Source organism: Hemitrygon akajei, unplaced genomic scaffold, assembly GCF_048418815.1.
Source record: "Hemitrygon akajei unplaced genomic scaffold, sHemAka1.3 Scf000063, whole genome shotgun sequence".
NCBI lineage: Eukaryota > Metazoa > Chordata > Chondrichthyes > Myliobatiformes > Dasyatidae > Hemitrygon > Hemitrygon akajei.
Genome location: NW_027331949.1, coordinates 1,174,901 through 1,246,989, shown reverse-complemented (window position 1 = coordinate 1,246,989; position 72,089 = coordinate 1,174,901).

The window sequence follows — 72,089 nt, the reverse complement described above, 5'->3', positions numbered from 1 at the left end:
GAAGAGTACCCAGACAGTGGAAAACATCTTGTATTGTCCCGGTACCGAAGAAACCACAACCAAAGGAGTTGAATGACTTCAGACCTGTTGCCTTGACGTCGCACGTGATGAAGACCATGGAGCGGCTGATAATACAGAATCTGAGGCCACAAACCAGGTACGCCCGGTATCCGCTTCAGTTTGCGTATAAGGAGAAGGTGGGAGTGGAGGATGCTATCACGTATTTGCTGCACAAATCACTCTCTCACCTAGATGGGGTCAGTTGTGCTGTGAGGATTACATTCCTTGACTTCTCTAGTGCCTTTAACACCATCCAGCCCAAGATCTTAAAGCACAAACTAATGGAGATGGGAGTAGACTCTCACATGGTGGATTGGATAGTGGACTACTTGACAGATAGACCTCAGTATGTGCGGTTGGGAGACTGTAGGTCTGACACGGTGGTCAGCAGCACAGGAGCGCCACAGGGAACCGTACTCTCTCCGGTCCTGTTCACCCTGTACACATCTGACTTCCAATATAACTCGGAGTCCTGCCATGTGCAGAAGTTCGCTGATGACACGGCCATAGTGGGGTGTGTCAGGAATGGACAGGAGGAGGAGTATAGGAAACTGATACAGGACTTTGTGATATGGTGCAACTCAAACTACCTGCGTCTCAATGTCACCAAGACCAAGGAGATGGTGGTGGATCTAGGCCTAATATGGAGCCAGTGATCATTAATGGAGAATGTGTGGAGCAGGTTAAGACCTACAAGTATCTGGGAGTACAGTTGGACGAGAAGCTAGACTGGACTGCCAACACAGATGCCTTGTGCAGGAAGGCACAGAGTCGACTGTACTTCCTTAGAAGGTTGGCGTCATTCAATGTCTGCAGTGAGATGCTGAAGATGTTCTATAGGTCAGTTGTTGAGAGCGCCCTCTTCTTTGTGGTGGCGTGTTGGGGAGGAAGCATTAAGAAGAAGGACGCCTCACGTCTTAATAAGCTGATAAGGAAGGCGGGCTCTGTCGTGGGCAAAGTACTGGAGAGTTTAACATCGGTAGCTGAGCGAAGGACGCTGAGTAGGCTACGGTCAATTATGGAAAACCCTGAACATCCTCTACATAGCACCATCCAGAGACAGAGAAGCAGTTTCAGCGACAGGTTACTGTCGATGCAATGCTCCTCAGACAGGATGAAGAGGTCAATACTCCCCAATGCCATTAGGCTTTACAATTCAACTGCCAGGACTTAAGAACCTTTTTAAAGCTATTATTAATGCTTTTTGAGTTAGTGATTTAGATGCATATCATATTATTACTGAGTTAAGTATTGTATGTAATGAGTTTTTGCTACAACAAGTGTATGGGACATTGGAAAAAATGTTGAATTTCCCCATGGGGATGAATAAAGTATCTATCTATCTATCTATCTATCTATCTATCTATCTATCTATCTATCTACCGGAGAGACTTTAACCTAGAATGGTTGGGGGTGGGAATCAAATTGAAGAGTTTAGGAGAGAAGAGGTTAGGTCACAAATAGAGAAAGGTAGAAGACAGTGTGTGAGGGAGGATAAGCAGGTGATAGAGAAAGGAAGCGCTCAGACCGAAGATGTAGAGGAGGAAGAAAATGATAAAGTTGTTTGCACCATTAGGGATAAACAAAGAGTAAGAGGTGGATAGTTTCTTAAATGCATCTTTTTTTTAATGCCGGGAGCATTGTAGAAAGGTGGTTGAGCTTAGAGCATGGATTGATACCTGGAAATATGATATTGTAGCTATTAGTGAAACATGGTTGCAGGAGGTGTGATTGGCAACTAAATATTCATGGATTTCGCTGCTTCAGGTGTGATAGTATCGGAGGAACAAGAGGGGAAGGTGTTGCATTGCTTGTCAGAGAAAATATTACAGCGGTGCTTTGGCAGGATAGATTAGAGGGCTCGTCTAGGGAGATTATTTGGTTGGAATTGAAGAATGGGAAATGTGTAGTAACACTTATAGGGATGTATTATAGACCACCTAAAGGGGAGCGGGAATTGGAGGAGCAAATTTGTAAGGAGATAGCAGATATCCGTTGTCAGCACAGCGTTGTGATTGTGGGAGATATTAATTTTCCACATATTAATTTTGGGAAGCCCATTCTGTAAAAGGGCTGGCTGGTTTGGCGTTTGTAAAATGTGTGCAGGATAGTTTTTTGCAGCAATACATAAAGGTACCAACTAGAGAACGGGCAGTGTTGGATCTCCTGTTAGGGAATGAGATAGGTCAGATGACGGAGGTATGAGTTGGGGAGCACTTTGGGTCCAGTGATCACAATGCCATTAGTTTCAATATAATTATGGAGAAGGCTAGGACAGGACGCAGGATGAGATTTTTGATTGGAGAATGGCTAATTTTGAGGAGATGCGAAAGGATTTAGAAGTAGTGGATTGGGACAATTTGTTTTATGGGAAGGATGTAATGGAGGTCATTTAAAGGGGAAATTTTGAGGGTGTAGAATCTTTTTGTTCCTGTTGGGTTGAAAGGAAAGGTTAATAGTTTGAGAGAGTCATGGTTTTCAAGTGATATTGGAAACTTTGTTCGGAAAAAGAGAGAGATCTACAATAAATATTGGTAGCATGGAGTAAATGAGGTGCTCGAGGAATATAAAGAATGTAAAAAGAATCTTAAGAAAGAAATTAGAAAAGCTAAAAGAAGATAGGAGGTTGCTTTGACAAGTAAGGTTAAAATAAATCCAAAGCGTTTCTACAGTTATATTAATAGCAAAGGGATAGTGAGGGATAAAATTGGTAACTTAGAGAATTAGAGTGGACAACTATGTGTGGAGCCAAAAGAGATGGGGGGGGGGGGGGATTTTGAACAATTTCTTTTCTTCGGTATTCATTGAGGAGAAGGATATTGAATTATGTAAGGGAAACAAGTGGGGTAGCTGTGGAAACTATGATGATTAAAGAAGAGGAAGTACTGACGCTTTTAAAGAATATAAAAGTGGATAAGTCTTCCGGTCCTGACAGGATATTCCCTAGGACCTTGAGGAAAGTTAGTGTAAAAACAACAGGGGCTCTGAAACAGAGAAACAGCAGGGGCTATTTCAAATATCATTAGAAACTGGGATGGTGTCGGAGGAATGGCGTATTGCTTCTGTGGTTCTATTATTTACAAAGGGTTCTAGGAGTAAACCTAGCAATTATCAGCCTGTGTTTGACGTCAGAGGTGGGTAAATTAATGGAAGGTATTCTTAGAGATGATATATATAATTATCCGGATAGACAGGGTCTGATTCGGAACAGTCAACATGGATTTGTGCATGGAAGGTCATGTTTGACAAATTTTATTGAATTTTTTAAAGAGGTTTCTAAGAAAGTGGACGAGGGGAAAGCAGTGGATGTTGTCTATATGGACTTCAGTAAGGCCTTTGACAAGGTTCCACACGGAAGGTTAGTTAGGAAGGTTCAATCGTTAGGCATTAATATTGAAGTAGTAAAATGCATTCAACAGTGGCTGGATTGGAGTTGCCAGAGAGTAGTGGTGGATAACTGTTTGTCAGGTTTGAGGCCTGTGACTAGTGGTGTGCGTCAGTGATCTGTACTGGGTTCAATGTTGTTTGTCATATACATTAACAATCTGGTTGATAAGGTGGTAAATTGGATTAGAAAGTATGTAGATCATACTAAGATAGGTGGCGTTGTGGATAATGAAGTAGGTTTTCAAAGCTTGCAGAGAGATTTAGGCGAGTTAAGAGAGTGGGCTGAAAGATGGCAGATGGAGTTTAATGCTGATAAATGTGAGGTGCTACATCTTGGTAGGACTATTCAAAATAGGACATACATGGTAAATGGTAGGGCATTGAGCAATGCAGTTGAACAGAGTGATCTAGGAATAATGGTGCATACTGCCCTGAAGGTAGAATCTCATGTGGATAGGGTGGTGAAGAAAGCTTTTGGTATGCTGGCCTTTATAAATCAGTGCATTGAGTATAGGAGTTGCGATGTAATGTTTAAATTGTGCAAGGCATTGGTAAGGCCGAATTTGGAGTATTGTGTACAGTTCTGGTCATCGAATTATTGGAAAGATGTCAGCAAAATAGAGAGAGTACAGAAGAGATTTACTAGAGTGTTATCTGGGTTTCAGCACCTACGCTACAGAGAAAGGTTGACCAAGTTAGGTCCTTATTCTTTGGAGCGTAGAAGCTTGAGGGGGACTTGATAGAGGTATTTAAAATTATGATGGGGATAGACAGAGTTGACCTGGATAGCCGTTTTCCATTGAGAGTAGGGGAGATTCAAACAGGATGATATGAGTTGAGAGTTAAGGGGCAAGAGTTTAGGGGTAACACGAAGGGGAACGTCTTTACTCAAAGAGTGGTAGCTGTGTGGAACGAGCTTCCAGTAGAAGTGGTAGAGGCAGGTTCGATATTGTCATTTAAATATTGGATAGGTATATGGACAGGAAAGGAATGGAGGGTTATGGGCTGAGTGCTGGCCGGTGGGACTAGGTGAGAGTAAGCATTCGGCACGGACTAGAAGGGCCGAGATAGCCCGTTTCCGTGCTGTAATTGTTATATGGTTATGTGATAGGTGGTCATTTTAGAAAGTGTCAGTTCTACATTATGAATACATACTCTTAATATATAAACTATTCTTCATCTCCTAATATACTGATGCACCAAATTGATGAAAAGTTGTCAGACTCACAAGTGACCCCAAACAAAACAAGCTCAGTCCAATACAGAGACCAGTGTAGTTGGACACTACTTGTTACAGCCACGGGTTGACCCATTTGAGTGCCTCACTCTGCGCAGTTGGCCATATCCGAACGAAGAAACACTAATATTAGACATCCTAAAATTAGTCTGAAAATAAAACTGTCACTTAATAAGTTACAAGAAGCACAAATATTTGATGCTTTGGATTAAGACAAGCTGACGCAGTGATTTTGTTTCTTGAGAGTGATGCGGCTGCTGGAAATAAGACGGGAAATAATATTTGAATCGGCAACATCTTCAGGCGAATAGGCGTTGTAAACCTTCTGGCAAAATTCCACCTGCCGGAGAGTTTGATAAGCGTCATAAAGCGAAGAAGAAGGCGCCGACTGCAACCTTGAGTTGTGGTCGTGGTGCGGTTTTTGTTTCTTTTACATATTTCTCGTGTTTGTTTTTCTTTGTTCTTTGGTCTTTGTTTGAAGGACTGCGACGCGGGCCACTGAAAGTTCACAGAAAGCGCCGGATGTAGGAACAACACAATAGAGTTTGAAAGGTGATGTCTAAACCAGGGTCATTGAGTTATCTATGGGATGCGGACACCCAGTTCGTCCGTACGGGATACGAGTTTATATGCCCTACTGACGTTGCCGATTGGTGAGACCGGAGTTCTTGCCATTTGCATTGTGAGTTCTGGTGTTGGCTGATCGGCAAGCCCTGGAATCAATGCACAAGATGGAAGCGCGAAAACGAATCTAGTCCCTATGTCAAGGCACATTGGCCTGAGTCCACTGGGGAGGTGAAAGCTTGATTTCTGCAGTATCAAGAAATTGTCCGCTAGAGACTGGAGCTCGAGTAATGGTTGGGCTTAAGGGCTGTAGGCGTGCGTGGGTGTGAGGAAGGAAGGGAGCTATATTTTTCTGTTCTTGTTTGGTGTCTGTTGTGCTTTGTGTTGTCTCTCCGCCTTGGCACATATTGTATGGGAACACTTCCTGCCTGCGTTTAGTGCACTTTCGCGGGTGTTTGTTAATGAACACGACACGTTTCACCGTGTGATTCTATATACAATTGTCAAGCAAAATTATTCTTAAATTTTCAATTTTAAGTCGATGCAAACATGATCTTTGGAGGAAAAAGTGATTATGTGAAGTAAAACAATCATATCCAAATCCATTGAACAATAATTGCGTTTACGAGAGCTGTCCTGATAGTTAAACAGACAATGTACCTGACATATTCGAAATAACTAAATTCACACTCACAATTAATTTATTCAGTGAAAGATAGTGCTCTCAACACCTTAAATCCATGTGGCACTTCGCCCAATTGGAGCCGACCGAACTTAGAGGCATCCAAAGCAAACTGTGTGATTTCCATTGATTAGAAACAACACATCATTTTTGAATTGTCATATTGATCAAAAGGATGGGGGCAGTTTACTCACAACTCCCAGATAAACCTGGAGAATCTCTCCCTCTCGTTTAACCCTTCGAAATATTGAACGAAAATCGCTTCAAATAGGTTTAACGCTTAATCCGATGAAACACAGAAAACAAACAGAACAATACAGGCCTTTCGCCCCATAATGTTGTGCCGAACATGTACTTATTTCTGAAATTATCTCGGGTTACCCATAGCAATCTAATTTTCAGAGCTCCATGAACCTTTCCAGGAGTCTCTTCAAAGACCCCTTCGTAGCTGCCTCCACCACCAGCAGCCCATTCCACGCACTCACAACACCCTGTGTAAAGAAATACCCCTGACATCGCCTCTATACCTACTTCCAAGCACCTTAAAACTGTGCCCTCTCGTGCTAGCCATTTCAGTTCTGGGGAAAAGCCTCAGACTGTCCACATGATCAATGCCACTCATCATCTTATTCAACTCTATCAGGTCACTTCTCATTCTCCGTCGCTCCAAGAAGAAAAAAGCCAGGTTCACTCAACCTATTCCCGTGAGGCATCCTCTCCAATCAAGGCAACATCCTTGTGAATCTCTACTGCACGCTTTCTATAGTTTTCACATGCTTCCTGTAGTGAGGTGATCAGAACTGATCACAATACTCCAAGTGGGGTCAGCCTATATGGCTATATCATTACATCGCAGCTCGTCAACTCAATCCCACAGTTGATGAAGGCACCTTATCACTTCTGAACCAAACACTGATCCTGCACAGCAGCTTTGAGTGTCCTACGGACACGGACTCCAGGATCCCACTGATCCTTTACACTACCAAGGATCATACCAGTAATACTATACTCTGCCATCATATTTGACATACCAAAATGAATAACCTTACACTTATCTGGGTTGAACTCCATCTGCCACTTCTCAGCCCAGTTTTGCATCCTATCGATGTCCCGTTGTAACTTCTCACAGCCCTCCGCACTATCCACAACATCCCCAACCTGTGTGTCATCAGAAAATTTACTAACCCATCCCTCCACTTCTTCATCCAGTTCATTTGTAAATACCACGAAAGAGACGGGCTCCCAGAGCAGATCCCTGAGGCACACCACTGGTCATCAACCTCCATTCAAATTATGACCTGGTAAAGCCAAATCTGGGTCCACAAAGAAAGGTCCCCCGGGATCCCATGCCTTCTTACTTTCTTTCTTTTCAAATCCTATTATTATTATTATTATTATTATTATTATTATTAAAAATCGCACAAGTACATCGAAGTAACAATACTTACAATGCCTCAAAAAAGAAGAAATTATCTTAGGAATTGAAAATTTTTGTGAATTTAAAAAAAAACCCGACTAAGCAAGAAAAGTGAGGAAAAAAAAGAAACCCATTGGAGGTACAACCCTGGAGCCATGCGTCATACAAAAAGCTTCTAAAAATAAACATCAAACCGCCAACAAGAAAAAAAAAATATATAAAAAATTACAGTTAGATCGTGGAGGAAATCTAACAATTAATTGAAATGATAATAACGAGCAAATGAGCCCCATCTCTTCTCAAAATCAAATAAAGTTTCAAAGGTTCGACTTCTAATTTTCTCCAAGCTAAGACACCGCATCACATGAGAGATGTGACAAAGTAGGAGCTGATATATCCTTCCATTTCAACAAGATGGCCCTCTAGCTATCAATGTAACAAACACAATAACATGTTGGTCAGACACAGAGATACCATGGATATTTTGAGGAATTATTCCAAAAAGCACAGTCAATTTATTAGATTGTAAATTGATTCTGAGTGCTTTAGAAATTGTCGAAAAGACTGACTTCCAAAACTGTTTTAACATAGAACATGACCAGAACATATGTGTCAGTGCAGCTATCTCAGTTTTACACCCATCACAATACTTTTCAATATTAGCAAATATTTTAGAAATTCTCTCCTTCGTCAAATTTGAAATTGAATCAGTGAATGACTAGCACAGATCGAAGAAAAGTTAAACAGCTTCAGAATCCGTGTCCAATCCTCCCATATAAAAGTTAAATTGAGTTCCTTCTCCCAATCCTGTTTAATCTTAAGGACGCTTATCCCATTGTAATAATAAATTATAAATTCTTCCAATAGAACTTTCAACGAGGGGGTTCATATTCATAATAGTATCTAATAGGTCAGTCTCCAATACGTAAGGAAAATTACTTAAGTATTTTTGTAAAAAATGTCTAACTTGAAGATACTGTAAAAAGTGTGAATATGAGAGAGAATACTTATCGACTAATTGTTCAAAAGACATCAATCTGCCTTTTTAAATAAATCCAAAAAAGAATTAATACAAACAACACACGCAAAATGCTGGTGGAACACAGCAGGCCAGGCAGCATCTATAAGGAGAAGCACTGTTGACGTTTCGGGCCGAGACCCTTCATCAAGAATTAATACTTTTATTTTTCCAAAGGAAAAAAAATGAATCACTCCAAGAAGGTTTAAAAAAGTAATTACGATAAATTATAATACAAAGTTTAAATATTTTAAGATTAAAAAAATAACGGAACTGGAGACAAATTTGTAAAGCGTGCTTAACCACAGGATATAGGTTTAAATCCTTTAATTGAATGAATTCAAAGCTCCAGTTTGCTGAAATATATTTACTTTCTGAAGGCGTCCAATTCACTGAGATCTTCAACTGAGTCATTACCAAAGCATCAGATTCGCCCATAGCACAACTGAATCTTCATTATGAAATTACTGCCCTGACTTACCAGGAACTCCAATGACGGCAATGAATACATACAAAACTTTCTCCACGTCGTGATAAGTGCCCAACATTTTATATGCGTGCAGATATTTGCCACTTTACGCCGAATGCAAGCTCTCCAAGTGCAATTTCTTCTCTATCACATTCGCAGAGCTTTTAAACCGTCTTCAGTCTCCATAGAGACATTAAGGTTGCAACCGAGCTAAAACAGGCATTTTAATGCGTACAAAAAAAAAAACAGCCGAGTGGAATATAATTCATTAATGAGTATATTTGGAATATAAGGAATATTTGGAAAACAATGACGTGATCACTTTGATCAATGGAAATTAGAAGCAATATTCGTTTAGCACGCAGAATATTGATCTACGAATCACGCTTTTCTATCCATCTCATGTTAATCAGCAGATGGTTTCTTTTCATTTGTTTACATTCTACAATGCGATTCTGACCACACAGCATTGTCAAGGATACCACCCATCCATCCAACAAACTTTTTGACTCCCTACAATCAGGCAAGAGTTACCGTAGCATTGGGATTATAACTGTCAGGATGAGAAACAGTTTCTTTCCCCCTGCCCACAAGGCGACTGAACTTCATGTCACACCGAGATCCCATCACGTATGAAGAGTCAGAAGCGTTACACTGCTTACATTTTAACTTCTGTTGGAAATGCCTCTTATTATCTGTAAATTTATTTGTGGTAATAGTTGTGTATGTGTTATGATGATGTTGAGGTCGGGGGACTGTGAGGGCCATGGAAAAACTTCAGCTTGCGTCTCTTGAGGTAGTCCATTGTGGAGTTGGAAGTGCCTTTAGGATCATTATCCTGTTGTAGAAGCTATCCTCTTTTCATCTTTTTTTACAGACCGTGTGATGTTTGCATCTAGAATTTGCTGGTATTTAATTGAATTCATTCTTTCCTCTAACAGTGAAATGTACCCGAGCCACTGGCTGCAACACAAGCCAAAACATGATCGATCCACCTCCGTGCTGAACCGTTGGGGAGGTGTTCTTTATATGAAATTCTGCACCCTTTTTCTTTTCTCCAAACATACCTTTGATCATTGCGGCCAAAGTGTTCTATTTTAACTTCATCATTCCACAGGACTTGTTTCCAAAATGCATCAGGCTTGTTTAGATTCTGACGCTGAATTTTGTGGTGAGGACGCAGGTAAGATTTTCTTTTGATGAGTCTTCCATGAAGGTCATATTTGTGCAGGTGTCGCTGCACAGTAGAACAGTGCACCACCACTCCGGAGTCTGCTAAATCTTCCCGAAGGTCTTTAGCAGTCAAACGAGGATTTGATTTGCCTTTCTACCAATGTTACGAACAGTTCTCTCGGAAAGTTTTCTTGGTCTTCCAGACCTCAACTTGTCCTGTACCGTTCCTGGTAACTGGCATTTCCTAATGACATTACAAACTGAAGAAACGGCTACCTGAAAACTCTTTGCTATCTTCTTATAGCCTTCTCCTGCTTTCGGGGCATCAATTATTTTAATTTTTGGAGTGCTAGGCAGCTGCTTAGAGGAGTCCATACTTGTTGATTGTTGAGAGAAAGTTTGAGGAGTCAGGGTATTTATAAAGCTTTGAAATTTGCATCACCTGGCCTTTCCCAACGATGCCTGTGAACAAGCCATAGCCTTAACAGGGTAATTAAGGTCTGAGACCTTGGTAAAAGTTATCTGAGAGCTCAAATCTCTTGTGGTGCCCAAACCTTTGCATGGTGCTCCTTTCATTTTTCACACTCTAAAATTGTACAAAACCAAAATAATACACTAATTTTGCTTAAAATGTTGAAAAGTATATTTCATCTTTAACTTTATGACTTTTGGAGATCAGTTCATCATCTGATCACTTAAGTATTTACATAACAGTAATTTTGACCTGGATGCCCAAACTTTTGCATACATGGCCATGCAATTAATTATTTAGCTCTCGCTAAATTATGTGATATCCTATTCTCCACAGCATCATTTCAAGATGTCGGCTGATTGACTATCTCTACTATATCCCCGCCTGGCTGATATGAGTAAAAAAGAGGCAATTTGACACCCATGCCTACAATAATGTACAATAGTTCGATTCACAAAGCTATCAATGCACTACCCATTGTAGAATTCATCGTAAACACCTTAAATGTGTTAACCACATCTAGTCAATCACTAAATGGGAGTAGTACATTGCAGGCACTCACTTATAAGGAAATGTACGAAACGCTCTGTACAATGATAAAACCCCGGTGACTTCCTTTTGTATTTTCTCCAACGATGGATCATCTTTATCTTATTATGTTGATCAGAACGGCACATGGTACTGAACATATACTTAGAACAATGTTGTTTGAACTTGGAGCATATGCCTCACGCTCTCGTTTGCAATTGCCCATACGTTTGAGATCCAGTATCATATATTTCTCCACCTCGTTATCTACCGCATCCAGATATTGTTCGACTTGCACAGAAAGGTTTCTCTTTTTTTTCTCTCGTTTATCACTCGGAAAACCTTACTCATGCTCCAACTAAAGCTGTTCCAAAATAGGTCAATGCACATTGAGCAGGATAATATATGTTTCTATATATTGCATTCCTAAAATAATGCCGCCCGAATATCACTCACTCCACCGATCTTTGTGTAATTCGCAATAATTCTGATAATATCTCCAAATCCCAAACCTAAACCTTCCACACCCATTACAAAGGGCACTAATCCCTTTGGGGCTCCATTAGCCATAGACGTCCAATCAGAAATCAGTCATCTACCATTGTCTGGCATATCCTATTACTAAGCCATATTTCCATCCATATAGTCAGCATGGATCATTCATTGTTCCGGTTTCTCATGCGATATCTATTAACGCCTGGCTGAAATCAATGAAGACCACGTACCCTTATTAAAATACTTTGTTCCCTGCTTAAAATGTAAATCTTACCTGTCATAAAGGATCAACACTTCCCAAAGTAATTATGATTACCTCTGAATCCCGTAATAATGTTCTGCAATTCCTGTAATAATCAATGCTCTCTCAATTTTAATTTTCCATAATGTACCAACTTAACCTCATATATATAATGCGCTCACTGGTCTATACTCAACAGAAATTTCCCATTGTTTTTGTTGATAGGATTTTATATCTACGGACTCTTAGTCGCCATGGAAGAACAGAAGTTTTTATGGAAAATGACTGGTCCAACGTAGTCAGATATTGAAACGTATCGCTGTGTCTGAACTCCCCACAGAGACCTGTTTATTATTTATTGTAATGCCTGCACTGTTTTTGTGCACTTTATGCAGTCCTGTGTAGGTCTATAGTCTAGTGTAGCTTTCTTTGTGTTGTTTTTTTTTTACGTAGTTCAGTCTAATTTTTGTACTGTGTCATGGAACACCATGGTTCTGAAAAACGTTGTCTCATTTTTACTATGTACTGTACAAGCAGATATGGTCGAAATGACAATAAAGGTGACTTGACTTGACATGACCTGATTCATAGTTAAAGACCTTTACGATGAACAGCCAACTTCCTGGAGGCACTCAGCAGATAGTATCAGTGGAAGGAAGCGGGCACTCTGCGTTATGGTCCGTATCCTGCAAAAGAAGCAGGCTTGTAAACACTCTAATTAACTGAGGGAAAATGATTGGGGAAAGATGATGGATGGAAGAAGATTGGTGAGAACCGCAAGCACAGGCAGGGGTCGCAACTAGGGATGATGATGATGTAATTTCACAGGGAAGGAACGGGGAGCATGACATAAAATAAGGAAGATCTCTTCAGCACACGTAAACACCACTGGGATGCAACTCGTGAAAGGAGTGTGCAGTTGCTGGGCAAGTGGGAGGTTGGATGAAGGAAAAGAAATCGCCTGATTGACCTGACATGAGACCTGGAGACATAAGGGTTCTAGTTAGCTCTTCATTACCCCTCCAGGCAAGAATCAAAATATTACGGCAAGATTTTCATCAACCTCCTAATTCAGGCTGATAGCATATATAAAGGGGATGGAGTGGATGTTGTATTTTGGACTTTCAGAAGGCCTTTGACAAAGTGCCAAATATTACCAATTAAGAGCCCACGGTATTTCAGGTAAGTAATTGGAACCGTTAGAGCATTGGGGGGCAGATACTGGGAATGGAAGGATCCTTTTCTGGATAGCTGACAGTTACAAGTGGTGTTCCACAGGGGTCGGTGTTGGGACCGCTTCTTCATATGCTGCATATAAATGATGGAATAGATGGCTTTGTTGTCACGTTTGAAGATGACACGGACTGGAAGAGGTGCAGGTAGTTTTGAGGAAACAGGTAGAATGCAGAAAGACGTAGACATTAGGAGCATGGGCAAGGAAGTGGCAAATAAAGCACAATGTTGGAATGTGCACAGTCATGCACTTTTGTAGTAGAAATAAATGTACAGAATATTTTTAAACAGGGGAAAATCTAAAGATCTGTGATGCAAAAGGACGTATAAGTTCGTTTGCCAAACACACTAAAGGTTATTTTGCAATATGAGTCGGTGGTGAGGAATGCAAATACAAACTTTGCATCTATTACAAGAGGTTTACAAAACAAGATCAGGAATATGATACTGAGGCTTTATATGCACTAGCGAGTCATCAGCTTGAGTAACTTGAAGTTCTGGTATCCTCATCAAAATAAAGATGAGCTGGCGTCACAGAGGGTTCAGAGGCTGTTCACACGGATTATTTCGAGAATGAAAGGGTTATCACAGGAGGAACGTTTGATGGCTTTGGGTCAGTACTCAAACCGGAAGTTAGGATGGGGATGGGGAGGGTCTCATGGAATTCGGTCGAATGTTGAAACAGACTAGAGGTGGAATGGATGTCTCCCATGGTGGGGAGTCTAAGACAATCGGGCACAGCCTCGGGATAGTGGAGCGTCGATTTAAAACAGAGATGCGAAGAAATGGCTTTAGCCAGACAGTGATGAGTTTGTGGAACTGGTTACCACGGACAGCTGTGGGGGTCAGATGGTTGGGTGAATTTAAGGCGGGAATTGTTAGGACCTTGATCGGACACGGCATTTTGTTTAGGTCCTCGTGAGTTGGTGGATGAACGCCTTGTTAATGAATGGGGTCAGAAGAGATTGGCCAGACTAATTCAACCTGACAAGAAGGCGACAGTAACTCATATAAACACACGGCATATGAGTTTAGGCCGTAGAGCATCACTGAATACACAATACATTGAACCTTCAATTCGACGATCGACAGCAGCACTAGACGCAGGTGTTACTTTAGGAAGTACAGGATTTACCTCAGAAAGTAGCCACTGAGATTAGATGCGGGTCCTCTAAAATGGGGAAACTATGATTAACATGTCACGGAGTATTTGAGATAATGACGGAACATTGACAAATACTGTTTCCTGGGATTACATCCGAGCTTACTTTAGCGGAAATTGGAAACTAAATTTATACTTTGTTCTACATGAACAACCATTACACAAGTGAATTGAAGGAACGTGGTGCTCTGCTTCACGTATCACAAAAAAAAGTAAAAAGTTGACACCAAGGTGTAGATTTTTATAGAAAGTGGTGTAGCTTACTTTAATACTTTTTTACTTCATGAAAAGGTATTTATTGTTAAGATGTCACGGTATACTAGAAAGGTCATTGCTGCTATGCTGTGCTCAATTATTTTATAATTATTTACGAAATGGATTACTGGGTGATAATAAAGAGATACACTGGGCTAACTCCTGGGCTGGAACAAAGGCCATTCCCTGAGAAGCTACTTACCGTCGTGAAATCAGAGAAACATTTAAATTAGGTTTATCTACTTTGGAGTTTAAAATAACGATTCATTTTCATATTGAAGCGCGTGAGGTCGTTCAGTCAGTTGCATCAACGATACTGAGAATCATGTTTTGAAATCATTATAAAATTTTGTCTTTATATCAAGAACATCGATTTTATATCATAGATTTTATGTTAAAAATGCGGATGTTCCGGAGCTTTTTGAAAGCATCAAGTTGGATAAGTCGCCAGAACTGGATGAGATGTACCCCAGGCTACCGTGGGAGGCGAGGGAGGAGATTGCTGAGACTCTGGCGATGAACTTTGCATCAGCGTTGGGGACATGAGAGGTTCCAGAGGATTGGAGGGTTGCGGATGTTGTCTTTATTCAAGATAGGGGGTAGAGATAGCCCAGGAAATTATTGACCAGTGAGTCTTACCTCAGTGGTTGGTAAGTTGATGGAGAAGATCCTGACATGCAGGATTTATGAACACTTGGAGAGGAGTAATATGATTAGGAATAGTCAGCATGGCTTTGTCAAGGGCAGGTCGTGCCTTACGAGCCTGATTGAAATTTCTGAGGAGGTGACCTAAACACATTGATGAAGGAAGAGCAGTAGATGTAGTGTATATGGATTTCAGCAAGACATTTGATAAGGTACCCTATGCAAAGCTGATTGAGAAAGTAAGGAGGCATGGGATCTAAGGGGACATTGTTTTGTGGATCCAGAACTGGCTTGCTCACAGAAGTCAAAGTGTGGTTGTAGACGGGTCATATTCTGCATGGAGGTCGGTCAACAGTGGTGTGCTTCGGGGATGTGTTCTGGGACCCCTTCTCTTCGTGATTTTTATAAATGACCTGGATGGGGAAGTTGAGGGATGGTTTACTAAGTTTGCTGATGACACAAAGATTTAAGGTGTTGTGGCTAGTGTGGAGGGGGGTCAGAGGTTACAGCGGAACATTGATAGGATGCAATACTGGGCTAAGAGGTGACAGATGGATTTCAACCCAGATAAGTGCGAAGTGGTTCATTTTGGTAGGTTAGATATGATGGCAGAATAAAGTATTAGTGGTAAGACTCTTGGCAGTGTGGAGGATCAGAGGGATTTTGGGGTCCGAGTTCATAGGACGCTCAAAGCAGCTGCGCAGACTGTCTCTGCTTAAAAAGGCGTACGGTGTATTGGCCTTCATCAATTGAATTTAGGAGCCGAGAGGTAATGTTGCAACCATATAGGATCCTGGTCAGACCCCACTTGGTGTACTGTGCTCAGTTCTGGTCGCCTCACTACAGGAAGGATGTGGAGACCACAGAAAGGTTGCAGAGGAGATTTACAAGGATGTTGCCTGGATCGGGGCGCATGCCTTATGAGAATAGTTTGAGTGAACTTGGCCTTTTCTCCTTGGAGCGACGGAGGATGAGAGGTGACCTGATAGAGGTGTGTAAGGTGATGAGAGGCTTTGATCGTATGGATAGTCAGAGGCTTTTCCCCAGGGCTGAAATGGTTGCCACAAGACGACACAGGTTTAAGGTGCTGGGGTGTAGGTACAGAGCAGAGGTCAGGGCTACGTTTTTTACTCAGAGAGTGGTGAGTGCGTGAATGGGCTGTCAGCAATGGTGGTGGAAGCAGATACAATAGGGCATTTTAAGAGACTTTTGGATTGGTACATGGAGCTTAGAAAAATAGAAGGCTAGAAGTAAGCCTAGTAATCTCTAAGGTAGGGACAAGTTCGGCACAACTTTGAGGGCCGAAGGGCCTGTATTATGCACTAGGTTTTCTAAGTTTCTATGTTTCTGATGTGAATTATTCATTCTTGGTATATCGGAAAATCGGGCACAGTCTGGTGAATTTAAGGAGTTGGACATTCCAGTCCGAATCGTTGAGATTTTTCCAGAGGAATAGTCACGTTTTTATGGAAAGTCAGGGAACTCAGTCTCTGAGGAACTAGCACAGACGAGAAGCTGTGGCTTGAGAAGACTAAGGGGATCATAATGCGTATTTGGACATATTTGATGAGTATTCCCTGCTGCTAATGCTCGAGTCCTCATGCATTTTGCTTCCTCTTTAAATATTAATTTGCGGCGGCATGGATTCAAGTTTCTATTCTTTTCTTCGGGAAAGGCGCCTTTCCTTAATTGTGCTGCACCATCGTATTACGTTCAAAATCGAAACAACGTAGAACAGAGGATACTATTCGCACAGCAAGTGAATTAATAGCAACATGCGATGCATAAAAAAAGTGACAGATATGATCATGGGGAGTTTATGTACCAGCTTATTTGGACACAACAATTTGCACACAGCTTTCCAACAGTATGTATTTTGAACAAATTATTGGAATACTATATTTAGTAATAAAGTGGGACTTTGTAGATTCTAAATGAGGCATTTTTACTTTTCAGGATTGTAAAATATTACAAAATAAAGACAGATGCCTATCATGATCGATACCACATTCGATGGAATGTCATTATCTTCGCAACAATACGTTTGTTCGAAACGTTCATTCCTACCGGAGGAGAACAGATTAAGTACTTATTTCAAATATGAATTACTAAAAACGGGAAAATAAACATAACAGAGTTTCCTTAAAATGCGGATTGTATTTGAATTAGATATATCTAGGAAGGCACTCTAATATTTCATAGCAGTAGATATAAGCTGGAATATTAGATTAGTAGAGCAAGGGGACAACACGCCACTTGAAGGCGACGGTATTCATCTTAATGTGTATCGGAGGTAGCTAGAATTTTCCGGAGTTTCCAAACTACAAATTGCACCGCAAAAATGGTAAGTTATGAAAGAAAGATCAACTGTAAAGGTGACGGTGCCATTACACATTCAGTAAATCAGAAAACATAAACCTGCAGCTGTGAGACCGACAACTCTAGCTGGGGTGCAGATGCAATTGCGGCTACTTAACAAAGGCAAAGGCAATCAAGCGTATTCAGTGTGGACGTGAGAGGGTTATCCATCTTAGAATGATGCTTGTTTTATTGACGATTAATCAGAAAGAGCCAAAGAATTATGCACGTTTCAATTGTAAAATCACAATCGATATGTTACCCCTGTGCAGTCTTGCTTCCATTTGTTGATTGTATCTGCTTAATCAAGTTTCCAGATTGACATCAAGTTGTGCATAAATTTTCCGGTCATCCGCAGAGCTTGACAGGTTAGATGAGTGATCAAGAATTTTACAGAGGGGGTGGTTTGTATCGAAAGTCGATGGGAAAGACAAATTGCTACTGATTAAATGAAGCGATAACAGGCATAGAAAGGTCAGAGTGAAAATTAATAAAACCAAAGAGACAATGCAATCGTATAGAATATTCATGTAACGTCGGACTTTATTACAAAGTTTTGTTATTATGGACAACTTTTCATTGTGGATATTCTCTGTCTTCCCACAGAGATTCTACAGGCAATATAACGAAAGTCAGATGTGGTCTGATCGTTGATCATTCATGTACAAATTCGCCTTCATTTTTTCCGAGATAAAACGATTATGGGAATCATAAATAAGACTCTAAGCAGTAGCCAATATGCCGGGTTGAGTTTGCAAAGGGAGTTGGGAAAGACATGGAATGAGGGTAATGATGCAATTGCAATGGAAAATGGGGGAATTTGTTGGTCTCAGATCACAATAGAGGGAATCTGTTGAATGCCGGCGGTATGTTTTTTAGAGCAGCGTGTGATTGTCCTAATCAGGCAAAGGTTATCTTAGATTGGGAGTTGTGTAGTAACCCATATCCTATTAGGGAACGTAATGTAAAGGAAGACTTTGGAGACAGTGAACGTTACCCGCTTGAATTTGTACTGCAATTTGAGAGGCAGGAGGGAGGTACATCCGTCAGATGTATTGGTACCGGAATGGAATAAAGGGAATTACCGACGCAGGTGAGAGCAGCTTGCCGAGGTGGATTGGAGGAGGATTCTGGCCGTGATGACGGCAGAGCAGATATGGCTGAAGTTTCCGGAAATAGATCACAAGGCGCAGGATAGATATGTTCCACAGAGGAAGAAGTTCTCAAATGGCATGGGCAGGCCAAGATGGCTGACAAGAGGGGTTAAGGACTGCATAAAAGCCAAAGAAATAGCATATATGATGGCATAATTTAGTGAGAGGTTGGATGTTTGAGAAGCTTATAAATTCCAGCGGAAGACAACCATAAAAATTACGAGAAGGGAAGAGATGAAATATGAGGGCAAACTAGCTAATAATGTAAAGCAGGATACATTTTCAATGTTTTATATAAAGTGTAAAAGGGAGTTGAAAGTTATTATTGGACTCTTGGAAAATTATGGTGGTGATGTAGTAATGGGGACAAAAAAATGAACTTAATCAGTTTTCACTGTGCAACACACTACTAGATTGTCTGAGGTCCGTGAGAGTCAGGGAGCAGGAGTGAGTGTCATTGCTATCACAAAGAAAAAAAAACCTGAAATGCCTTAAGATGGACAAGTCACCCGGACTGGATGGACCACATCCCAGAGTCCTGAGAGAAACTGCCGAAGAGATAACGGATGCATTAGTCATGATCTTTCAAGAATCACTTGACTCCGGCATGCAAGGGAGAAGGTCAAAGGGGAGGAAATTGTAGGTCAGTTAGGCTAGCAGAGCGGTTGGGAAAACGTCGGTGTCCATAATTTAGGTGGGATTTCGGAATACTTGAAGACTAATGTTAAAATAAGTCAAATTCAGCGTGATTTCTTTGAAAGGAAATCTTGCCTGACAAATGTGTTAGAGTTCTTCGAAGAGCACCAGCAGGGTGGACAAAGAAGAGACAGTGGATGTAATTTACTTAGATTTTCCGAAGACATTTGATAAGGTGCCACATATGAGGCTGCTTAACAAGGTAGAATCCGATGACGTAACAGGAGAGGTACTGGTATGGATAGAGGCATGGCTGACAGGAAGGAAGCAGAGAGTGGGAACAAAAGTGACCTTTTCTGGTTGGCTGCAAGTTACAAGTGATGTTCCTCAGGGGTCAGTATTCTGCTTGCTGCTTTTCACATTGCTTGTCATTCACAGGTAAATTGGAATTTATGCCTATTTTAGTAAAGCTTGCAGATGATACGAGATGGGGGAAGGGGTAGGTAGTGCAGAGAAAACAATCTGATTGCAGCAGGAAATGCATGATAATGTATTCTTGCGAAATGAATAATCGTAGGAGACGGTTCTGAGATCACAGGTGCAGAGGGACCTGGGAGACTTCGTGCAAGATAACCAGACAGCTTAGTCTGTGGTAAGGAGGCATACTTAATGTTGGCTTTTATTTGAAGGGGAATAAAATATAAAAGCAAGGCGATAATGCTGACCCTATATAAGAACCAGCAGGCCGCACTTGGAGTATTGTCAACAGTTTAGAGCCCCATTCGTAGAAAGGATGTGTAGTCAGTGGAGAGTCCAGAGAAGGTTGGCGAGGATGATTTCGGATATGAAATGGGCGAGGCGAATCTCATTGAAACCTTCCGAATGTGGAAATGACTGGATCAGCGATGGTGGGAGTATTCAGAACTAGAGGGCAAAGCGAAAAGTGAGGGGCGAACTTTTAGAACAGAGGTAAAGAGTATGTTTCTTTTCTTACCAGAATGCAGCGAGTCTGTGGAATGCTCGACTACAGACTGCGTTGGAGGCCAAGCCCGTGGGTGTATTTGAGGCGAAAATTATGCATGAATATTCGGCGTGCAGGATCGGAGAATTACGGGGAACGTGAGGGCGGATCTATGAAAACGGTGCACGCTCCACCGCATCAATTGCGCCAGGTATTCAACCTTGAGATGGTGATGCCATGATTCCATGTCCTTAGCATTGCAAACATAAACTCTAAATTTCCACTGACTCCGTGAATTACAGGTTCTATGCTCATGAACATTGTGGATGCAGGATGATGGATACAGTGGGAGGGTTGTTGATAACAAGGATACAAAAGCAAATAAATTTACAATAAAAACAGGATGACTGAAGCAAACATCCGAACTCTGCTTCTGCGTCCCCCGTGTTGGGAGAAGTTGATATCGGACGTATACGTTGCTTGTGGAGGGTGTATCTGCCTCCAGAATTACATTCAGAGAAAACTGACAGAGCGTCGTTAAGACTGCAGTCTAAAATTCACAGTGTCGCTGAGTCTGAGCGTGATAGGAAAAGGGTTTTCACCCGAAGGAGGAAGTAGAAACATTCTCCAGCCAATGTCGGCACTGTTCAAAGCTTGCGTGTATCAGTGTAATTTAGGGACGCAATGCCTGAAGCGTCGATGTCATCAAATAAAGTAACAGATTTATTGCAGTGCCCCTACCTCAGTGAATTGGACTGCAACAAAGATTCCACAAGGAAAGGTGAAATAATGCAATATACATTCCGTCGATAGTGAGACAAATGAGATACAGTTTCGGGAAGTTTGGAAGTCGAGGAAGATGCCGCTGGTCAGGAACGGGAGAATAAAAAGCAGCACCGCCCTCGCAGAATTCCAGCTTTAAAAGTTTTAGTCATTGATGTGGCGAGATATTTTACAGCATTTTTGAGCTGCTCCCTGAACTTGGACTGCGTCACACCGTAAATAAATGCATTCGTGCAGCAACTGAAATTCTGCAGTAAATACCCGACCTGCTGAAATATATATTCCGAGTAATTGCGAATGAATCCACTAATGTTGTAATAGAAGAAGTTTGAAACGTACGTCAGCCACAGGAGGATAAAGCTACCGGAGATGATGAAAAGTAAAATCACAGACCTCCTCCTGCTCTCCACCTCAGGATCACTGTGATTATCTGCCTTTCTTTCAGCCCTGAGTCGCTTTCGAACACGACTTGCTTCTAAAATGTACCTAACTGTCAGAGCGTTCAGCAGCAAAATTACTGCAAACGGAAGTAGTGGAGTTAAAATGGAATCGAACCAATCAAATCCCACCCAAAATGGATCTGTATAGAAACTATCTTTAGTATAGCAGAACCACTCTATATCGTCAATAAGTTTTCCAGGTTCATATGCAAAATAGAGGGCTACATCTTTCAGACAGAGAAGAATACCGGTCGTGGTTAGAACCGTCCCTGCAGTTTTCCCGGTACAGTAACTTGTCCGGAAATTTTCACAACAAATGGCAACATATCGATCGAAAGTGAAGGTGACGGTGAACCAAACCGAACATTCTATGGATGCACGAGTGAGCACGATGACCACACGGCACACAGTGGTAATATTCAGAAAACACAATGGAAAATAGTAAGTAATGATATGAAGCAAAACGAGCTGAGTAATAAGTACAAACAGATCAGCCGCGGCCATGGCCACAAGGTAGCTCGTGGTGCAGGTGGAGAGGCCGCACTTTCCCCGGGATAGGATGACGATCGCCAATAAATTAACTGGAGAAAGAGAAACGGAGAAAAAATTGGACACACACAGCAGCTACAATCTGAATACTACTGCTTCGCTGAGCGATGAATTGATATACCAAATATGCAAAAGTTTCAATTAATTACATGCAATGCCAACATCCAATAAGCGGTATGAGGGAACGAGCGACAGGGGAGGTTGTTATACCATCTCAACATTTCAACTCTGACGACAAACACTCTTGTTATTGGTATTAGGGATTAACCAGGAGTCTTGAAGTTTAGGAACTTGAGTAATGTATAAACAGATTCATCAGGGAATCTGCCTGGCGGTAGGTTGATACCGTGTCCAGCAGTGGACAGACATGCAATGCTGACATTCCATACCACGCAGACAAATAAATCAAGGCCCTTATTATAACAGAATCAGACATTCATTATTGCTGCTGTTGGCAGCGACTCCACCTGAATTGTCTAAATGCCAAGTAAAGATAAACTTGATCATCGTTCCTCAGCGCTTGGAATTTGTCCATTCTCTTTGTACATCGGCACAACCACACTGATATACGATCACTGTGAGCCCACCGTCTGTTGTGGCGTGAGCCATCTCTGGACACGAAGAAATGAGCAAACAAGTGCATTTCAATATGAAAGTTGACAGTATGCATATTGGCCATCTAGTCTCCTGCAAGATCACTAGTCTATATGATCGAATTGACAATGTCTGGAACAACAGAGCCGCTAATAATGGCCTGCTCGCCGTTGTGTACAGAGCGGAATTTTGGAAAAATATCCACGTAAAGGTTATTGTCGTGAAACGTCCACGAAGCGTGCACATTTGATTGAGACTTCCAGTGCGAGTGTCAAAGGTCGCATGGGGAAACGAATTAACTTGGCATGATCATTGTCATCATGAGAAATGCTCAACTTATTTATCCACAGACCTACAGCATAACAATTCGCAATAAGTAGCAACAAGCGTGAGATGTGCTGATCCTATTAATGGCGGACACTGGTTACCATTCTGCTGTGATAATATACCAAGTGTAACTACCATGCTGGAGCGATCTATTCAAGACAATTGTGGATGGTTATTTATTGGCGTTGGGCACTGACGACCATCCTAAATCGTACATATCCGCCATCACACTCACACTCAAAAGCATGGATAATTGATTTTCTCAAAAGAGACTGCCTCACAGAAACTGCTGAAATGTTCAAGTGCCGTTGTGAACTATCTGACACCCATCTCCTTGTCTAGAAAACATTGACAAAAGTATCATGCTCCAAGTATTCAGAACCACATATTAAAACCAAATACATAAGCCTCCATGTTTGATATCATTCAACCAAGTAAACTGTCGGAACTTCCCGCCACCATGGCAGTGTTTCCCAAATTCGTGGGAGTTACAGTGTAACTCCTTTCACTGAATGAAATGCAAGTGGCACTTCGCTGAAGTGCGTTTACTTACAGAAGGCGTCCGATTGACTAAGGCTTTGAGCGAGTCATACTGAGTTATCAAAGCATCAGAGATGATTCCATAGCACAATTGAATCTCCAATTATTACATTGCTGCCCGACTTACCAGGAACTCCAGTGATGGCGATGACTGCATACAAAACTCTCTCCACTTTGAAATAAATCGGCAGCATTTTACATGTGTCCAGACATGCGCTTCTTTACGCCCTTTGCAAACTCTTCAGGCTCTTCAATTGCAAATACATGACCGACACAATCGCAGAGCTTTTGTACCATTTTAGACTCCACAGGGACATAGGCATTGCAACACCCACCCAAAACTGGCACGTTATCCAAAACTATCCAAATGTGTATAGAACAAAACACACACACACACACACACACACACACACACAAGCTAGTTGAATCTTATTTAGAGATGATTATGTTCACATCACAGGCATGCTTTCAAAACAATGACGTGAACATATTGATCAATAGAAATCAGAAATAGCATTCCTCGGGCAATGAGAATATTGATTTATGTATCAGATATTTCCTTCCCTCTCATTATTCAGCTGAGGGCTTTAAAAAAAAAATCTTTCAATTGTTGCAATGAAACGCTGACCACATAGCATCGAACTGGAGAAACGTTCTTTCACTAGCACTAAAACCGCGTACGACAATGACAATGCATTGAACTGATTCGGCTCCGTTTCAGGAAATGTGTGTCATTTTAAAGTGTCAATAATCCGCATGCATGCAGAGACTTCATAAGTAAATTCCAGATCTCTTCGCAAGCAACTAGTGCACCTTTTATTAAATATTGCAGATCTTAAAATTAATATGAAGATAAAACTGTTACTTAATGAATTGCGCGAGCAAAACGAATAAGAAAGTGCCGATCCGCCACCTTGAATTGAAGTGTGGTTATTTGTTTTGATTTTTATTCTGGAACTTTGCGTGTATTTTTATAATTATTAGAGGGTTCATGTAGCTGGTCGTGAGCACGGCGAGAGGGTTTAAGACCATGATGTCTGGGAATTAGAGGACAGATTGGTGTCTTATTGCGCTCTCTGTCGCAGAGACAGTGATGCGGTTATGTGACGTCCTCGAACAGGGCTATCGAGTTGATGGTGGTGTCCAGAGACCAGTTCCGTGCGGACGGGACTCGCGGGATCCGATGAAACTCTGAGGTTGTGAATTGGTGAAGCTGGTGTTTGAGGCCTAGTATTTGAGCTTCAGTCATTGAATTTTGAGTTCCTGTGAGGGGTGATCGGTGAGTTCTCCAATCAATGCCTAGTATGGAGACAGGAAAACGAATCTGCTCCGGAAGTTGCGGTTCGATGGCCGAAAAGTCCACTGGGTAGGTGACAGCCCGGATTCTGCAGTCCCAGGAGTCTTGGGATTAAAGACTGCATGTGTGTGTGTGGGTGTGAGGAAGTAAGGTGGTTTGCTTTTGCTGTGTTGTTCAGCTGAGCATTGTCGTCTCTCCACGTTGGCGCATATTTGTGGTAACACTTTCGGGCTGAGCTGAGCGCACTTCCGCGTGTGTTGGTTGTTGACGCATCGGAGACATTTCACCGTGCGCTTCGCTCTATATTTGTCAAATAAAGTGAATCTGAAAACTTGAACTTTAAGTCGACGCAGAGACGGTCTTTGGAGCAAAACGTGAAGATGTGAAACTGAAACAATCCAATCCATTCAACAACAATTGCGGCTACGAGAGCCGTCCTGATTTTTAAGCACACGACACATCTGACATATTCGAGATAACTAATTTCACGCACACATTTAATTTCTTCAATGAAAGATGGTGTTCTGGACACCTTCAATTCAGTGGCACTTTGTCCAACCAGAGCTGACCGAATGAAAAGGTATGCGAAGTAAACATTTCCATTCATTGGAAAATTCAGATTATTGCTGAATTGTCGCACTGATCAAGAGGATGCAGACACTTTAACGTCAACGCCTGAATAATCCTGGGGAATCTCTCACTCTGGATTTACGCTTTCAAAAATGCAACTGAAGTCGCCCTCAAACACGTTTAACGCTTCATCGGGTTAAGATCGGTAAAATTAGGCTGCACATTCAGTTGATAAACAGAGTCAAAACATCCAACTCAAACTCCTGTCAATTGCACTCATATTGTATGGGCTCGGGTGTTAAAAATGTGCCTACTTTATCTCAGTAAAACCGGAGGACAGGAGCCTAAATCTAATGTTCTCCTTAAAATAAGAAAAAAAAAAACATTTTAGCGGTGGATAACAAAGAAAGGTAATTCAAACACATTGTATTTGTATTTCAACAAATAATGTGAAGAAATACTTAAAAAAATCCTGCTTTAAACTACAGATTTTGAACCTGCTGCAGCCACGACAATGGACAAATAACTGGCCGATATAACTTTTGAAATTCACGTAATTACTCCAATGGTGTGCCTTTTGAAATTGGTATGAACTGCATTCCAACTCGCAGAGCACCTACGAACTACCCACGCGCTGGAAAAGGATTATGGCCGCTATCTTACAAAACAAAAGATTCATAAATAGTAGAGCTTACGAGTGAAAGCATATATCCGAGAAATTCACCTCAAGACGTCTGGGAGGCGATTTGAAAAAAAAGTAAAATTGTCTATGGGAAGTTATATTCCTCATCTCAAGTCATGTTTGACGTTTATCCTGAACTCGCAAAACCGCGAATAATCCGTACCATCCAACCTTTTCTCAATGTATTTTCATATAATATCCTTCAAAGTCTTTACAGTTTCCACAATATCCTCTTTTTCAGTTCTAAACTCCCGTGAGCATGGCAAAGTTGGACGGAATTTCTTCGTGCCCCTTTATCCAGGAGATTTTAAAGATTACCTGTCTGCATTGCCCGGAATGAGAGGAATAACAAAGCGATACAGAGTACTCGATCTGTAGCCTCACTGTGGTTGAGTTACGTTGAAAAATAAACCTTAGCACAGCGGCCCAAAGCGCTCACAAACAGGTCACAATGTTTTTTTTTCTTTTAATTTCGCATAGTGCTTGGAATTCCGGACGGCATAATAATACATTAATGACAAAATTAGGGAATAGTATCAAAATGGACAACTCAGCCGCAGACAACCGTTACGTCATTTGAGGCGGTGAGGCCTAGCGTGGCCGCTGTATCATGCGAAAAGCTACCTGGAGAGGCGAGGGAAAGATGAGTGTTCAGTGCGGAGCGAAGGTGATTGTGCTGTCCCGAGATGGACACGACAAGCCCTCTCTCCAATGTTGCTACACTTCCGTGGACACTCCATACACATATAGGTACATACAAGTCACCATATACTGCCCCGAGGTTCATTTTAATTTGAGACTTTACAGTAAAAGCAAAGATTCGCAACGAAGCTGAAATGAGTGTGTGTGTGTGTGTGTGTGTGTGTGTGTGTGTGTGTGTGTGTGTGTGTTGCGTGTGTGCTCCGTCTGAAGGAAAAGCGCTTACTTTGGTTTTGTATATTTGCAGTGCTGGATTACAATTAATAAATTATCGGTGACGTCGACTAAATTAAAATGTAAGTTTTCCAGGCTGAGCGACACACTGTACTTAGAATACTGTCAAAGAAGAGAGAATAGTTATTTAATGAAGGGATGAAGTTTATTTAATGTGTGTTCGAATAAAGAAGAGAAAAATACAAAACAGCTCACGGAAGTTTTAAAACATTCAAAAATAAACACTGGCGATGTGAACGTAAACAAATTGCAAAGCACAAACTACTTTTATTCTCAAAGTATGTGTAACCCCCTGGGGTCGCCTCAGGCTCGCTCACCTCGTTCTCGTCTAGGGGGGAGCAGCCTTCGGCCCCGCCAAACTGGGTAATCAGCTGGTGTGGATGCTGTGTGATGTCCCCGCCTTGCCCAAAAACAGACAGTACACCATATGCAATTAAATGAGTACAATTTATAAAGATTACTATAACTAAATGATTAATAACGATACAGTATATATGAAGGAAAAGAAAATAAAGATAAGGCGCCAACTTATCAAAGTCCAAACCACTTCGTGCACAACCGTTGGAGCTCAATTACTGAAGTCTTCTGGCCACCATTCGATCCCTTCCGAACTCCTCGACTCGCAGCTCTGGACCACCCGAAGTGGTCAACCCAGCACATCTATCGTCGTTTCCTCACCTCAGGGTACCTCCCGGCCTTGGACCCCTGCTTGGGGTCCATTCCTCGCCCAGTTTACAGCATCATGTCCTCTCTCTCTCATCCCCTCGCGCCGAACTCCCCCAAAGCCCACCAACAATAGCTTACAGGCTCAGAAGAAAGAGCAACATTAATCCCACCCAATGTCCCACCCAATGGATTCGCGCATATTAATCAGGATGATATCATTTTCTAATTTGTTTATGAAAACTTACGTTCAATTCCGTTAACCGAGTCTGAAAGCTACGATTTCACCAGCTCCATCGATCTTTGTGTCATTTGCAATATTGTCAAATGACGGTTCCAGATCCCACCTCCAAACCGTCCACATATTTTTCAAAGAGGAAGACTCCCAACACTCGTACACATGGTGCATCCCAAGTCATAGACATCAAATAACATGGCAAGCATCTGCTGTAGTCTTGTATCTCCTATTGCAAAGTCAGTGTTTGCTCCGTTTGTTCAACATGGTAACTCATTCTTCTGTTTTCTCTGCTGTACCCTGCAGCTTCTGGATGAAGTCAATCAAGATCACATACCCTTGTTAATATTTTTGTCACTGGCTTAAAATTAAGATATCTTTTTCAAACCGAATAGGTACTTAACAATCACATTTATCCGTATTCATGAATATGCGCTGCCCTTCCATTTATAATGAATGCTGTCTTTCTTTAATTTTCCATATTTTCACAACTTCCCCGAATAATATGATGTGTTCACTGATTTGTAATCACCAGAATTTTCCAGTTGCCGTTACTGATAGGTGGACCACATTCCTTTTCCATCCCACCATGCTTCTCGTCGTTATGGAAGATTTGAAAGATTTCTGGAAGTATGACTGATCCAAACGTCTTTAGATATTAAATCACCCTTCATTCCAGAACTACTGAGATGTCTTCCTCCTTCAAAGAAAAGGGGTTCCCTTCCTCCTCCATCAACGCTGCCCTCACCCGCATCTCTTCCATTTCACACACATCTGCCCTCACCCCATCCTCCTGCCGCCACACCAGGGCTAGAGTTCCTTTTTCCCTCACCTACCACCCCACCTGCATTCACGTACAGCACATAATTCTACATAACTTCTGCCAGTTGCAACGTGACCCACCAGCAAGCAAATCATTCCCTCCCCTGCACTCCCCCCCCCACTTTGCACAGGGATCGCTCCCGACTCAACTCCCTGTCCACTCGTCCGTCCCCACTGATCTCCACGTGGCACTTATCCTTGTGTAGGGCTCTTGGTACCGTTAACTGTGGTGTTAACTGTTCAGGCTAACAAAATGGCTTCTCTATAATGTTACTTAATGCTGTAATGGGTTTCAGTATCTGGAATGTTTGGGTTACAACTGTAACTAAGGGGGGAACAAGCCAATGGATTATTGTTGTCTTATCAACACGTACAAAAAGCTGTAGGAACTCAGCAGGTCGGGCAGCATCCGTGCAAATGAGCAGTCAACGCTCCGGGCCGAGACCCTTGACTGCTCGTTTCGACGGATGCTGCCCGACCTGCTGATTTCCTCCAGATTGTTGTACGTGTTGATTTGACCACAGCATCTGCAGTGTACTTTGTGTTTACTAATTGTTATCCTATCTTGTATCTGTGAGCTGAGCGGGAGTTCGCAGTCTTTTTCGGGAAGCGAGCGAGGAGGATGGACGTATGAGGAGCGGACAGGGCAGCGGATACTTGGCGTCGGGGTGGGGGGTGGTTCGGACGGTGGTCGAAGGCTCAGAAGGTCGTTGTGGAGGGAACCGGAGGCGTGAGCTCCAACGTATTAAAATATTATGTGCACAAACTGATGAACTTACTGATTTGGCGCCTTTAGGTTTTCTGTTTCTACTAACCCATCACTAATAAATATCTATAAAGCTGTAAATATTTACTTGCCTTTGGTGTATTGTCTGATGTTTGTGTTGCGGGCGTGTACTGGGGGGGGGGGGGCATTACACCGTATTTACACCGAATTATTGCGCTGTTAGCGGGGCGACAGCAGTTCACCCTAGGCGAACGGGGATAAATTGGGGGCACAGATGCTACACTTGCAAGCTGAACTAGAGCCACAACTGCCCCTATGCCTCCTCCCTCACTACCATTCTGGACCCTAAACAGTCATTCCAGGTGAGCTGAGTCTGTTGGGGCCATCTACTGTATCCGGTGTTCCTGGTGTGGCCTCCTGTATATCAGAGAGACCCAATGAAAATTGCAGACTGCTTCACTGAGCACCTACGTTCCAACTGTTGGGAAAAGCAGGATTTTCCAGTGGCCACCCATTTCAACTCTGCTTCCCATTCCCATTCCAACATGTCAGTCCATGGCCTCCTCTACTGTTATGATGAGACCACACTCAGGTTGGGGGAGCAACACTTTATATTCTGTCTGGGGAACATCCAATCAGATGGCATGAACATCGATTTCTCGAGCTTCTGGTAATTGCTTCCACCCCCCTACACCATTCCCCATTCCCTATTCCCTCTTTCACCTCATCTGCTCACCTGCCCATCACCTGCCTCAGGTGCTCCTACCCCTTCCCTTTCTCCCATGGTCTTCTACGCTATATCAGATTCCCCCCTCTCCAGCCCTTTATCTCTTCCATCAAACTTCCCAGTTTTTTACTTTACTTCCTCCCCCTCTCCCAGTTTCATCTATCACCCGCCACCTTGTACTTCCTCCTCCACTCCCCCTATCTTCTTAATCGGACTTCTCTTCTTTCTCTTCTGTCCTGATGAAGGGTCTCAGCCTGAAACGTCGAATGTTTACCCTTTTCCACAGATGCTGCCTGACCTGCTGAGTTCCTCCAGCATTTTGTGTGTGTTGCTTTGTATTTCCAGCATCTGCAGATTGTCTCGTGTCTGTGAGTCTTCTCTTGCTCCTGTTTCTGTGTTCTGACATTATTCGTTGTACAAGATGTTGGTGAGGCCAGATTTGGAATACTATGCTCAGGTTTATTCACACTGCGACAGGAACAATATCATGAAGCTGGACGGACCGAGTGCAGAGGAGATTTACCAGGATGTTGCCAGGACTTGTGGGACTGAGTTATGGACAGAGGGTGAACAGGTTGGGACTTTTTGTTTTGTCCCCACTGGAGTGCAGGAGAATGAGTGGTCATCTTATAGAGGTGTAGACAATCATGAGGGACATACACTCAGTGGTGGAGGGGTCTCGGGAGGTAATTCTAGAGCAAAGGGTCATGGTGGACATTGTTGTAGAGATCAATTCAGGATAATAGGGGCAGGGATGGGACAGCAGTGATATCTCAGTGTGGAGTGAGACCAGAGGAAATGTTCACCCTCCCAGTCTCAGCTCCATCTCTCACCTCAGCCTGGTTTCCATCTGTTGTTCAATGTTCCCCTGTGGCTCCTCACCAGACGTTGCCTCTGCCTCTGACACGGAGAGTCCATCGCTCTCAGTCTGACACCTTCCTGTAACCGACCCGCCATCAGCGGACTCTGACCATTGGGACTCTGCCCACCTCAGATTCGTCCCTCACCCTCGGGAGCTCCCTCACAACACACCATCCCTCACCCTCGGGAGCTCCCTCTCAACACACCGTCCCTCACCCCCAGGAACCCTCTCGCACCGATTACCCCGGTACCTCAGGAGCTCACTCAGGTCCATCCCTCACACCAGACCATACCAGTACCTCAGAAGCTCCTTCAAGTCAGTCCCTCAAACCCAACCATCTCTCACCCTACAGAGATCCCTCAAGTCGGATGGTCCCTCGATCTCAGGTGCTCGCTTGGATCCATCCCTCATTCGAGGGAGCCCCCGTACCTCAATCCTTTCCACTACCTCAGGAGATCCTTCAGCCCATCCCTGGAGCTGCTTCAGCTGACCTTACCTCATGAGTTCCCTCAGTCCATCCCTCAGCCTAGAGTGTTCCCTCACCTCAGACCCATCTCTACCTCAGGAGCTACTCAGACCATCACTCAATGTAAGAGGTCCCATGGTTTGAGACCCACCTCAGCTTCAGCTCCTCCCTCACCCTCAAACCTTCCCTCACCAAACCATCCTCACCCTCAGACACCCCTTACCGACCATCCTCACTGTGACCCTCCCCACCCTCAGAACCTCCTCATTCCCCGCATCTTCCCTCACCCCGACCCTGCCTCACCAAGATCCTCCACACTCTCAGCAAAAAACATTCTTCACCTTCAGACCCTCCTACAGAGACACTGCTTATCCTCATTCCCTCGCTCATGGTCAATCGTTCCTTTACTGAAAACCTCATCACTATTAGTCCCTCACTGAATCCTCCTCACCTACTACCTTCCCTCACCCACAGACTCTATCTCAACCACAGACCTTCCTCGTCCTCAGTGACTCCATCCACACTTCGACACCCTCACCGAGACACTCCTCACCTTCTGACCTTCCCTCACCCTCAGGCGGAGCTCGAGCCTCGGGTAGATTAGTCGACCAATAACGGAGTGAGGGAGGTGGAGCTAATAGGATTGGCGGGCGCGCCGACCAATAAAGTAGCGAGGAAGGTGGGGCTTGCGCTGCGGAAAACGAATCGACCAGAAGCGGAGGGAGGAGCTCGCGAGGTGACGGTTTATCTGACAATGACGTAACCAGGGGGTAGGCGGAGTTACCTGAGCAGTGACGTAAGTCGAAGTTTACGCGGCGAGTAGGCGAATTGACCCAGACCAATACGGTCTGGGTAGTCTCCAGTCCCTTGGTATGAACATAGAATTCTCCAACTTCCGGTAATTCCCCTCCCCCTCCCTTCCCCCATACCACTTTCACTGTCTCCTCTACCAGCTGCCTATCACCTGTCTCATGATTCTATCTTTTTCTACTACACAGGGCTTTCCCCTTACATTCCTTCACATTTCCTGCCAATCCCCTCCTTGCTTAACCTCCCCCACCCCTTGATCTTTATCTCTGACTGGTTTTTCACCTGGCACCTACCAGCCTTCTCCTTTCCACCCTCCACACACCTTCTTTATAGGGCCCTTGTCCTCTCCCCCTTCAGTCTTGAAGAAGGGTCTTGGCCCGAAACGTCGACTGTTTACTCGTTTTCACTGATGCTGCCCGACCTGCTGAGTTTCTGCAGCGTGTTTATACGTGTTGATTTGACCACAGCATCTGAAGTGTACTTTGTGTTGACCAATGACAGAGCCGGAGGTGCGGCTCGCGCGGCGGGGAGATTAATTGACCTGTGAACTCAGCCTAGTGTCCAACACTGACACATTGCTGGTCTGGGGGGATTTATCCTGTGAACTGTCCCTCTCTCACCCTCTCTGTCCATTATATTCCTGTAAACTCAGCCCAAGTTGGTTGGAAAAGTAAGCTATATGGGGGGACTGTAGTGCAGAATTGGATGAAATTCCTACAAGAAATAAGGAAAGTGCAGGAAAATATATTGCAAGAAAAAAGAAAATCATGAATGGAAAAATGGCACAAATGTGGCTAACGAGAGAGGTTAAGGCTAATATAAAAGCGAAACAGTCGGCGTACAAGGCATACAAAAATTAGTGTGAAAACAGGACTGGACGACTTTTAAAAACGTACAGAAGGAAACTAAGAAAGTCATTAGGAAAGAAAAAAAGGAATTATGAAAGGAAGTTGGCAATTACCATAAAAAAAGATATCATGATTTTTTTAAATATATGAAGGGTAAAAGAGTGACACGGGTAGATATAGGACCGATTGAAAATGATTCTGGATAAATTATAATAGGTAACACCGAGAGGGCAGAGGAGTTGTCATTTGGCAGATGGCAAAATGAGTATTTTGCATGTCTTCACAGTGGAACACATTATCAACATGCCGAGAATTAGATACAATCAAGATTGCTAGAGAGAAAGTGCTTGAGGAGCTAAATGGACTAAGGATAGACAAGTCTCCCGGACCGGATGAGGTGCACCCACGGGTTCTGAAGGAGGTGGCTTTGGAGATTGTGGAGGCATTGAAAATGATCTTCCAGGAATCAATAGACTCTGGCATAGTTCCGGAGGGCTGGAAGATCGCAGATGTAGTTCCGCTGTTTGAGAAAGGAGGGAGGCAGCAAAAAGAAAATTCCAGACCTATTAGTCTGACATCGGTAGTTGGAAAGTTATTGGGGTCGATCCTCAAGGACAAGATTATGAAATACCTCGAGGTGCATGACAAGATAGGCCCAAGCCAGCATGGTTTCATAGAACCAGAGAACTATGGAACATTACAGCACAGAAACAGGCCTTTTGGCCCATCTTGGCTGTGCCGAACCATTTTTCTGCCTCGCCCTACTGACCTGCACCTGGGCCATATCCCTCCAAACCCCTCTCATCCATGTACCTGTCCAAGTTTTTCTTAAATGTCAAAAGTGAGCACGCATTCACCACTTCATCTGTCAGCTCATTCTACACTCCCACCACTCTCTGCAAGAAGAAGCCTCCCCCCAATGTTTCATTTAAACTTTTCCCCCTTCACCCTTAACCCATGACCTCTGTTTTTTTTTTCTCCCCTGGCCGCAGTGGAAAAAGCCAGCTTGCATTCACTCTATCTACACCCATCATAATTTTGTACACCTCTATCAAATTACCCCTCATTCTCCTACGATCCAGGGAATAAAGTCCTAACCTATTCAACCTTTCTCTGTAACTCAGTTTCTCAAGTCCCGGCGACCTTCCTCACTGTCCACTACACCTCCAATCTTTGTATCATCAGCAAATTTACTGATCCAATTTGCCACATTATCATCCAGATCATTGACATAGATGACAAATAACAACGGACCCAGCACTGATCCCTGTGGGTCACCACTAGTCACAGGCCTCCACTCAGAGTAGCAATCCTCCACTACCACTCTCTGGCTTCTTCCATCGAGCCAATGTCTAATCCAATTTACTATCTCTCCATGTTTCCCTAGAGACTGAATCTTCCTAACTAACCTCCCATGCGGGACCTTGTCAAAGGCCTTACTGAAGTCCATGTATACAACATCTACTGCCTTCCCTTCATCCACGTTCCTGGTTTCATGAAGGAAAGATCCTGCCTCACCAACCTATTGGAATTTTTTGAGGTAATCTCAAATAAGATTGACAAGGGAGAGGCTGTGGATGATGTGCATTTGGATTTTCAAAAGACATTCGATAAGGTGCCTCATAAGAGGCTCCTTAATAAGATGAGAGCCCATGGAATTGCAGGAAAGATATTGGAATGGGTGGAACATTGGCTGATAGGCAGAAAGCAAAGGGTGGGAATAATGGGATCCTATTTTAGTTGGTTGCCGGTTACTAGGGGTGCTCTGCAGGGGTCGGTGTTCTTTTCCACTGTATATCGCTGAGTTAGATTATGGATTAAATGGTTTTGTGGTTAAGTTTGCGGATGACAGTTTAGGAGAGTTGGCAAAGAAATGGCAGATGAGATACAATGTTGAGAAATGTATGTTTGTACATTTTGGAAGAAGAAATAATCGGGCAGATAATTACTTAGATGGGTAGAGAATTCGAAAATCGGAAGTGCAAAGGGACTTGGGGATCCTCGTGCAGGATACCCTAAAGGTTAACCACCAGGTTGGATCGGCAGTAAGGAAAGCGAATGCTATGTTGGCATTCATTTCAAGAGGAATAGTGTGTGAGAGTAAAAAGGTGTCGATGAGACTCTGTGGGGCGCTGGTGAGACGTGATTTGGAATGCTGTGTACACTTTTGGGCCCCCTATCTTCGAAGGATGTATTGATGTTGGAGAGGGTTCAGAGAAAATTTACGAGGATGATTCCAGGGAATACAGCGGCTAACATATGGAAGCGTTTGTCAGCTCTTGGACTGTATTCATTAGAGTATAGAAGACTGAGAGAGGATCTCATAGAAGCATTTTGTATGTTGAAAGGGTTGGACAGAGTAGATGTAGAAAGGCTGTTTCCCTTGGTGGGTGAGTCCAGGACAAAGGGCCACAGTCTTAGAATTAGAGGGTATCCATTTCAAACAGAGATGAGGAGAATTTTTTTTAGCTGGAGGGTCGTAGATTTATGGAATTCGTTGCCACATACAGCTGTGGAGGCCCGATCATTGAGGGTGTTTAAGGAGAAGATTGATAGGTATATAATCAGTCATGATATCAAGGGATATGGGGGAAAAACCTGAAATTGGAACTAGATGGGAGAATAGTTTAGCTCATGGCGGAGTGGCCGAGCAGACTCGATGGGCCGAATGACTTATTCTGCTCCTTTGTCTTGTGATCTTGTGATCTGAGTGACTTTTTACCGTGGAATGATGTTTGGCGCCAAAGGGGAAAGTTAGAGTATCTCAGAAACTGATGATGCACAGGGATTTCCACGCACACCTATTTCTAGGATTTGCAGAGAATTGTCTCTGGACGGCAGTCGTGTGTTCAAGTTGACAGGAAGGCGACAGTAATTAAATAGCAGCGCGTAACCACATTATTGGCAGGCCATTATGCCTGTATCGCTGAAGGTCACGACAATGATCCGTGGAATCCTTCTCCTTAACTCATAACTTCCGATGCACATTATTCGCACCATAGTTAGTAACGCGGTTACGTTGTATTTTGATCGAGGGATACATCAATCTGGATGTTGGCAATCTCGGTAACGAGTTAACTTTGCTCTGCTGTATGGACCAGATGTCAGAGCTTTCCCGTCAATGCGCACCCCGCCCCAGTTATTTCTCTGTATTTTCTTTCATAGCAGTTTATTCAAACCGGTCCACCAATCACGGACAAATTTGAAAAAGAAAAGACATTACTCTGATTAATCTGTATATCATTTGTCTTCCAATACATCTGAAAGCATCATGCGAAAACCAACGAAGTCAGGTAGACACACAAAATGTTGGTGGAACGCAGCAGGGCAGGCAGCATCTATAGGAAGAAGCACTGTGGACGTTCCGGGCCGAGTCTCTTCATCAGGACTGAAGCAACACAAACCAATGTTTCCCAACCTTTTGTTATGCCATGGAAACCCCAGCATTAACCGACGGGACCGTGCACCCGAGACTGGGAAACCCTGATATGGCAATCCCTCAGTCAACGTAACGGGGGATCGGAGGAAATCTGTGACACAGACGGCCTGATCCTCTGCCATTTGATATTCCAGCCAGAGGGTCAGGGTTATTGTGGGATCAGACACATCTCTCTCAAGTACTGTGGGTACAGGGTTATTATTTCAGACATTTGCAGATCAAGTTGCGAAATCAATAACAGTTTGTGGATAACTTTCTCCACTCGGTGTTTGGTAAAAGCTGGACATTATTTTCGGATTATAAATGCATTGAACCCATGTCCGATGGTATTACGGGACGGTAGCTCAATGGTCATTAGACAGCTAAGCTTTCAGAGGATCAGGACCTCGATGTGGTTGGGGGCTGGGTGGGGGAAAGCATGTCAGCAGTTGGAGCCCGGGCTACATAGAGCGCGTTTGCCTCCAGTAGTTATCATGAAGTAGGTTTATGAGTGATCAGAAGTAGTGAGGTGACCGGAATTTTCACCTGCTCCCTGAACTTGGATTGAGTCACCGCATAAATAAATGTGTTGGTGCAGCAGCTGAAATTCTGCAGCAGAGTGCCCATTTGCAAAAAGATAAACTCGGCGTCAGTCCACTCTAGTCCGGTGATCTGATAATAGATGAAGAATAGAACGCTCGTTAGCCACAGGAGGATGAAGCTGCCGGAGAGGGTGAAAAGTAAAACCACGGACCTCCTCCTGCTCTCCATCTCTGGGTCACTGCGGTTCTCCCCGTTGCTCTGCCCCCTCAGAACCTTACGGACCCGACTTGCCACTAAAATATGCCTCACTGTCAGAGCATTCAAGAGCAGAATTACAGAGAAAGGAAGTAAGGGAGTTAACACCGTATCGAACCAGTCGAATCCCACCCATCCAGGTTCGGTGAAGTAACTTGGTTTCCATCGACAGAACCACGGTATACTGTCAATGATCTCTCTCGGTCCATAGGCAAAGTAGAATGGAATGCTTTTCAGAGTAAGGACAGTGCCGGCTGTTACTAGAACCACAGTTGCAGTTCTACCGGTGCAATATGTTATCTTCAGCTTCTGACAACAAATGGTGACATATCGGTCAAAGGTGAAAGTGACCGTGAACCAGACGGAGCCGTCCGTGGCAGCACGAGGTAGTATGCGGATGATAATGCACACTGGTGTGATGTCCAGGAAACTGACTGGGAAATAATAGTAATTAATCTGAAGCAAAATGACCTCAGTGATAAGCACAAGCAGATCCGCCGTTGCCATGGCTACCAGGTATCGAGTGGTGCAGGTGGAAAGTCCGCACTTCCCCCGTGACAGGATCATAATAGCCAATAAATTCACTGGAGAAAATGAAAATACATAAAATATAAGTTTTGCAATTCTGTCGATGATTATGATGATGATGATGATGATAATAATAATAATAATAATAATAATAATAATAATAATAATAATAATAATAATAATAATAATAATAATAATAATAATAATATGAGATGAACTTAGAAAACTACAATAATAATCATCATCACTGGAAAATAACATTTCCCAAGTAGGCCTACAAGTCAATAGTCATGTTAATCTCCAGTATGCCAGAAAACGAAATATCTCTACCTGAGTTTGAATGTTCCTAGCAAAGGAGAAATGAGAGTTCTTGGCTTATGGTCTAATAGCCTTGGCATTTTCTCAGATTTTACCAGCTTGAACCGAGAAAAAAAGCCGCAATAGTAATTTCAGAAAACACCAGGCACATTCGAATGAGCTTACATTAACTAAAGTTAGTCCAGAAAGTGAAATAGAAATAACATTATAAATTACGCAACTGTCAGATAAAACCTCTAAATATATATTTGCATCAAAGAGTCAGCGCTCCTGGCGAGCATATGCAATTCTGAGAAGAAGTGCTCACCACTAAATTTAAATGAGAGAATAGTCCAGATAAATGCAGACATTATGACCACTGAAGAAAAATTAAACCAATGGAAGAGCATAACCCCGCATGGAAGATATCTGTACTGGCTGAGCAGACCAGTTGTTGACAAGAAGCGTCGAACGCCTGGCTCAGAGTTTGGGACCTATTCCCTGAAACAGAAGGGTTTCATGTGTTAACGAACAAAAAAAAACCCATAATAAAATACCAAGACATTCAAGCCGATAAATGCAGATTATGCCAAGAGAAACCAGAAACAATCCAACACATTAAAGGATCCTATGACAGTTTAGCTCAAACATATTACTTACGCAAGCACAATCGAATGCCAACTATCATTTACCAAAATCTTCCTTTAAACTAGAATAGAATAAAAACAGTACCTTACCATAAATACAAACCTGATCCAATTTCAGAGTGAGAGTCCAGCAACATAATGTTGCAACCAATCCGTTATACCTGTTGTACTATCCACAATGACTCTCCGGATATAATAATATGGGAAATTGAAAGACAATGGGAGGTGAACAGGGTGAACATTGTCCTGATAGTAAAATCTATAACTGGTATCATCCCAAATACACTACAAAATAACATTGAAAAAGTAGTCTTACCCAGCAATATCTTTGCAAATGTAGAGAAACCCACAATACTAAAACATCACTGGAATAGTCCGAAAGTTCCAAGCAACTGAGAAATGAATTTGCTTGCCTATACCCGGATGTCAGCTTTTGCCAGATTGAATTGAGAGCAAATAAATAAATAATAATAGCAATAATTACCGATTTTAAGCTGGTTTCAAGGCAAAATATGACCACGGTTTCATGGTGAAAAAATTATGAATTCAATGTTGCTTTGTCCTCTCCTTGTCTGCAGCGATCAGCAGCCTCCGATGACTGACTTTACAGGTTGATTTGGAATTGATGGTGTTGTTTTCTGAAAATCTAGCATATGAAGGAACAAACCTCAACTGGAAATCACATAGTGTGTACCAGACAAGAGCCATACTGAGTGACAGACACGCTTAGTAAATCATAGTCACTGGGACCCATGGAATGAATAGTTCTAAAATGACAGTGAGTCCAGTTTGTACAAGCCTTCTGATTCTGGAGACAAACTGCAGTTATTGAGCCATAAGATCATAAGGCCATAAGGTAGAGCAGAATCAAGCCTTTTTATCGATCCAGGTTACATCGCCATTTATCTCTCTCTCTTGCTTTGTACCCGCAATCTTTCTCGCCTCGACTAATCGAGAGCTTCTCAACCAACGCCTTAAACACACTCAATTTGGCCCTCGCAGACACTTCTAGCGTGGAATTTCACAGATCAGACACACTCTGGATAAAGGCATTCATTCTTATCTCCTTTCTAAATGGATGTTCTTTCTTCGGAGGTTTGCTCTCTGTTCCTAGACTATCCCACTGTCTGAAACATCGTCTCCACATCACCTCTAATTAGGCCTTTCAGTATTTGGTAGGTTTCAAGGAGAAGACACCTCATTGATCTAAATTTCAGCGACCTCAAAAAGGTGGCGTCTAACAGTACTAATCCCCATCACCCAGGACATGCCCTCTTCTCATTGCTACCATCAGGACGGAGTTACAGAAGCCTGAAGGGACAGACACAGGGATTCAGGAAGAGTTTCTCCCTTTTTCCACCCGTTTCTTTGAACCTATGAAGCAGCTCACGATTGTATTTATTTCTATATTTTAAGTAATAAATAGATAGTGCAAAATTTTTTAATATGTCTAATACACACACACACACACATATACATAAACACACACACACACGCATGTTATGAAATTAACATTTCTCCTCCCTTCTGCTGCTTCAAAGTTAACACATTTTACGACATAATATATGGTTCTGAGTTTAAATCTGATTCAGATTCTGAGAAAAGGGCCAGAGCCATTAGACACTCCCCTGACAGTATGATACGCCATTAATTCCCAGAATAATTTTAGTGAATTTCCCACTGACTCCATCATTTGTCTGTCCGTCCTTACAGTCTCACTACATACTGCCTTTGCTTTTATACCAATTGCTCCATCCTCAGCGCCATCACTCCAGATCCCATCTCCACTGACTTAGTTTAACGCTCGCCAGCAGTTCCAGGGAAACTGCCTGCAAGAAAATTTGTCTGCTCGGATTCAAGTGCAACGGGTCCCTTTTGCACGTGTCATGCTTTCTCCAGAAGTGATCCCGATGATCTGGACATCTGAAACTCCGCCTCTAACTAGATCCGTAGCCGCGAATACATCAGCAAAATCATCTTAGTCGTACCCTCACTGGCGTATGGCACAACACTCCAGAGATTGCTGCTGTGAAGGTCCTGTTTTCCAGCTGTCTACATAGCTCCCTAAATCTCGTTTCAGGACTTCATCTCTTTTCGTACCTATGTCACTGGTGCTAGTATTTACCGAGACTTCTGGCTGCTCCGAGATCGCCGAGACATCCCTGACCTTAGCACCTGGAAGCCCTTTCCAGTAGAGTTTTAATGTGGTATTTTGTTCAGAAATAAAGAGACACTGGTTGTAGAGCAAACACGAGGAAATCTGCAGATGCTGGAAATTCAAACAACAATACACACAAAATGCTGGTTGTAGTTGTTTTGAAATCTCGCCGAAATCATTCGAAGCAGGGCCAGATTGTTTATTCTGGTCAGGAAGTCATAATCAGGGAAATTTACCCAAGCAGAATGACAGAATGTCTGCAGCGAGGCTGCGCCTCGAGTTATAGCGCATATATCTCCGGGACTTTAATGAATATATCTACAATGTCCCATGGAATCACACACATTAAAGCAACGTTCATTTTCGGTACATGTAATTTATGAAAGTACTTTGCGCTAAAATAATGTAAAAAGTAACGGTCGTCTCTACAACAAGGACGACGAAATAAACAAAAGGAAGCCAGGCTGCGGCTCGAGGGGCACAATTTTATTTGATATATTTACTTACCAGGAACACCGATGAAGGTAATAATCACATAGACTATTTTCTCGACAGCGTGGTAGGTTCCCAGCATTTTCTAAGCGAGGTGTGGATGGCAGCTATATTGCGGATTTACACGTTTTCTCGTAAGGTTTTATATCCTTCAGGATCTTAGTGGGCACATTAGGATTTCATCAGAGTTAATAAAAAAAAAACATTCAATGAAGTTGAAGAAAAATAAGACACCAGGGACCTGAAATCCCGACGCTCTTGCGTTCAATTCAATGATTCAATTGCGAAATAATGGAAAATATGAAGTCACAATGAAAGCTACAGAAGCATTCTTTCAGCAATAGGGAGAATGCTCCAGGCATCATCATTTCCATCTCTCCATCTGACACTGCCTGGTTGACACTCGGTAATTAGACACAGTATGAGTGACCATGGTAAATGATATTAATCCAGTCACAGTAGTTCCTCCACCAAAATGACCGAGAAAGATTTAACACAAGCTTTTAACTATGAATCTGGAACGTTTTGTTGAACGTTCAACAGAAAATGGGTATCAACAATCAACGAGCCTTAATCTTAAAGTGCACATTGCCAATTCGATAGAGTAAAGATCTGTCCCGCAACAGACACCTTACACCCAAAATTACATAGTTGCTCACACTGACATCAGCCTCAAAATAGATACCAGCTAACTTTAAATTTATAGGTTCTTCAAAAAAAATTACTCCAGACGATTCAAACATACATTTTACAGACTGTAATACGAATTATTGATGGGTAAGGAAGTCGTATGTAACCTAACACTATGAACCACATAAATACTGTCGGAATTCCCGGGCTAACCAAGCACGACTGCACCTAAATTAGGTGACAATTTATGCGAGGGATATGTTATGTGTAATCATACGAACTTGAATTTTAAAGTTGCGTTGGTGTCTGTGTGTTTTGATACTAGGATATAGAGAAGTTGATACGACTGCATGCTGGCCAGTGATCAACTTTATTGATAAATTCTTCTAACTTCCAACGAAATGATTCGCACATCTAACTGGACATCGGAATCCGTGGCGTCACCTGATTCATACTTGACATCATTGGCTCATCCGGCTGTTTTATCCAGTCAGACCTCAATCAGTGTGCCGTATTGCAAAGAGTCTCTCTATTCTGATCTACCTCTGTGGCGTGGTATGCGCTAGTTTTCCCACGTAGTCTGCTCTATCGCTCCTGCATTTGTTCGAACAAAGGGAACGAATTGAGATTTCCGTAGTGGCCCTCCAGGAGCATGAATATAACGGTGTTTGAAATGACTGGCAGCAACACCGGACAATTGTTTCCCGCTGTGAAATAGTACCCTTGTCCCTTTAATTTCCCAACTATGATGTCACGTGAAACCGGAAGGATGGCGCCAGAGCTTTTTGCGGACCTGGGCGACCTCTACCAGTTTATCCGAGAAGCAGCTTAAATCTCCTGTTCTCATGCCTTTTCTTTCGTTTTCATGGTGACCGGGCCCCCGTCGGAGTCCATGATCTACAGCTGCGCTCAAGCTATGACATTTGGACCAGATGGTGTCCACCCCATGGTTCCGAAAGAGGTGGATGAACAAATAGTGGTGATATTATTAATGATCTTTCTGGAACCATTAGATTCTGAATCGGTACCGGAAGACCGAAGAATTGCAAATGACACTTCACTCTTGACGAAGGGTGAAAGGCAGATGAAAATAAGTTATAGGCCAGTTAGTCTGACTTCAGTGGGTGGGAAGATCCTAGAGTCCTTGGATGAGTTGCTGGCATTCGAGATGACCAGAATATATAAGGAAAGGATGTATTGCTGAGAATTTGAAATACACTGATGAGGCCTCACTTGGAGAAATGTGAGCAGCTTAGGGCCGCTTTCCTTGGAACTGGAGAGGTTTTAAAGGAGGTTCACGAAAACAATTTCAGGTTTAACGGTTTGCCACATGAAGACTGATATTCACTGGAATTCAGACGAATGCGTGCTGACGTCATTGATACCTACTGAATGGTGAAAAGCCTTGACAGAGAACGTGGAGAGGATGTTTCCTATGTTGGGAGAGTCCAACACGAGAAGACACAGGGTCAGATTACTGCGACGTCCTTTTAGAACGGAGATCATGAGGAATATCTTTAGACAGAGAGTGGTGATTTTGTGCAATTTGCCGCAGGAAACTGTAAGAGACTAAGAACTTACATAAATTGAAGGCAAAAATTGATAGATCCTTGAGAAGTCATATAATGTATGTATAAGTGGGAAGGCGAACATCAGGTCTGAGAGGAAAAATGGATCAGGCATGATGAGATGGCTGAGTAGCTTCGATGGGCCAAATGGACTCATTCTGCTCCTATGCTTTCTGGTTTTATGCTCACTGGGGTTGTTATTGCTTGCATGGTGGTGGGCTTTGCTGTCGCTTTTGGGGATGATTGTTGCTTTTGATTTTGCTGGTGCGTGGGAGGTGAGGGAGGGCTTTGGAGTTCTAGCGTTTTTAGAAATATGGAAGCATAGAAAACCTACAGCACAATACAATCCCTTCGACTCACAAATTTGTGCCGAATATGTCCCTACCTCAGAAATTACTAGGCTTAAACATAGCCCTCTATTTTTCATAGCTCCATGTAGCTATCCAAAAGTCTCCGCCTCCACCACCGTTGCTGGCAGCCCGTTCGACACACTCACCACTCTCTGAGGAAACAAACACCCCTGACATCTCCTCAGCACCTCAAACCTGTGTCCTCTTGTGGCAAATATTTCAGCCCTGGGAAGGAAACCTCTTACTATCCACAGGATCAATGACTCTCATCATCTTATGCACCTCTACCAGGTCACCTCTCATCTTCTGAAGCTCCAAGGCGAAAAGGCCGAGTTCACTCAACCTATCCTCATAAGGCCTGCTCCCCAATCCAGGCAACATCCTTGTAAATCTCCTCTGCACACTTTCTGTGGCTTCCACGTCCTTCCTGCAGTGAGGTGACCAGAACTGAGCACAGTACTCCAGGTGGGGTCTGACCAGGATCCTATATAGCTGCAACATTACCTCTCGGCTCCTAAATTCAATTCCACGATTGATGAAGGCCAACACACCATACACCTTCTTAACCACAGAGTCAACCTGCGCAGCTGCTTTGAGCGTCATATGGACTCGGACCCCAAAATCACTCTCACCCTCCACACTGCCCAGAGTCTTACCATTAATACTTTATTCTGCCATCATATTTGACCTACCAAAATGAACAACTTCACACTTATCTGGGTTGAACTCCATCTGCCACTTCTCAGCCCAGTTTTGCATCCTATCAATGTCCCGCTGTAACCTCTGACAGCTCTCCATACTATCCGCAACACTTCCAACTTTGTGTCATCAGCAAACTTACTAACCCACCCCATCACTTCCTCATCCAGGTCATTTATAAAAATTACGAAGTGTAAGGGTCCCAGAACAGATCGCTGAGGCACAACACTGCTTACCGACCTCCAGGCAGATTATGACCCGTCTAAAAACCACTACTTTCCTTCTGTGGTCAAGCCCATTCTCGATCCACAGAACACTATCCCCTTGGCTCCCATGCCTCCTAACTTTCTCAATAAGCCTTAAATGGGTACCTTATCAAATGGCTTGCTGAAATCTATATACGCTACATCTACTGCTCTTCCTTCATTAATGTGTTTAGTCACATCCTCAAAAAATTCAATCAGGCTCTTAAGGTACGATCGGCCCTTGACAAAGCCATGCTTTTCCATGCTAACCATTCTTAATCATATTATACCTCTCGAAATATTCATCAATCCTGCCTCTCAGGATCTTCTCCATCAATTTACCAACCGCTGAGGTAAGACTCACTGGTCTATAGTTTCCTGGCCTATCTCTACTCCTCTTCTTGAATAAAGGAACAACATCCGCAAGCCTCCAATACTCTGGAATCTTGCCCGTCCCCATTGTTGATGCAAAGATCATCGCCAGAGTCTCAACAATCTTCTCCCTCGCCTCACACAGTAGCCTGGATTACATCTCATCTGGCCCTGGCGAATTATCCAACTTGATGCTTTCCAAAAGCTCCAGCACTTCCTCTTTCTTAATATCTACATGATCAAGCTTTTCAGTCTACAGCAAGTCATCACTACAATCACCAATATCCTTTTCATAGTGAATACTGAAGTGAAGTATTCATTAAGTACCTCTGCTTGTTCCTCCGCTTCCATCCACACATTCCACTGTCACACTTGATAGGCCCTACTCTTTCATGTCTTATCCTCTTGCTCTTCACATACATGTAGAATGTCTTGGGTTTTCCTTAATTCTTCCCGCCAAGGACTTCTCATGGCCCTTCTGGCTCGCATAATTTCCTTCTTAAGCTCCTTCCTTATACTCTTCTGGATCTCGAACATTACCTAGCTCTCTGAAACTTTTGTAAGCTTTTCTTTTGTTCTTGACTATATTTATACAGCCTTTGTACACCACGGTTCCTGTACCCTACCATAACTTCCCTGTGTCATTGGAACGTATCTTTGCAGAACTCTACACAAATATCCCCTGAACATTTGCCACATTTCTTCCGTATTTTTCCCTGAGAACATCTCTTTCCAATTTCAGCTTCCAATTTCCTGCCTGGTAGCCTCAGAATTCCCCTTACTCCAAATAAATTCTTCTCTAACTTGTCTGTTCCTATCTCTTTTCAATGTTATTGTAAAGGAGATAGAATTATGATCACTATCTCGAAAATGCTCTCCCACTGAGAGATCTGACACCTGACCAGGTTCATTTCCCAATACCAAATCAAGTACAGCCTCTCCTCTTGTAGGCTTATCTAATATTGTGTCAAGAAACCTTCCTGAACACACCTAACAAAATCCACCCCATCTAAACCCTTTGCTCTAGAACTGCCAATCGATATTTGGGAAATTAAAATCTCCCATCAGGACAAGTCAGTTATTATTACATCTTTCCAGGATCTGTTTCCCTATCCGCTCCTCGATATCCCTGTTGCTATTGCGCGGCCGATTAAAAAAAAACAGTAAAGGTATTAACCTTTTCCTGTTCCTAACCTCCACCCACAGAGACACCGTAGACAATCCTTTCATGGCGTCCACCATTTCTGCAGCCGTGACAATATCTCCGATCAACAGTGCCACGCCCCCACCTCTTTTGCCTCCCTCCATTTCTTTTCTTAAACATCTAAAACCCGGCACTTGAAGTGACCATTCCTGTCCCTGAGCCATCCAGGTCTCTGTAATGGCTACCACATCATATCTCCAAGTACTGATTCATGCTTTAAGCTCTTCTACTTTGTTCACAATACACCTTGCGTTAAAATAGACTCATCTCAAACCTCCGGTCAGAGCGCGTCCCTTCTGTATCACCTGTCTATCCTCCCTCTCGCACTGCTTACAAGCTTCCTCTATTTGTGAGCCAACCTCCTCTTCCCCAGTCTCTTCTGTTCGGTTCCCACATCCCAGCAATTCTAGTCTAAACTCTCCCTAGAAGCATTAGCCAAACTCCACGCCAGGTTATTGGTCCCCCTGGGATTCAAGTTCCACCCTCCCTTTTTGTACGGGTCACACCTGCCCCAAAAGAGATCCCAATGATCCAGAAATCTGAATCCCTGCCCCCTGCTCCAATCCCTCAGCCATGTTTAACCCTGGTCTGGGGTTAAACATGGCATCCTCTTTTCTGTGGTAACAAGTTGGTGACTTTTAAATACGTTTCAGCAACAGGAGGATGACGTGGAGGATCGGCATCGGCATCGGCGTCCGCATTGGAAGATAAACCAACTCTCTATCTCTCTCTCTCCAACTCTACTCAAACCAAATTCCAGAAATGAACTGATTACTTACCATACCACCGTAAGACTGTATCACCTAATCACCTGAGCTGGGGAAGCCTGAGAATCTTATTTACTCACCTATATATACATGCATATACTTTGTTAAACTATTTACCTTATCTTGTTCTATATTACTTTATTCACGTAGCTACTAATAAAATAGAGTTTATAATGGAAGACTCAGACTCCAGGTGTCTCCATTTCTGCTGATTCTGTTTAACCCGTTACGGGGTACATAACACTCTGGCGAACCATCTCCACCGTACTCCAAAAGCATGTATACTCCTTTTTAAAAAAAGCAGCTCTCTTCCAGCTCTAGATTCCATAAGTCTCTCTATAGCTGCAGAGGGAATCTCACAATGCTACTTGGATCAGATTGCAATAAATGACATATTACATTGGAATTTGAAATTTATCCAGGAAACCGTCAATAAAGGCCATTTCCCACTGAACAGAGGCAACGTTTAATATGACCAAGACACTCTGCCTTCATTCTATTTCCTCTCGAAATTCATGACCTGGCATTTTACATTGAGAACGAAATGGATGCAGCAAATGAAAAATAATTTTTGTCCCAGTATCTCTCTGCCGAAAATGACGCCGAATGATCTTAATCCTATCAGTCTGGACATTCTCCATATACCCCGCTTCTTCACCATTGCCCAGGTGTGCACAAGTATAGACCTGTCTCCATTCATGTGCCTGAGCATAATCGATTACACAGCTCAGTAGATTTCATTCCTCTGCGGTGTGAGCGCTTCTAAAACCTGCTACCCACGTGGTACCTCTAGTGGACGATCGATGGAAGCCCGAAAGGCGCCGAGGAATTTCCACATTCTACTACCCATATATAAAATTTATATGGAGAAATAAATAAACCAATATGACAATATGATCGCCTCTTGGCTATAAACTCAGGCTTCCCAATTAGAGGTCTGTGCAGAAAAGGTTCCCCAGCCACAGCCGCCACTGTATCAAGTATCATTTGAATTGCAGCGACGCACATCAGGAAATTATTAAACTCCTGAACTCTTTCTATGGGGGGTGGGGGAGGAGAGAGAGAGGGGGTGGAGGGACAGAGAGAGAGAAAGGTGCGGTGAGGGGATAGGGGAGGGGGAGCTTGGGGATGGGGAGGAAGGACAAATCAGTGAATAACAGTAAATGGACAACTGCGAAGAAAGAGTCTGGCAGCGGAATGACGAGGCATTCTGTCTCCAATGCCCAGAATCATCCACAGCAATTCGAATACATGGCACTTGTCCAAACTGCATTTAAGCCCCGGACTTTCACATTTTCATTTATAAACTTTTGAAATATTCCTGCAACATTGCCTCAACCAGAGGGGCAAAATATATTGTCTCTCCTAGTACCTGAAAAATGTCTTGGCTTTCCTGGTATCAGAAACCCTCTGCAAATCCCGGTGACATTCAGCCATGATTTCACCAAATCACTCGATCTTATTGTCTATTTTTCTGCAGACTCCGAGCGAGCTACAGCATTCCTCAAGCAGCGTTTCGTGCTCCGCATCTCATGATATGACATTCCCGTGTCTCTTTTCCTTTGTAAGGCAGACTGAGTGGAACGAATAATTTTCCCATTGCCTTTATGGAGTGGAGCTGTTGTTCTTCTTTTCAAAAAGAAGATTGTAATTATTTTCTTGTCTCATCCCTTCGGTTATCTGGAATCCCGGCCCTACACCATTTTCACGGTGTGGAACGTCCACTTTTATTAAATTTAATTTAGATTCAACCTCCACTGCACTATTTACTGATAACCCGATGATATACACAGTGGCCACTTCATGGCGTTCACCTGTACACCTGCTCGTTACCTGCTGCAACTATCTAATGAACCAATCTCGTGACAGCAACTCAGTACACAAGCTCATGCAAACATGGTTTAGTGGTTCATTTGTTCAAATTTCGGAATCGGAAAGAAATGTGATGCATGTTACTTCACCGTGGAATTCTGTTTTTTTTTTGTTAACCTGGCTGGTTTGAGTACTTTGAAATTACTAATCTTCTGATCACGTACAACCTGGCAATAGTTTACCGAAAAAGGTGTGAAAATAGAACAGCCAGTGAACGGTCGTTCTGTCGGCACAAAGTACCTTGTTAATGGGACGGGTCAGAGGAGAATGTCCAGCCTGGTGCAGGTTGATAATAAGGCGGGAGTAACTCAGATATCCACACGTTACAACGGTGCGCGTAGGGGGCATCCCTGAATCCGTAATACACCGAAACCTGAAGTGGATTGTCTTCAGCAGCAGCAGACCAGGAACATGCACACAGTGTCACATGACTAGGTTCAATCGATACCTAATCGATACCACTGAACACTGGAAAAACCATCCCTGAACTTTGGGGGCGGGGTACGACACCACCTATCGGCTACTTACAATTCAGTCCTTACATTTCTACGCCGGTGTCTCCTTAATTCTTAAAAGCTCCCATTCATGCAAAGACAAGACTGATGACCCTCTCATTTCTTCCACGACTCTTAAAGACCCTCACGTGATTGCTATATCTGTAAATAACTCGTAGAGTTTACATGCCGCAAACATTCCTTCCATGGATTAGAACTGTAGAGAGGTGTTGATCGTCAGGAGAGCGAGAACAACGCGTAATACCGCGAACGCAGTACCACGGGTTTAATAGATTCAGATATTGATGTGACTGGATATTTCACAGCATTCTTTAGTTATACTCGGTAGTGGTGGAGGAGTGATTCCTGACCCTACGCATTGCGAGCACAGACTGCTTGTCCCAACGTCTGCACGTCTCAAGGAGCATGAAATACATGACTTCAGAACAGGGATGCAGGGATGCAACTTTATCGTTAAAGTTGCGTACCAAGCTACCTGACATTTAAATACCATAATCACGATTACCGAAGCGTGTTCGTCACTGGCTCCAGCTTCCCACAGTATATGACAGGGATTCTTAATATTAAAATATTTTTCAATGGAACATAGCTAGGAAAACACCCTAAATATTTCAGACACTACCTAAAAGCGGTGTCGGCACATTAGTAGAGTAAATGGACAATGGAAATGATGTTCAATCTTCATGTTTGGATGGAAAACAATTAGGTTGTATTTTGTGTCGCCTGTACTCTACACATTTCACTCGAATTAGACAGGTTAAGGGGAACATGAAGCCGTACGTGAAATCAAGACCAGAACTCTAAGCTATTATCACAGTTTATCCGCGGGATCGTTATCAAAGCCAAATGAAATCAAGCAAATTTGCCCTGTTTTTTTTTCCTCAGAGTGTTCCGAGCTATTGAATATGTGTTTGACCGAGAGCAAATGAAATCTGTTTCGATTTTGAGGAAACAATCGATTTTATCAGTGCGCACAAATGATGTACGTACTGCTTATATCTGCAGCAACAAGTTCCCCAGGAGAAACACAACTGAGTTAAATGTCAATTGTAAATGATTATTTTCACATCACAGGCACGTTTGGAAAACAACGACATGATCACATTGATCAATGCAAATTAGAAGAAGTATTCCTTCAGCAAACGGAACATTGATTTAAGCATCAGGTTCTCCATCCATCTCCTGTTCATCAGTTGATGGTTTCTTTTCATTTCTTTCAATTCTCACGATGCAATGACGTGATGCCGAGACACATCACTGGTAAGGCTCTGGTGATGCCTCACCTTGCGTATTGTTTACAGTTCCGGGCTCCTCATCTTAAAGGAGATGTGCTGGCATTGGAGACCATCCAGCGGAACTTGAAAAGTAAGATTAAAGGTATGAAATGGTTTTCAGATAAGGATCCTTTGTTGGATCTGGGTCTATACTTCCTGGAACCTACAAGGATGTGGGAAGATCTCATCGAAATCTGTTTGATGTTGAAAGGACTAGACAGAGTAGATGTGGAAAAGATGTTTCCCATGCTGGAAGAGTCCAGAGCAAGAGGGCACAGCCTCAAGATAGACAGGCATAAAAAAAAAGTTTAAAAAAAAAAGATAGACAGGCATCTACTCAAAACGAATTTTCTAGCCAGAGGCTGGTGAATATGAGGAATTTGTTGCCACGTACAGGTGTGGAGGCCAGGTCGTAGGTTATACATGAGGGAAAGATTGATAGGTTATTGATTGAATATGGCATCAAAAGTTACGGGGAGAAGGCATGGAAATGGAGTTGAGGAGGAGAAAACAATGACCAGCCATGGTTAAAAGGCGGAGTATTCTTGATGAGCCAAATGGCCAAATTCTCCTCCAATGCCTTATGGGCTTTAGTCCAATGTATTGCTTGCCACATAACATAGACAAGGATAACGCCCATACGTCCACCAATCTCTTTGACTCCGGGCTATGAAGCAAAAGGTACCATAGCATCAGGACAATAGCTGCTAACATGAAAGATTTCTTCTTCTCGAAGGCCGTAAGTCGACTGAACACCCTGACACAGAGATCTCAACGCGTTTGATGCTCCAGTAGTGTGTTACACTACTTTCCTTTTAACATACGTCGGAAATGCATCTTATTATTTGCTAATTTATTTGTGGTAACACTGTATGTGTGTTATGTGCGTGAGGTATTTGTTCTGCGTTGTTTAATCTTGCTTCTGAGAAACGTTCTTTCATCTGGCGGTACACATGCGTAAGACTGAAATCCATCTTGAATTTGAAGATTGGTCTCCTGTTCAGGATAGGTGCTGTTATTTTAGAAAGTGTCAGTTCTACTTTATGAATGCATACTCTTAATAATTAAACTATACCATCTCCCAATATACTGATGTACCCAATTAATGAAAAGTTCGGAGCATGCCGAAGTTATAAAATTTTTCAGACCCACCGGCTCCCTGACAACCTCTGCCAAACACATTCCACGCACTCACCAGTCTCTGCGTAAAAAAATACCTCTGACATTGCCTCTGTACCTACGTCCAAGCTCCTTAAAACTGTGCCGTCTCGTGCTAGCCATTTCAGTCCTGGGGAAAAGCCTCAGACTATCCACATTATCAATGCCACTCATCATCCTATACACCCTTTATCAGGTCACTTCTCATTCTCCGTCGCTCCAAGAAGAAAAAGCCAGGTTCACTCAACCTATTCCCGTGAGGCATCCTCTCCAATCAAGGCAACATCCTTGTGAATCTCTACTGCACGCTTTCTATAGTTTTCACATGCTTCCTGTAGTGAGGTGATCAGAACTGATCACAATACTCCAAGTGAGGTCAGTCTATATGGCTATATCATTACATCGCAGCTCGTCAACTCAATCCCACAGTTGATGAAGGCACCGAATCCCTTCTTAACCAAACAGCATCAGCTTTGAGTGTCCTACGGACACGGTCCCCAGGGTTCCTCTGATCCTTCACACTGCCAAGGGTCATACCATTAATACTATGCTCTACCATCATATACGGCGTACCAAAATGAACCACCTCACACTTATCTGGGTTGAACTCCATTTGCCATTTCTCAGCCCTGTTTTGCATCCTATCGATGTCCCGCGGTAACTTCTGACAGCCCTCCACACTATCCACAACACCCCCAACCTTTGTGTCACCAGCAAATTTACTAACCCATCCCTCCACTTCTTCATCCAGTTCATTTGTATATATCACGAAAGAGACGGGCTCCCAGAACAGATCCCTGAGGCACACCACAGGTCGCCAACCTGCATTCAGATTATGACCTGTCTACAACCACACTTGGCCTTCTGTCGGCAAACCAAATCTGGATCCATAGAGAAAGGCCCCCCGGGATCCTATGCCTCCTTATTCTCTCAATAAACCTTGCATGGGGTACCTTATCAAATGCCTTGCTAAAATCCATGTACACTGCATCTACTGTTCTACCTTCATCAATGTGTTTAGTCACCTTTCAGAAAAAAATCAATCAGGCTCGTAAAGCACGACCTGCCTTTGGCAAAAACATGCTGACTGTTCCTAATCATATTATGTCTCTACACACACAAACACACACACACACACACACACACACACACACGCACACACGCACACACGCACACACGCACACATACGCGCACACACTCACACACACACATACACACACACACACGCACACACGCACACATACGTGCACACACTCACACAGACACACACACACACACACACACACACACACACACACACACACACACACACACACATCCTTTTACTTTTAGAGGAACTCATTTTCCTCAGACACCTTGTTTAATTTTACGGAAATGCTTCAGATTCTCTTTAATCTCACCGACCATGATCATTTTTTTCTACTTTTGCCCTCGAGACATTTTGTGTCTTTTTTCCTGCATCCCTTCTGATTGTGAAATTCAGTTTCAGTTTTCAAAATTTGAAATCTGCTTTGTTCCTTTCTCTGAGCGAATTGTTATATTCGTCATGAACCAGCGTCCCATAAACTTCCCATAATTATATCACTTTGAAACCGCGGAACGTCTGCTTCCCCTAAGTTACTCCAAATCTCCCTGTCTCAGGTCTTGTCTTACATTATAGACATGCACGTATACTGAGCTTAGAAGCTGAACGCGAGGGCAAACAGGCAGAAGTTAATTAACTACTGGAGGTCTATAAACCCACTGTCCCTGTTAACTTTGGAGATATTTGCAAAAAATGATCCCTGGTCTTTCCAAAAGGCAACGTTAGGTTCACCTCTCCACCACCACCCATCTCCGCTGAATGTATCTCTTCAAACTGTTGAAAATGTTGATAGAAATTTACGTATTGCTTACAATTTGAGTTCCATTGGATATTCGGGGCAGTACAACCCCTACTACTGACAACTTTTTTGAAGTTGAATTTCAGCGCCCTGGCTGCAGATATCTACTTAAATATCGTCCAAGCAATTGGGATGACTACAGATCAAATCTGCCAATATAACCATCATTTTCTTGTTTCTATAACATACTATTATTGCTAAATTGCAAGTCTTTTCCTGCTTGACTGTAGGTTCAGAACTCGCCCTCTGCAAGTCCCCAGCCTTTTTTTTTTGCATCAGTTTTCATGTCTGAAACTCCGACAAGCCATCACAATGCTCCACCAATCCGAACCCCCTATGATATATTGTACTCACTCTCACGACTGAAATTACGAGAGACAGCACTTTGACTTGCGTTCTTGCCCTGGATTCAACCATGTAACAGTCATGGCGACAAACTATAATTCTGTCTATTTGAGATATCGTGAGCAGTCACATGCCTGTGCTGACTGAGCCAAGGTTTCAGAAGCAAGTAGCTATATACTTTTTTGGGTTTCCTCGTGCCCCATTACTTCCTCTCTATTTTACACGGGTCTGATATCGGCATTTTCACTGTTCACTTTCTTCTCCTTATCACTTTGTGTCTCTGAAAAGAAAAACGTTTTGTATCCCCTTTAATGTTATCAGCTCACGAACTTTGGTATTGCAACCTTTATATTCATAATGATTTCAGATGCATTTTTGTTGTTTTTTAATGTTTCCGTACCCTCTAACTTCTCACTAATTTTTTGCTCGATGACCTCTCCTTGGCATTTTTGTTTGGTTCAACTTTCTCTTGTTAGCCACGGTTATGTCATCTTTCCTTTAGAATACTTGTTGATCTGTGACGGCGGAGCAGAATCAGCCTGTTTAAAAGGGTGCTCCACTATTATTCCATAGCTTATGGAATGGATGTGCCCGATTGTCGATAATGTATAACAGTGTGCTTGGTGACATTCCTCTCCACCACTAACTCAAAAGGTCCGGGTTGTAGTCAGGGACGGATCCAGCCTTTTTGTTGAGTTTATTTAGTCTTTTTTGCATCACCAGCGCCGATGCTGCTCCCCCTCAAAAATGAAGCAGCCAAGGTGACTAAACTCGCTGCAACAGACTAGTGAAATAGCTTCGGCATCCTGCCGCACACATTGAGGGATTTGTTGAAACATTGCCCTTTTGGCATCCATTTCTATCTCCTTCTTTAATGTGTAGACTCCATCCTCACGTCTGTTTAGGGCTCTGTATACAACTTCCATTAATGTCGTTTTTATCATTGCAGTTTTGGTCCTCTCAGAATGAAATTGCAGCATTGCATCTGCCCTCCTCACCACCGACTCAACCTACAAATTAACCTTTTGGGAATCCTGCACGAGGACTCCCACGTCCGTTTCTACCTTGGAATTTTGCTCTTTTTCTCCTCGTCTGGAAAATAGTCTGTGCCTCTATTCCATCTGTCAAAGTGCATGAAAGTACACTTCCCGACACTCTATTGTCATGGTCCGGTCCGAAGTCCGCATTCCGGTTCAGACTCCTGGTCCTCTGGCTGCCCCTTGTTTTGGCTGCACTTAATCATAAGCACCTGATGCTCATCTTGGGGCTGGGAATATAAGTGGCCCTGGGTTTGAGTGTAGTTGAGGTGTCGTCTTATCAAGATTCTCTGGGAGACAACGGCCGGTGGAAGACTGGTATGGCCACTTGCCATCTTTATGCTGAGTTGCAGAACCATTGTTTCTTGGAGCCTTGCTGTCAGTAGTCAGAGCTGTCATTGCCTTATGGATTCAGCCGTTTCCCGGGCCAGCTGGATGGCCCTCCGAGCTAGGTAGGGATCCGGTTGTTTCTGTAGCCAGCCAAGGTTGCTGGCAGTAACTGCGACTTGGAGCAACCCCGATGCAGAGATGGAACTGTCTGTCGTTCTTCAGTGTTTATCTCTTAGTGTCCTCGCCCCGTGGGGTAAGTCAGGCCGTTCTGCCGTTGCCCTGCGGGGGTAATCTGGCTTGTCTTGTCCTTGCGTCCGTCGGGTAAGTCAGGCCGTTTTACCGTTACCGGACGGGTGGACCTGCCCACCTTGGTGTGGAGTAAAAGTTGAGTCCCGGCTTGTCGAAGGATAAGTCCCGGCTCTATGTGCATGTACTGTCCATTCTCATGTTAGTGTCTTGTTAAAGACCTGTCCCGTCCCGTTCCTAGTACTTCAGTGTCTGTGTCCTGCATTTGGGTCCATTCCCAACGCCCCATTATGAAATCTATTCTATTTACTACTTATTTAACTATTTCCCTTATATGTTCAAGTTACCTGACAGCTAGCCTTGTGTGTACATTCTTGAGGGTGTAGGGAAACATCTCTTATATTCTCATTGAAGTTGGTGTTTCACGTTTATTTTAATAAGGCCCTCTTATGCCTACCATTTCAGAACTGGGAAAAGTCTATGATTATCCACAGGATCAATGCCTCTCATCATCAAAACATATCGTCTACAGGAATATGAAAAAAATAAAGTAATTCCAAAATACTGCTTGGAATACCGTCGTGTGCGGCAGACATAATATTGTTCAATATGTTATCAGCCCATGTGGAATAATTGTGGGGAAGGCGGTATCTACCCATGATTGAATGTTGTGCACACTGATTCACTCATGACGCATTTAGAATGTATTTAAAGAATGTATACCCCATACAGTATGGAATAGATCAGATTATTGTTTGGCGAGGGCAAGTTAAATAGTCCAACGTAGTGAACGATTGTACATGTTGCTGTGTCATGTTGCACATCAGCTAGTAAGCTGTTGGCAAAACTCGGCAGGTAGTATTAGAGGGGAAAAATGGACTTCAGATGTATTGAGGCAAGACCATAAAATGTCGGAGCAAAATTAAGATATTTGGCTCGTCGGGACCGTTCCGCCATTTAATCATGGCTGATCGTTTTAACCCTTCTCATCCCCATATGTCGGCCTTCTCCCCGCAATCTTTGATGCTATGTCCAATCAAGACCCAATCTGTGCCTTAAAATACACTCAACCTCTATAACTGCATTTCATAAGGAATTCAACAATTCTACCACCCTGTGGCCGAAGAAAATTTTCCGTATCTCTGTTTTAAATGCCGGCCCCCATATCCTGAAGCCATGCCCTCTTGAACTAGACTCTCCAGCATGGGAAACATCATTTCCACATTTACTGTGCCTTGGCATTTCAATATTCCAAATGATTCAATTGGATCCCATCTCATCCTTCGAAATTCCAGTGAGCACAAAACCAAAACCATCTTGCGTTCCTCGTATGATATCCCTTTCAGTCCTGGAATCATCCCTATCAACACCCTCAGGACTCTCTCCAGTGCCAACACATACAGTACTGTCTCAGATGAGGAGCGTAAAACTATTCAAAGTACTCAAGCTATGGTCAAACCAGTCCTTTATAAAGCCTCCGCTTCACATCCCTGCTCTTGTATTCTAAACCTTTTGAATTGAATGCTGAAATTGGATTTGCCTTCCTCACCACCGACTGAACCTGCAAGACAACCTTTAGGGTGTTTTGTAGAAGGAATCCCAAGCTCCTCTACACCTCGGATTTTTGAATATTCTTCCCATTGAGAAAATAGTCTGCATATTTACTTTTTACTATCAAAGTGCATGACCATGCATATTGCAACATTGTATTCCGTTTGCCACTTCCCGCCCATTCTCCCAATCTGTCTACATCCTTCTGCAGCCTACCTGTTTCCCCAATGCTCCATCAATCCTCCACCAATCTTCGGTATCATCTACAAGCTTGCTAACGACGCCATCTAATTCATCATCTGGTTCATTGATATGCAGCAGAAAATAAACGGTCAACACCCTGCGAACACCACTAGTCACTGGCAACCAAATGAAAAAGGACCATTTTATTCCCACTCGCTGTCTCTTGCCAATCAGCCAATGCTCGAACTATGTTAGTAACTTTCCTGCAATACCATGGGTCTTAACTTGGTAAGCAGCCTCATTAGTTGCACCTTGTCAATGGTCTTTCTAAAGTCCACATATAAAATATCTGCTATATATCTATTATAATTGAAATCTCCACATAACTCCAACAGTTTCGTCAGGCAAGATTGTCCATTATGGAAACCATGCTGACTCTGTCCTATGATGTCCTGTGTCACGAAGTACTCCATAAACTCATCCTTAGCAATTAACTTCAACATCTTCCCAACCACAGAGGTCAGGCTATCTGGTCTATAATTTCGTTTCTGCAGCCTTCCTTCGTTCCTAACGGGTAGAGTGACATTTTCAGTTTATCAGTCCTCTGGCATCATGCAAGAATGCAATGATTTTTTGAAAGATCATTGCTAATGCCACCACAGTGAAAGCTGCCTCTTTATAGCATCTTCTCACTTGTAATACGAACTGCACCCACGTCTCTTCCTTTACACATTGCAGCATCTGTCACACTGAGACTCTGAAAAATCAAAGGGCTGATACTCAGTCGAAACACTGGACAATAATTTTTTCAAACATATTGCTTCTTCGGAAACTATTTTGTGAGTATAGTGCTCTTGAGTGTGAATCCAAATATAATTCCAGACTACCTGTATCACGTATGAATATGGCGTTTATTGAATCTGTAGCGTTTAGTAGGATAACGGTGCTGACATTTTGCAAGAATAATTCAACCAAGCTGAAAAAACACATCCATGATAGCCTTCCAAGCGATTTTCTCGGGTCCCAATAGAAGTTAGTCGAATTGGTTTCCACTGATGGCCTGTTCATTTGTGGATAAACAAATATGCCTTCCTTAATCTTGGCATTAATCATTTATCCTGATTTGAAGTTTGAATTGAGTAGAAAGTGACACCTTGAAAACAGAGTGTGGGTGACTGGCAGATACAGAGTGTATGCGAGAAGACCCAAAGGGGATTCTGGGAGCTGGTGAGAATCTGGAAAATAGAAGTGCAATTCCACGCCTGAGTCTGTAGGTGAGTGTGTGTGAGTGTGTGTGAGAGACAGAGAGATAGACGTAAATGATCTCGCTACGTTGCTGCTGATTTGTTCCAGTTGTCTCCAGAATATATTCAAAGTCAATCGAAAAAATTTCGCTGGTAGTTTTGGAAAGTTTAACCACCTAACAATGCTATGTCTTAAAAGAGATCAAATGAAGTCGGTTTCGATTTTGAGAACACGATCTATTTTACCGGTATTCACATTTTGTTTTTATTTAGTATATCAGCATTAACAAGTTTCTAAGTGAACACATACGGTTTCCTCTTTAAAGCATGCAAGGTGGGGAAAAAGTTGAGAAATAGATATAATCTGAAGAAAGATAAGATGAATGCTTTGAAACGGGGACAGGCAGATTAAATTACTATTTAGTGGAATGAGACCAGAACATGCGAGGAGAACCTAAGAAATAAATGACACGGCACGCGGAGTTAGCAAGAATTTTGGACGCTATGGTAACACTGAAATCTATTGCGAGTAATATGGCACACTGACTAACTTGTCATTGTACAGTTCAACTGTGAGTCTATTGGGGTCATATCCTGCGTCTGGTGCTCCTGGTGTGTCATCCTGAACATCGGTGAGAACCAGTGTAGATCAGGAACCGCTTCGCCCAGCCCCCATGCTCCATTGGCCAGAAGAAAGCGGGATCTCTCAGTGACTACGCATTTTAATTCTACTTCCCATTCCCATCTCGAAATGTCAATCGAGTTGCTCCTCTGTGTGGAGGCCTGTGACTAGTGGTGTGCTACACGGATCAGTGCTGGGTCCATTGTTATTTGTCATCTATATTAATGATCTGGTAAATGATGTGGTAAATTGGATCAGCAAATTTGCTGATGATACAAAGATTGTAGGTGTAGTGGACAGTGAGGAAGGTTTCAAAGCTTGCAGAGGGATCTGAACCAGCTGGAAAATCGGGCTGAAAAATGGAAGATGGAGTTTAATACAGACAAGTGTGAGGCATTGTACTTTGGAAGAAAAAAACCAAGACAGAACGTACAAGGTAAATGGTAGGGCACTGAGGAGTGCAGTAGTACAGAGGGATCTGGAATACACATAGAAAATTCCCTAAAAGTGGCTTCACAGATAGATAGTGTTGTAAAGAGAGCTTTTGGTAGATTTGCCTTTATAAATCAAAGTACTGAGCATAGGAGTTTGAATGTTATGGTGGGGTTGTATTAGGTATTGGTGAGGCCGAATTTGAACTATTGTGTGCAATTTTGGTCAGCGAATTACAGGAAGGATATTAATAAGGTTGAAAGAGTGCAGAGAAGGTTTACAAGGATGTTGCCGGGATTTGAGAAACTGAGTTACAGAGAAAGGTGGAATAGGTTAGGACTTTATTCCCTGGAGCGTAGAACAATGAGGGGAGACTTGAAAGAGGTATATAAAATTATAATGGGTATAGATAGAGAGAATGCAAGCAGGCTTTTTCCACTGAGGCTATGGGAGAAAAAAGCCAGAGGACTTGGGTTAAGGGTGCGGCCACACTCAGGCTGGAGAATCAAAACCTTGTATTTCTTCTGTGTAGACTCCAAACTGAGGACTTCAACATCGATTTCTCCAAATTGCGAGAATGCACACCCACCCCACCCTGGCACTCCCCTCCACCATTTCCCATCCTCTCTTCCTTCTCTCACCTTATTACCGTGCCTGATCATCATTTCTCTTTTGTTCTCCTTCCTCTTTTCTTTTTTTTCCATGGCCTTCTGTCTTCTCTGGTTAGATTCCCGCTTTCAGGCATTGGATCCACTTCACCAATCAACTTTCCAGCTTTTTACTTCACTCCTCTTCCTCACAGTTTCACCTATCACCTTGTGTTTCTCCCTCCCATTCCCCCTCCCCGCCTTTTAACTCCACATGTTTTTCTCAATTTCTGCTGATGGGTCTCCGCCCAGAACGTTGACAGTGCACTTTTCCGTACATATTGCTTGGTTGGCTGAGGTCCTACAGCATTTCGTGTGTGTAGCTTGGTTTTCCAGTATCTGCAGCTTTTCCCTTGTTTGCAATGATAATACGCTTTAGCAGGTTTGGTGAGTATTCCCTGCTACTATGCATAGAAAAACAACCTTCCGTTTTTTGCAACCCTGCTGCTGTGTGAAAAATACCCTTCAGTTATTCACTTCCTCTTAAAATGTCAGGCAAAGTGCAAACACCACCTGGAAGTAATGTCCTATTCTACATTTCTGGAAACGCGCCGTCCTCTAATAACCTGCTTTGTAGGGTTGCAGACAAACCTTGGCGTGAAGTATGTAAAATTCCATAAATGAACGGCGATGGCAATTTAAATTAATTAATTGCAAGGCTGCAACGAAAACCGACATTTCTTTAGGAAACAGGAAGGCAGAGTTCATGAAAGAAGAAGGGGAAGGCAGAGTACATTCGAATAAATAAGTGAAAATACAAACACTTCTCCTGGAGGAGAATAGATGACGTACTTATTACAAACATGAAATTCTAACAACGGGGAATTACATATAACAGATTTTATTAAATTTAACTTGGGAGAAACTCTGATAATTTCAAGCTCCAGATAAAAATTATTTTCATAGATCAAACGGACAACACGATTATCTTCTTTCTGAATATAGGAGGTAGGTTTAATATCCGTCGGTCGTATTCTGCAAATTTCACTAGAGTCAGGGGAGGTTAAGAAATAAAGTGAAACCGTAAACAGGACGGCGCCGGTAAACATTCAGTGAAACAGAAATCATAAACTTGCAGCCGTTAATCCATCAATGCTTATTGGGATGGCGCTTCAAGCTATGACTACGGTGCAATCGCAGCTCCGTACCAAAGTCAAAGGCAGTGAACTGGTTGAGGCTTGGACTTTCAAGAAAGTAACCGACCCAGAATCACACTCGTTTTATTGAAGATAAAATCAAACGGAAATGAATCAATGAAGCATGTTTTAATTTTAGAAACACAATCGATGTATTGCAATAGTTGAATACAGGAGCAACAAAGATTTTTCTTTAATAGGAATACTACAGTGAGTATGATGGAACATTTTCTGGGTCGACCCGCATTTGCGGAAGGCTGTTATCGGCTTTGAACCTCGTTGATGGTGCGTCTGTTTCTCCAAATATTATGAACAGGGGACACTGGCAATAAGGCACGAAGACGACAGGGTCAAGTACACAGTGGTTCTGCGCATGTCCGTGATAGGAATATTATATCACAGCTGAAAGGTAATGTGTTAAGAATCTTATTGAGTCTAGCAACTTCGGCCAGTGTTCAGCGTCTCTGTATATCTGTGCAATTTCTGGACACAATGAGTTCACTGACCGTGTGGTCAAATATAGTAACAAATCCACTACAGCGTCCCTTGCTCAGAAAATTGGATTGCAAACACGATACTATGAAGAATAGCAAATGACCATAATGGTCAACCCGACGTTACTCTTCGTTATGAATACAGTGTTTTTGAAGGTGAAGGAGAGTCCGGTCGTCAGGAAAAGGAAACAAAACACAACACTGCGCTCACGAAACGCCTGCTTTCATAGTTTTGGTCATTGCTGTGGCTGGAAATTTCACAATATTCTTTAGTTGCTCCCGGAATTTGGATTGTGTCACAGTGTAAATAAATGTATTCGTGCAGCAATTGAAATTCTGCAGCAAATACCCGACTCGTTGAAATATAGATTCAGAATCGTTCCTAATGGCTCCTCTAATGTTGTAATAGATGAAATCTGAAACGTACGTCAACCACAGGAGGATAAAACTACCGGAGATGGTGAAAAGTAAAATTACAGTCCTTTTCCTGCTCTCCATCTCAGGATCGCTGTGATTCTCAGCGTTTCTTTCACCCCTCAGCCCCTTACGGACACGACTGGCTACAAAAATATGTCTGACTGTCAGAGCGTTCAGCAACAAAATTACGGTGAAAGGAAGTAGTGGAGTTACAATGGTGTCTAACCAGTCATATCCCACCCACAATGGATCTGTAAAGTAACTATCTATCGAGTAGCAGAACCACTGTACATCGTCAATACGTTCCCCAGGTTTAAATGCAAAATAGAACGGTACATCTTTCAGACAGAGAAGAATACCGGTAGTGGCTAGAACCGTCGCCGCAGATCTCCCGGTGCAGTACTTTGTCCGCAAATTTTGACAACATATGGCAACATATCGATCGAAAGTGAAGGTGACGGTGAACCAAACTGAACATTCTACGCACGCACGTCTGAGCACGACGAGCACACGGCACACTGTGGCAGTATCCAGGAAATTCAATGGAAAATAATGAAAATTTATCCGGTACAGAACGACTTCGGTAATAATAACGAACAGATCAGCCGCTGCCATGGCCACCAGGTAGCGAGTGGTGCAGGTGGAGAGGCCGCATTTTCCCCGGGACAGGATTACCATCGCCAAAACGTTCACTGTACAAAGAGAAAAGAGGAGATGTTGGGCATACGATACAATACGATACAATAGCAATCTGCGCAACTGCTGCTATCATCTGAATTATAGCAGGCGGGATGAATTGATTTATCAAACATGCAAAAAGCCATAACGTCAACTCCCAATGTCGAATTGAGTTTACAGAGGAATGAGGGACATATAAGGTGAACGAGTAGCCCGGGAGTACGACTTTTCATTTCAAGATTTCCAATATGCTGATAACCTGTCCTGGTATCGGTATTATGGATTGACGCAGATTCAGGCATGTTATCCAGAAGTCTAGCATTTCAGGAGTTGAAGTCAAATACTGAAAAAGATTGAGCGGGGAATCCCCCGGCGACGGTCAGAAACCGATTTTACTGGCCACTCACGTGAGATTGAATCTTTCCATACCACTCAGACAAGTTAACCAAGGCAGTTATTAAAACGCAATTAAACATTCAGTATTGCTGCTGCTGCCTGAGACGACCACTGAATTTTCTAAACGAAAAAGACAAACCTGTTTATTTCTCGCATCGATTGAGATTTAATGCCCTTGCTCACTCTCTTCGGACAAGCGGTGGGAGCCGCCCTGTGATAATTGTTGATGGACGGCGTCCACCGGGGGACATGAGGGAATGACCAAACGGGTGCAATACAGAATCTCTGGCTGTGTAAAAGTTGAGAGGTTGTGTATTGGCCTTTGAGCCATTCACAGCATTACTGGTCTGCAGAAATAAACTGTCACATTTGGACACACCTTTCGAAAAGGACAGTGGTTATCATTCTGTAGTGATAACATGGCGGCATGATCTATCCCACACAATTGTGCGTGCTCATTTATTGGCGTTAGACTCTGAGATCAATTCCAAAACACACATATCCACTGTTTCTTGTGGTACACTCACTTCCGAAAACATACTTAATGACGTTTTGACAGAGAGCTGCACATTAAGCTTTAAAATGTTCGTGCTATTTATAACCTCTTGACACCCGTCTTCCAGTGTAAGAGCTTTGACAACCGTATTAAAACCAAATATATAATCCTCCGTGTTTGATCGGTTTCTACCAATAAATTGTAGGAACTTCTAAGCTTACGTTTCACTGGCTGCCGGTGTAAATCCTTTAACTGAATGAAATCAAAGCTCCAGTTTGCTGAAATATATTTACTTTCTGAAGGCGTCCAATTCACTGAGATCTTGAACTGAGTCATTACCAAAACATCAGATTCGCCCATAGCACAACTGAATCTTCATTATGAAATTACTGCCCTGACTTACCAGGAACTCCAATGACGGCAATGAATACGTACAAAACTTTCTCCACGTCGTAATAAGTGCGCAACATTTTATATGCGTGCAGATATTTGCCACTTTACACTGAATGCAAGCTCTCCAAATGCAATTTCTTCTTTAATACATTCACAGAACTTTTAAACCATCTTCAATCTCCACAGGGACATTAAGGTTGCAACAGAGCTAAAACAGGCATTTTAATGTGTACAAAAAAAAAACAACCGAGTGGAATATAATTTATTAATGAGTATATTTACTTCACAAGAAAATTTGGAAAACAATGACGTGATCACTTTGATGAATGGAAATTAAAAGCAGCTTTCGTTCAGCAAGCGGAATATTGATCTACGAATCACGCTTTTCTATCCATCTCATGTTAATCAGCAGATGGTTTCTTTTCATTTGTTTACATTGTACAATGCAATTCTGACCACACAGCATTGTCAAGGATACCACCCATCCGTTCCACAAATGTTTTGACTCCCTACAATCAGGCAAGAGTTACCGTAGCATTGGAACAATAACTGCCAGGATGAGAAACAGTTTCTTTCCCCCTGCCCACGAGGATACTGAACTCCATGTCACACCGAGATCCCATCACGTATGAAGATGCAGTAGCGTTACACTGCTTACATTTTAACTTCTGTTGGAAATAACTCTTATTATTTGTAAAGTTATTTGTGGTAATATTCGTGCATGTGTTATGACGTGACCTATATGTTCTATACTGTCAAAATTGTTCTTGAGAAACGTTGTTTCATCTATCAGTTCACAGATGTAGGATTGAATGACAATAAATTGAAACTGAACTTGGAGATTGGGCTCGGCTTCGGGATGAAGGTATCATTTTAAAAGAGTGAATTAAACTAGACCACCAAATTAATGAAAAACTGGAAGCTAGCAGAGCCTCCTTTTGTCTTCAGGCACATGAATGTCCTCAACCTGCTGCAGGGCCATCCGTCGGGTAACGACAGAACGGTCTGACCTACCCGACGGAGGCAAAGACAAGACAAGACAGATCCCCCCGCAGGGCAACGGCAGAACGGCCTGACTTACCCCACGGAGGCGAGGACAGGAAGAGACAAACACCAAGGAACGACAGACAGTTCCATCTTTGCATCGGGGTAGCTCCGAGTAGCCGTTACGGCCGGCAGCCTTGGCTGGCTACGGAAGCAACCGGATCCCTACCTAGCTTGGAGTGGCTGACGGCCACCCAGCAGGCCCAGGAAACAGCTGAATACATCCTGCAATGACAGCTCCGACTACTACCAGCAAGGCTCCCAGAAGCCATGGTTCTCCAACGCGGCCCCAAGGATGGCAAGAGTCCGTTCTAGCCTTCCACCAGTCATCTTGAGTATCTTGCCTTGAGTATCTTGACAAGACGACCCCACAACCACACTCAATACCAGAGCCACTTATATTCCCAGTTCCAATATGAGCCTCAGGTGTTTCTAGTTAAGTCCAACCGCAGCAAGGGACGGCCGGAAATCCCAGAATCCAGAGTCCGCGGACCGGACCACGGAGTTTGGACTGCACCACCCCATAGACAATCAGCAATCACACTATCTTTGCCTTTAATATGAGTTATCAAAATATTGTACCCTAGTAACATCAAACGTTTGTTGCTAAATTGGAGTCTGATTTATTTCCGTAACTATTTTCCTTAACCAAGCCCGGACCTACAACGTAACTAAGGTAAATCACAGTGGCATGACCAAATTCCCTTTCAACTAAGTTAATAGTTAAGTTAGCTTTTGAAAGCCTCCCAAATAGTCTCTCCACCGCAGTAATATGTGCTTCCCAATTATCATCCCCTGTAACTAAATCATTAATATAGGCGTCTGTATCTTTTAACCCATGAATCACAGAATTAATCATCCGCTGGAATGTACCTGGGGCATTCTTCATCCCAAATGGAGGAACATTATATTCATATAACCCAGATGGGGTTACGAATGCAGAAATCTCTCTACCTCTATCCATCAATGGAACACACCAATACCCTTTCAACAAATCAATCTTTGTAAGGAACTTTGCTTTTCCAACTTTATCTACACAATCATCCACTCTAGGAATTGGATATGCATCTGCTTTCATTACAGCGATCACCTTCCTATAGTCTGTACAAAACCGAATACTACCGTATGACTTAGGCACCATAACACAAGGTGAACTCCAATTTGAATTAGAAGCTCTTATAATATTATTTTCTAACATATACTTATTTTCCTTCTCAGAAAATTCACATATTTCCATGTTTATCCTGTATGGAGGTTTCAACAGATGTTGCTTTATGGGTTTGGCATCTTAACATCTACATCATGCGAAGATATATTGTGGTTCTTCTAGGACCGTCTGGAAATAAATCCTTATGCTTAAAAGTTAATTGCTTCATCTGTTGCTTCTGCTTTGGCTGTAAATGAGCTAAATTCTCATCAATAGTTTCCAGAATGGTTGAGTTTGGTAACCTGACAGAAAGAGTGTTGGGTTTAGAATGAGTTTCAGATGAATCGTCCATTACGTTCCTAGTGAGATCAGACTCATTATTATTGACCACAACAGTCATAGTAGCAGACTGTTTCTCATAATATGGTTTTATCATATTTATATGCAAAGTTGTGTTGGCCATCTTCGATCTGGAGTTTTTAATCACATAATCCACATCATTAACTTTAGATATAATTTCATAAGGACCTTGACATTTAGCTTGTAAAGGAATCGTTTGCACCGGGAAAAGAACCAACCGCTTATGTCCTGGCTTAAATGTCCTCATTCTAGCTTCCTTATCATACCAAGTTTTCATTTTCTCCTGAGCCGATTTTAAAATTTCCCTGGCTAAGTTACAAGCTTTATATAATCTGCCCTTAAATTTTAAATCATAATCCAGCAGAATAGTGTGTACCTCCTTATTAATCCATTGTTCTTTTAATAAGGGCAAAGATCCTCTAATGCTATGCCCAAATACAAGCTCAAAAGGACTAAAACCTGCTGAATCCTGTACGGACTCCCGTACTGCAAATAGAAGTAAGTATACATACCCTCATCCCAATTATTTTCATTTTCCGCACAATACGTCTTAATCATAATCTTGTGGGTAGAATGAAACCTCTGCAAGGCACTTTGCGATTCTGGATGATATGCAGACGAGGAAATCTTCTTAGCTCCCTGTTTATAAACTATCTGTTGAAACAATACAGACATTAAATTACTACCTTGAATACATTGTATTTCCTTAAAACCCAAAATAAGTAAAGATATTTATAAGAGCCTTTGTTACAGTTTTAGTTGTTATATTCTTAAGTGCTACTGCCTCTGGCAACCTAGACGCAGTGCACATGATGGTCAGCAAGTATTGATGGCCAAGGGCACACTAAGTGCTAAAGTTAAAATATCCTTTCGATAAACTTTAGCAGCAACCAGCTGGTGAACAACCATCCATTGATCACTTGCAGAAATTGTAGGCGATCTCCACTTCCCCATCAACACTCCTTTCTCAGAATAATATCCGACAGGCACCTTATCAATTTCACTATTCGGAAGAGCTTGTTCTTTTAATTTGATAATCTCAAGGTCTCTACTCAGTTCTGCTATCACCTCCTTCCGAGACAGAGTCAAATCTTCACTGTCAGACTTACTCTTGATCAAACAATGAGGGTAAGAAAGTTTCTGACACATCCTCAAAATTCGAATCCCGAGCTGAACAATCATGGGTAACAACTCATTCTGCACATCAAACTTTTTAGCCAAAGCTCGAGTTACAACACAGGAGAAATCTGTGTTAGAATCCATCCGTGTTTACTCTGACTTTATTGTCAAATGCACTTCAGGAAAAAAAACCTGTCCATCTGCCAAGTCATTTCCCAGCAATAAAGAAACATCATTCACGGGTAAGCTAGGTTGTAGTCCTGGAACGAATGCTGACCTTAAATTTACTTTAATGTAATGTACAGGCATAAGGACACTCCCAACACCTCGTATACAGTTTACATCACCAGTGTCAGACTCATTAAACTTTAACATACAGTCTTATATCAGTTATTGAGAAGATCCAGTATTCACAAGGATTTTTATTGGCACCAGAGTGGATCCCTCTTTCAAGGATACAAATCCTTGGGTTATATAATGATCATTTCCCCTCTTAACTTGTTCAGACTGTAACAAAGCATCATTTTTATTGATCAATACCTGTGGATTTACACGTGATTCGGTATGTTGCACACAAGCATTAGAGACTGCTTCCGTCTCCTTCTTTTCCAATCGGAAACAGTTAGCTATTACATGACCAGGTTTCTTACAATAAATACAAAAGGGACCAAATTGTCTTTTCTTCACAGGTTTACTTCTTATCTTTCTCTCTAACTTCTGATTTAATTTCTGGTTTATCTTGACTCTCTGTGTGTCATAAGGTGGGAACGAACCCAAATGCAAGACACAGACACTGAAGTACTAGGGAAAGTGGGACATGGTGTGTCAGAAAGCAAGCAAGTGGGGGAGAACAACGCTGGACAAGACGAGGAGACAGGGCCTGGTCTAGGACTAGACTTGGAAAGAGAGACCTGGACGAAGAATTAGGAACTCTAACTCCGAGCAAGAGACTGGACAGGGACCTGGAACCTGGGTCTTGACTTGGGCTGGGACTCCGGATCCAGGCGAGGACTGGATGTGGCAAGGTAACAGGACTGGAGGTGGGGGAAGGACGCGGGACTCCAGGGCTGGACGAGGACATGAAGCTCAGACTAGGTCATGGTCGAGGGAGAGCAAGGCAGAAGCGGGGAGATGCGTAGCTGGACACGGACACTGGCCCTGGACGAGCACAAAACTGAGGATCTGGGCTACGACTTGGACACACACTGGAACCTCTTAGAACACTAGAACACTACGGCACAGTACAGGCCCTTCAATCCTCCATGTTGTGCCGACCCATATAATTCTTTTAAAAAAGTACTAAACCCTCCATTTTTCTTTCATCCATGTGCCTGTCCAAGAGGCACTTAAATACCCCTAATGTTTTAGCCTCACCTCGGAGCCTTGGACACGGACTGGAAACCTCCTCGGAGACTTTGACCCGGACTGGACTTGCCTTAGAGCCTGAGACTTGCACTGGACTTGGACACGGAACGGCAAACAACGACAGTCCATTCGAGTAGCGGCAAACGGCCTGCCTACTGAGCTGGATACGAGATGACAAAACAACCACAGTCCATTCGAGTAGAGGCAAATGGCCTGATTGCTGAGCTGGATATGAGACAAGCAAAACAACCACAGTCCATTCGAGTAGCGGCAAACGGCCTGCCTACTGAGCTGGATACGAGATGACAAAACAACTACAGACCATTCGAGTCTCAGCTCGGAGAAGCAGTAACCAGACCGGCAAAACTCAGCTAGTCATGGAAACTGAAGAATTCGTACCTTTGGCTCGGATTAACTCAAAGAACAGTTAACTTAGCTGGGCATGAAAATGACCGAATCCACAACGCAGCCCCGGGTAGCGAAGCCAGTAAGAGTCCACAATGAACAGGGACCTGAATGGGGCACAACTGCACTTGCTCAGGTGCCGGTCCCGCGTGGGAGTTTTGACGGGCATTACTGCCGAGTTAACAGTCGGGGATATGGAAAGGACGATCCAGCCGCAGGGTAACGGCAAAGACAGCCTGACTTATCCCACAGAGGCCAGGAAAGGATACTAACAAGACGAACCCGCCCCTACGCTCGAACCCATGGCCACTTATATTCTCGGCCCCAAGACGAGAATCAGGTGCTTATGATTAAGCCCAAATGAGACAAGGGACAAAACAACCTGGAAGACCCGGAGTCTGGAGTCCATGGACCGGACCTTGAACCGGAACGCGGATTTCACGGTCCGAACCATGACACTGTGCTACTTTTCCTTTTAAAAGTACTGCCTTGAGGAAGTTTATTCTTGTGGATAAAGCATACTCATCAGCTAATTTAGCAGACTCCTGCAATGTAGCAGTGTCCCTCTCATTTAAGTATGTCCTTACTTCAACAGGGATGCTCCTTTTAAATTCCTCCATTAAAATCAACTCTTCCAATTTTTTATAGACCCCATTTACATTTTTAGAGGAAACCCACCTCTCAAAATACGCAGCTTTATCGTAGGCAAATTCCACGTAAGTTTTTTTCCACAGATTTCTTTCAATTTCTGAATCTTTCCCTATATCCTTCCGGAATCAGTTCATACGCTTTTAATATATGCTGCTTCACAATATCATAATCAAGTGCTTGCTCAGCAGTTAAACTATAAACTTGTTGTGCTTTGCCTTTAATTTACTCTGTAACACCACTGGCCATTTCTCTTTCGGTCACTCTGAAATCAGAGCAACAGTTTCAAAATGCAGAAAATATTTCTCTACTTCTGTTTCATTAAATGGAGGAAGCAATTTAATTTCCTGAATAACAACAAACGTTTTTCTAGAACCAGAGGACTGATCACCAGACCTTAATTCCGCCATCGCAAGTTCAAATTCCCTCTTTTTATTTTCAGCTTCTAACCGACTTAGTTCTAAATTAGCTTCCAATTGTTTCTGTTTTAACTCAGCTTCTATTCTGAACTTTTCTAACACTACCTGTTCCAGGTGTAACTGGATCGCTGTTTTACTTACAGGGAAAGTATCTAACACCGTTTCATCAAAAACACCCGAATCTATATAGTGTTCCGCGATTTTCCTCTGAATTACAGGCTTTGTTGTAACCTTCGAAATATCTTTAAGTTCCGACCTGCTATAAATCTTAGATAAATCAATCTTTTTCGCCTTCGCTAAAGATACTCAGCGTCTGGTGATGCCGGAAAGTCGTCAATATTCATTGCTGCCGAATACCACTAATAAACCAATCCAACAAAAGAATCGGGTATTTCCCTTTTCCGAAACAGATCTATAATTAAACAAGCATTTAAACACACAAGCGGCATATATCCCGAGAGCATCCAATTGTTATGACACGGCAACAATGAATATGGAACTGACGGCTGTTTCCTTATTACCAAAGAAACATTTATTTAAACTCAGCTCAACAACAAATGAAAAGCAAACAAATGACTTACTTAAATGGAAGTTAACTGCTATAGAGCAACTCCAACAGATCTTAAAGCGATAAATGTGAACACGGTTCTTAAAAGTGGTAAATGCGAAAGTCCAAATGATTTGCACAGTCACTTAGGAGAAAATTTCCTGAAGTAAAGAATTCCTAGACGACGTGACGTTACTGCTGATCTCAGCTGAAATATGCCTTACCCGAAGGATTTACAACGAAGGAAATCCTTTCCTTGGCGAATAACCCTGCTCCAATCCTTTCTGCTCTTCTAGCAGGGACTATGTCGGATGCAGGTTACTACCTTCTTGAAGGAGTAATCAATAAGGTCGACCCTGTATTCCCGCTGACGACACCACCTTTACTCGATCCTTCGGGTTTTCTGCACTTCGACAAATCTTCATTCTCCAATACTTAGACATTAAAATTAAAACGAAGATACATTGAACATAACTGGCAGTGATTTTAAA